The sequence below is a fragment of the Ruditapes philippinarum genome, unplaced genomic scaffold (assembly GCF_026571515.1).
Source record: "Ruditapes philippinarum isolate M1 unplaced genomic scaffold, ASM2657151v2 ctg2582_1_1_1_1, whole genome shotgun sequence".
Lineage (NCBI taxonomy): Eukaryota > Metazoa > Mollusca > Bivalvia > Venerida > Veneridae > Ruditapes > Ruditapes philippinarum.
This window is the reverse complement of record NW_026865210.1, coordinates 10,779-82,867: the sequence shown is the minus strand read 5'-3', so window position 1 is coordinate 82,867 and position 72,089 is coordinate 10,779. Positions and strand designations below refer to the sequence as shown.

The 72,089-nt window shown below is 32.1% G+C and overlaps 4 protein-coding genes across 7 annotated transcripts in view; 2 read left to right on the top strand and 2 right to left on the bottom strand.

Annotated features, from left to right (window-relative positions):
• LOC132728175 (medium-chain acyl-CoA ligase ACSF2, mitochondrial-like) overlaps positions 1–9,270 on the top strand; it is a gene marked incomplete at its 5' end in the record, with an annotated part of 12,587 nt that extends 3,317 nt beyond the window's left edge. Inside the window, 11 exon segments of the mRNA XM_060713804.1 lie at positions 369–487; positions 1,004–1,051; positions 2,298–2,415; positions 2,726–2,821; positions 3,227–3,375; positions 3,686–3,854; positions 4,539–4,646; positions 6,064–6,212; positions 7,672–7,813; positions 8,492–8,602; positions 9,036–9,270. Of these exon segments, the coding sequence (XP_060569787.1) occupies positions 369–487; positions 1,004–1,051; positions 2,298–2,415; positions 2,726–2,821; positions 3,227–3,375; positions 3,686–3,854; positions 4,539–4,646; positions 6,064–6,212; positions 7,672–7,813; positions 8,492–8,602; positions 9,036–9,170 (1,344 nt within the window).
• Positions 9,271–14,886: 5,616 nt separating this feature from the next.
• On the bottom strand, positions 14,887–22,168 carry LOC132728173 (heat shock 70 kDa protein 12A-like). 2 transcript variants are annotated; one of them, XM_060713802.1, is made up of 6 exons: positions 22,126–22,168; positions 21,566–21,714; positions 21,164–21,329; positions 18,238–18,465; positions 17,390–17,543; positions 14,887–16,755 (listed from the first exon to the last, which is right to left on the bottom strand). In XM_060713802.1, the coding sequence occupies exons 1-6, from the start codon at positions 22,129–22,131 to the stop codon at positions 15,698–15,700; spliced, it is 1,761 nt and encodes a 586-aa protein (XP_060569785.1). In that variant the 5' UTR covers positions 22,132–22,168; the 3' UTR covers positions 14,887–15,697. The 2 variants fall into 2 exon arrangements, with proteins under 2 accessions (XP_060569785.1, XP_060569786.1); XM_060713803.1 differs by having other exon boundaries at positions 22,017–22,146.
• A 2,376-nt stretch (positions 22,169–24,544) lies between these two features.
• Positions 24,545–29,082, top strand: LOC132728172 (heat shock 70 kDa protein-like). 3 transcript variants are annotated; one of them, XM_060713799.1, is made up of 3 exons: positions 24,545–24,686; positions 26,229–26,394; positions 26,832–29,082. In XM_060713799.1, the coding sequence occupies exons 2-3, from the start codon at positions 26,250–26,252 to the stop codon at positions 28,559–28,561; spliced, it is 1,875 nt and encodes a 624-aa protein (XP_060569782.1). In that variant the 5' UTR covers positions 24,545–24,686; positions 26,229–26,249; the 3' UTR covers positions 28,562–29,082. The 3 variants fall into 3 exon arrangements, with proteins under 3 accessions (XP_060569782.1, XP_060569784.1, XP_060569783.1); XM_060713801.1 differs by lacking the exon at positions 24,545–24,686 and adding an exon at positions 24,812–24,946; XM_060713800.1 differs by lacking the exon at positions 24,545–24,686 and adding an exon at positions 24,934–25,066.
• Positions 29,083–40,710: 11,628 nt separating this feature from the next.
• Positions 40,711–70,439, bottom strand: LOC132728176 (uncharacterized). The gene is made up of 19 exons (XM_060713805.1): positions 70,142–70,439; positions 65,613–65,805; positions 65,279–65,343; positions 64,844–64,920; positions 64,287–64,513; positions 63,931–64,013; positions 63,488–63,619; positions 62,425–62,654; positions 61,913–62,119; positions 61,460–61,637; positions 49,889–49,988; positions 48,861–48,925; positions 48,506–48,582; positions 46,931–47,157; positions 45,802–45,884; positions 45,155–45,286; positions 44,602–44,831; positions 43,626–43,781; positions 40,711–43,351 (listed from the first exon to the last, which is right to left on the bottom strand). Exons 2-19 carry the CDS (start codon positions 65,726–65,728, stop codon positions 43,181–43,183), a joined length of 2,556 nt encoding a protein of 851 aa, XP_060569788.1. The 5' UTR covers positions 65,729–65,805; positions 70,142–70,439; the 3' UTR covers positions 40,711–43,180.
• Between the last annotated feature and the right edge of the window lie 1,650 nt (positions 70,440–72,089).

Here is a 72,089-nt window from a genome sequence, read left to right as displayed (position 1 = left end):
ACCATTGACATAAAGAACCGAAAATTCCGTACTTTTAAAAAATGGTCTCAATAGCGGGGTGGTCTTAATTCCGGGGTGGTCTTAAGTAGGGATTCTATTTTGAAACATCGCAGCATAGCTCGTGAAACTATACAAATAAATACCTGAATTTCTGACACTTGGTGTATATGAGATTGCATGTGGGTTGTTTTTGTTGTATCACTTATCATAGGTTAAAGTCAGAAAACATCGGTAAATACGTATTTACAAACCGGTTATTTCGATTATAGAACGGTGAACCTCGGTTATTTGGCAACATCGGTAAAGATAAACATCGGTAAAGCTAGGTAACTGGTTAACGAACTACATGGGTAAACTTGTTATTTCAGGTTGATTGTAAAGCAGTAGTGTGTGCGACAGAGTTCAAGGACCAGCTTTATTATGAGATTATGTTTCAACTTGTACCGGAACTGGCTTCTTGTAAACCACATACTCTTCGCAGTCATATGTAAGATATTGTTTTACTCACTAACTGATATCTAATTAGAATTAGATTAAGACAGAGAAATAACTCCTGTACACTTAGCTATAGAAATATATTATTTTGATTGCTACAATTGATTCATACATGTATGTAGTTATATCTTATTATAACCGTCAATTTCATTCTTGTCAATAAATCAACAGAAAAAATGTTCTTGCACAGATTTTATTATTAAATCATTATCGACTAAATATAGAGTAGATGTAACATTAATTTTACATGTACATTGACTGATCATTCTCATTAATCTGACTTAATGTTATAATTATGTCTCTACTTCTATCTTTTATTTATTATGCTCGAATGCCAAAATTAATAATGAAATTCCTGTCAGTACAGCAAAACAACTTTTTTAGTATCAGGGAACTTGGTTTTGTATGAATTTATAATCTGGAAATACGATCTGTCTTGTGATATTTCAAATCAATTTTATACCATCATTAGATTGATCCAACTATTCTCTTTCTTATTTCCTTTTAGACTACCAGGTCTGAAGTACATTATAATGATGGGTGAAGATGACTACCCGTAAGTTATTGCTTAACTTTTAAAAAATAAAATTAAAAGAAAATTTAATATACATGTAGCCAATATCCAATTATAAATCAATATGACATTAGGAAGACATGTCGTGGTAAATGGTTCCTTAATCAAAAGTTGAATTCACACCAGAAATGTTTGTTTAATAAGTCGGTGAAAAGTTCCTTCACAAGAAGGTTTCTTACGGTCACACACACAAAATTTTCACGCTCGAATGTTTCAGCGTTTGCTGTTGTAGTACAATGAACTAATATTCAAAATGTATGATCGACATTCGTGTAAAAACGTTTGAGTTACGCTCAAAGGACGTTGTATTTTGTCCGCAAATATTGCAAGTTGATTTGTACCAGGGTTCATTAGGATTCGTTGTACAAAACAACGTTACAGAATAATAATATCTGTCATATTTTGCGGTTCGGATCGGAATATTCGTCCCGAGGTGACCCGCCCATTGGGCGGTAACGAGGCTTGCCGAGTTACCGCCCATTGGCGGGTGACCGAGGGACGGATATTCCGATCCGAACCGCAAACATATGTCAGATATTTTTTCTTGCATATTCTACCATATTCCATTATATTTTAAATTCTTTATCTTTATTTTCAATGAAAATTTATATCATTACAACCGTAACTACTTTCATTCAACAGCGTTACGCGTATGAATTACAAAATCATTCATAACGGTAAAATGACGTCATCTTTATCGTGCCATTGTACAGCACGACTCATCTGGAACCCCCCATGCCAGATGAAATTTCCGGCATGGGTAAAACTAACGGAAACGCCAGTCTGATATGCAAGAAAGCTTAAGAATGTTTGCAACATTCATAGACCGTTGGGTAACAAACGATGAAAACCACCAGCGTCTTATAGTCGATATTAGACAACGAAGCCTAACATGGTAAACTCTATCAAACTTAAGTAAGGTTTTAAGACACTGACAACGGACCAACACCAACGTTTATTTCCAAGATTTAGTTGTCAACATTTTCAACAAACATTCACAAGCGTTCATCAACAAACATCAACTTTCAACGTTTAAAAGGGAGCTTGACTTGAACTTTTGCCAAACCGTCGGTAAACGCCTGTCCAAATGTCCTAGTGTGAATCCAGCTTAAAGAGGTATTTTACATAATCGCAAAACTGTAAAATTTATGAGAGAAAATTCGAATGTTAAAAATTTGTTAGTTTTTGATATGTTTGATAATATTTTAAACATTTTTTTTTCTCATAGGGGAACTTTGAAGTTTTCTGACGTCATGGCTGCCGGAAGTGACTCGAGCGTTCGGCAGATTGTTGACATACAGGACAGCCTTCAGTTTGATGAACCTATAAATATCCAATTTACATCGGTACGTCTTCTCTGTTATTAGTTAACAAAAAATAGGACTTTTAAAATCGCCCATTTTCAGTGGATTCCGGTTTTCTGAGTGCCCGGTTTTCAGAGTTTTTACTGTTTGCACACGTATGTAAATAGTAGATGTAAATAGTTCTTTATAAGAAAGATTACGCTGTTTCATTGTAATACACTTGGGTATAAGGGAGTACATTGAGATTGTATTACAATTACAAGAATAGATCCTACATCCGCAACAACACTGACACAACAACACTGACACTTTTAATATTAGGTACATGTATATAGCTACTCATTCATTTCAGGGCACGACGGGGTTTCCGAAAGGTGCAACATTATCACACCATAATATTGTAAATAACAGTTATTTTACCGGACTGCGGTTGGATTTCCATAACAGGGTATGCCTTAATTGAATTTAAAGGGTATATTAGTATCAATTGTTCAACTTCCACAAAGATTGATATTTTTTCCCGTTATTATTTGCTTAAAAGATATTATCTCTGTGTAACAAACAAAATATACATTATAAAAATATACATTATAAATATTTTGTCCATGTCGATAAACTCTTCCAAAATCTCTTCAAATTTACTACAGAAATTATTGATTGCTCTGATGCACAAATACGTTGAATGTTAGTAAAGTCGTAAAAGGCACACATACCACTAATATAACTGTAGTGCAATTACTGTTGTACTTTAATGTTTATATCGTAGATTAACAATTATATTGTTGTGATTGTCTCAAATTTCTTGCAAGACAAACTTCTTACAATGATGTAAATAAATGTTCAATAATTTTAGCCGGCTAGAATCTGCTGTCCTGTGCCGTTATATCACTGTTTTGGGATGGTTTTAGCATGTTTACAAATACCAAATCACGGGGCTACATGTGTGTTTCCAGCTCCAGGCTTCGACCCAGCCTCTGCTTTGACAGCTGTGGCGAAAGAAAAGTAAGGCAATGTAACTAACTGACGGACAGTTGTTCATATTTTTGGTTATGAAATGGTATAATCATTACCGTTCTTTTATAAAATTAAAATGTGAGGCCCTAAAACATATATATATGTATTATAATAAATCCAAATTATGCATTTTAGCAATACCGTTTCCATTTTCGTTTAGTTACGTGTTGTTATTTTTAGAGGAGAAAAGTCATGTTTCAGTTTTAGCTGTCTGTTTCAAAGAAAAAGTCAAGCTACTATTATTTGTTCAAAATCGTTAAAATCTGTTCAAAACATGTATTTATTCCTTTTGTTTAAGATGTACAGCATTATATGGAGTACCAACAATGTTTATTGACATGTTAAACTACCCTGAATTCGACAAGTTTGATCTGTCAACCCTGTACACTGGTATAATGGCGGGGTCACCATGTCCTATAGAAACAATGAAGCAGGTCATTGCTAAAATGCACATGTACGAGGTCACGGTATGTCTTCATTTAATGTTTTATATTACATTAATAGTATAATCTCGTCTTACATGTATGTCTTTGAATATACAAATATAAGAATGTTTTAATAATATAATAGTATTCTAGTTTGAACTAGATCAGTATTATACATTACCACGCTACTTCTTCTGACCTGTTAGATAAAGGTTACATGTTTAGAGCTCTAATATAGCTTACTTTTGATAGGTTTAAAGAATATACATGTATACACAATAATTTTCTGATCATTTTCTGATTTAAAAGTAATGTTTGTAAACATAAACACCAAATCTCATTCAAATGATATCTTATAACTGACGCTCCACAAACTTTCGCAAGTAGCATACATGTTGAGCTGATTTAAATGAGATTGCTCAACCGCCAAGAAATTGTCTGGTATTTTACATGCCCGTGTGAATATATTTGACAAAAATCAGGCTTTAAATGGTAATTTTCTATAATGGTCTTGTCAATTAGAACATTCAGGAGAAATTGAAATAATAAAACTGAGCAGCAAAACGTATAATTCACTCAGTCTGCTGGTTCGTTATTATTAACTGTTAAAATAGCTTATTAACATTGATTATATTTTAAAATGATGCCAGTAGCATTGCTTATGTCAAGAACATTTATTTATTTTATGTTGCTAATCATCTAGTAATGGCGTTTTACAACTTTCAGGTATGTTACGGCACGACAGAAAATAGTCCCGTGACGTTCCAAAGCAAGAGAAACGATTCAGTAGACAAGCGAGTATCAACTGTTGGTACAGCACATCCACATGTAGAGGTCAATTCTCACTATATTATCCTTTCAATGTTTTTAGTTCAAAAACTGTTATTAAAAGTTACATCAGTATATTACTGTCGCTTGCGTTTAACGAGATCGGACTTAACTCCTTTCGGACTTTCATTTATCACTGATATAAGACTTGTCATTGTCCACGAAATATGCTTATTATATCCCGCCAATATCCAATAACAGATCTCAGTTGTCACGGAACAACTTCTCTACTTATTTTGCAAGAATCATGAATATTGTAGTCAGCCACGTTTGATCATTTCGTATTTTCACTAACCGAAACTGATGTTTTGTTATTGTGATAGGAATACGTCTTCATATGTTTTAACGTCTCCCCCTGATTGACAAATTCTGACATTTATTGACTAATATTATAACTGACTACTCTTGATCATCATCGAAACATCACATTTATGGCTTTTATACACTCCATTATCATTTGTCTTAACCCGCCTTTTTATATGCCCGAAAAAATTTCGGGCATAATATGTTATACCCCCTGGCGTCCGTTAGCAATTTGGTTTCCGGAGCATAACTTAAGTTCCATTTGGCCCACAATATTCAAACTTCATAGGATGATTGTCCATATTGAGAAGAAGAACCCTATTGATTTTGAGGTCACAAGGTCAAAGTCACTATTACCTTTAAACTGAAAACAGTTTCTGGAGCATAACGTAAGTTCCATTCGGCCCACAGTGTTCAAACTTCATAGGATGATTGTCCATATTGGGTTGAAGACCCCTATTGATTTTGGGGTCACAAGGTCAAAGGTCATGGTCACTATTAACTTAAAATTGAAAACAGTTTCTGGAGCATAACTTAAGTTCCATTTGGCTCACAGTGTTTAAGCTTTACTGGATGATTGTCCATATTGGGTAAAAGACCCCTATAGGTTTTGGGGTCATGAGGTCAAAGGTCAAGGTCACTATTAACTTAAAACTGAAAACAGTTTCCGGAGCATAACTCAAGTTCCATTTAGCCCATAATATTCAAACTTTATAGAATGATTGTCCATATTGGGTAGAAGACCCCTATAGATTTTGGGGTAACAAGGTCAAAGGTCAAGGTCACTATTACTTTAAAACTAAAAACAGTTTCTGGAACATAACTTAAGTTCCATTTGGCCCACACTGGCGACAGTGTTCAAACTTCATAGGAGGATGGCTATTTGAAGAAGGTAATACTTTATTTAATTCCCATGTCTTACAAATGCTTCATCCTTACTTAAAAAAAACAACACTTTCGGGCATATAATGCTACGCCTAGCGGTGCTCCTGGTACAAATCGTAAATCGCTGCAGTCTTGTCGTCCATTCTCTTTGCTGTTGTTGTTGCCGAGGCCGTTGCGTTGCGTTGTAACACCTTTCGACATGTTCTGTATAATAAGACACTAAATATTATATCAGGCAAAAGTTGTTGATGAAGACGGTAAAATAGTGCCTGTGGGAACAGTTGGCGAGTTGTGCACGAGGGGATACACGACAATGCTCGGGTACTGGGGAGATGAGGATAAAACACGTGAAGTTTGTTTACCTGATAGATGGTATCTTACAGGGTAAGTTTGTTTACCTGATAAATGGTATCTTACAGGGTAAGTTTGTTTACTTGGTAGATGGTATCTTACAGGGAAGGTTTGTTTACCTGATAGATGGTGTCTTACAGGGTTAGTCTGTTTACCTGATCGTTGGTATCTTATAGGGTAAATTTGTCTATCTGATAGATGGTATCTTACAGGGTAAGTTTGTTTACCTGATAATTGGTATCTTCCAGGGTAAGTTTGTTTACCTGATAGATGATATTTTACAGAATAAATTTGTCTACCTGATAGATTGTTTCTTACAGGGTAAGTTTGTTTACCTGTTAGATGGTATCTTACAGGGTATGTTTGTTCACTTGATAGTAGTATCTTACAGGGTTTGATTGTTTACCTGATAGATGATATTTTACAGGGTAACTTTGTTAACCAGATAGTTGGTATCTTACAGGGTAGTTTACCTGATAGATGGTATCTTACAGTGTAAGTTTGTTTACTTGATAGATGGTTTCTGCCAAGGTTAGTTCCTTTACCTGATAAATGGTATCATACTTACAGGGTAAATTTGTTTACCAGATAGTTGGTATCTTACAGGGTTGTTTACCTGATAGGTGATATTTTACAGGGTAAGTTTGTTTTCAGATAGATGGTATCTTACAGGGTATGTTTGTTTACCTGATAGATGGTATCTTACAGGGCAGGTTTGTTTACTTGATAGATGATATCTTACAGTGCAGGTTTGTTTACCTGATAGATGGTATCTTACAGGGCAGGTTTGTTTACTTGATAGATGGTATCTTACAGGGCAAATTTGTTTACCTGATAGATGGTATCTTACAGGGTAAATTTGTTTACCTGATAGATGGTATCTTACAGGATAAGTTTGTTTACCTTATAGATAGTGTCTTACAGGATAAGTTTGTTTACCTGATAGATGGTATCTTACAAGGTAAGTTTGTTTACCTGATAGATGGCATCTTAGAGGATAAATTTGTTTACCTGATAGATGGTATCTTACAGGGTAAGTTTGTTTACCTGATAGATGGTATCTTACAGGGTAAGTTTGTTTACCTGATAGATGGTATCTTACAGGGCAGGTTTGTTTACTTGATAAATGATATCTTACAGGGCAGGTTTTTTTACTTGATAGATGGTATCTTACAGGGCAGGTTTGTTTACCTGATAGATGGTATCTTACAGGGCAGGTTTGTTTACCTGATAGATGATATCTTACAGGGTAAGTTTGTTTACTTGATAGATTGTATCTTACAGGGTAGTTTACCTGATAGATGGTATTTTAGATGGTATGTTTGTTTACCTGATATATGATATCTTACAGGGTAAGTCGTACACATCATGGGTCACGTTCACTAGCAATTTATATACTCTTTGAAACTCGCTTTCCTACAGCTGTATTTTGCAAAAAAAACCTGAAATGTTGCTACTGTTAACATGGCTGATATTATTTTTACCTTTTTAGGGACACTGCTATAATGGATAAAGATGGCTTTGTACAAATATCAGGCCGTATTAAGGACATGATAATTAGAGGTGGAGAAAATATTTACCCGTTAGAGATAGAACAAGTTTTGTATACTCACCCTAAGATTAAAGACGTTCAGGTAAAATGTTACTGTATTGTTGTCAGAAATTTTAATTGCTCATTATAACTGGTTTGTGGGTTTTATTTTAATGCACGTTTGTCACGTAATTTTAATTTGATAACCGTGACATTTATACATTTGTATTACATATGAACATGTATATGTTTGCTGTTAATTTATTGATATTTTTATATCTTTTCTTAAATAAAGGAATTCTGAGGTATTAATCTTAAAAATAATACTTTTGACAAGTTATATAAGCAAACAACTGTGTATATTGGGCAATTTAGTTGGTCTATTTTATATCTTCATAACATAATTATGTTGCATTTTCTTTCTTGGTTGATGAAAATAATTCATAAGTTTGCATTGAACATGCAAAATGATAATATAAGTGTCATAAATGAGATTAGAAACTTGTTATTCAGACCTTGTAAAATAATGTCATACAAGCCATATGATGTCTTAATAAATGTTTCTTTAATGAGTAAGTGTACTTTTCTGAAGTTTAATCTTGATATAAGTTTGCCTTAGATTGATAACAATTCCCTTATTTTTTGTTGACCAGATGAAACCACTTTATTGTAATTATCCATATAATATTTAAGTAGAAATAGAGAATAATTGTACAGCAAAATATAATAAAATCTTTATGATGCATAAATGCTTAAGCTAGTGTTATATTGAATGTTTTAGGTTGTAGGGGTACCAGACAAGCGTCTCGGGGAACAGATATGTGCCTGGGTAGAGTTAAAAGATGGTGAAACAGCCACAGAGGAGGAAATCAGGCAGTTTTGTAAAGAAAAGGTTAACATATTGTCATATATATATCTTTATATTTTCTAACGTAGATAGATCTACACATTTTGAACTATTGACATCTCTGGGGGTTTTTTTTGTGTTTATGGAATGTTAAAGGGATAGTTGAGAGATGACATGATGAGTTAGCATGAGGTTTGAAATAGGTGCTATGAAAAGCTACGCAAACTGTCTCTATTATAAGTACGCTTCACAGCCCGTTTGTATAATAAGCAAGAATGAAGCTAGTGTGGGGTGATATGAATAGCTACGCAATACGTCTTTATGTGCCAACATAACGATTATGTGGGGTGGTATACAAGGCTATGCCATGTCTTTATGTTGTGTCAGGAAGGCGCTAATATTATTTGTCATATATTATTTGACAATAAGTTGGAATAGTGTGAGGCGATATACTGAGTTAGCTTATTTTTTGTTTCAGATTGCAAAGTTTAAAGTTCCAAAGTACGTACAGTTTGTTACAGAGTATCCACTTACGGTGACAGGAAAAGTTCAAAAATTTAAAATTAGGGAAGAGGCTACTATATCACTTGGGCTGGAACATGTTTTAAGATAAATTTGAGATCGAGTTACGTTACGTTGTGAAGTAACGTAAATTATGCTGTACCATGCAAGTTCAGTAAACTGATATACAGCGTTGGTTAAACGTAGATATATGTTATTCTATATATTCATGGACAGATGCTACATTTTTCTTTCGTGAATTGTCATTCGTTTTTATTTCTATTATTTTTAGCTCACCTGTCACAAAGTGACAGGGTGAGCTTTTGTGATCGCTTTTCGTCCGGCGTCCGTCCGTCCGTAAACTTATACATAAAATGACATCTCCTCATAAACCACTGAGCCAATTTCATCCAAACTTCACAGGAATGTTCCTGTGGTGGTCACCTTTTAAAATTGTTCAAAGAATTTAATTCCATGCAGAACTCTGGTTGCCATGGCAACCGAAAGAAAAAACTTTAAATATCTTCTTTTAAAAAACCATAAGAGCTATGGCTAAGATATTTGGCATGAAACATTTTCTAGTGAGTGTCTACCAAGTTTGTTCAAATAAAAGCCCTTGGGTCAAAATTGGCCCCGCCCCGGGGGGGTCATTGATTTTCCCTATATGCATATAGTAAAAACTTAAAAAATCTTCTTTTAAAGAACCCAAAGAGCTAGAGCTAAGATATTTAGCATGAAACATGTTCTAATGGGTGTCTACCAAGTTTCTTCAAATAAAAGCCCTGGGGTCAATCCCCCCATTGATTTTCCCTATATGCATATAGTAAAAACTTAAAAAATCTTCTTTTAAAGAACTCAAAGAGCTATGGCTAAGATATTGAGCATCAAACATGTTCTAATAGGTGTCTACCAAGTTTGTTAAAAAAAAAGCCCTGGGGTCAAAATTGGCCCCGCCCCAGGGGGTCATTGATTTTCCCTATAAGCATATTGTTATGCGCTAAATTATAGGTTCTACTGAAGGTGGATTGTATCACAACACAATGTTCCGTTTTATATTTTAATGTTTCTTTCTTAGTGGAATACCACAGATAATATATAACATATACACAGGTTATCCTGATGTTAACAAATTGATATTAAAAACAGTAACGATTATTTCTAGTGGGAAGCCACAATACAATGTTATCACTTGGAAATCCAAAATGTAACTGACTCTAAATTTTCTACATGTATCTTTACAATAATTCTAAAATTGATTTCGTTTTAACTGACCAATAGAATTTTTAACATTTTTGTGTCTTAAATAACAAAATGACCAATCAGGTTTCAATACAAATAATGTAACATAGCAACACAGAATTTATAACAACAATCATCACCTGGATATTTTATCAGTCATAAGGTTTAACAACATGATAAGTACAGACAGCTTAATTGACCTTATCACCTATATATTATAAAACTTTTAACACAGTTGATTGGACAAAGAGAAAAGCCGCATTTTAATCTTCCAGTTACATAATTTTAAATTTGACATCTGTTATTGAAACATATACAATTTGTAACTTAACATATTTGAAATTTCACAAATTTTGTTTTAAAAATATGACCTTTTAGAAAATGATTATATATACAAATATTTGTGTTTAAAAGAAAATCATCATGCATATTTATTCTTTTTTTTTTTTTTTTTTTTAAATGAATTTTATCATTTTTCGGCTGCACAACACTAGCCGAAAAATGATAAAATTCATTTAAAAAAAAAAAAAAAAAAAGAATAAATATGCATGATGATTTTCTTTTAAACACAAATATTTGTATATATAATCATTTTCTAAAAGGTCATATTTTTAAAACAAAATTTGTGAAATTTCAAATATGTTAAGTTACAAATTGTATATGTTTCAATAACAGATGTCAAATTTAAAATTATGTAACTGGAAGATTAAAATGCGGCTTTTCTCTTTGTCCAATCAACTGTGCTAAAAGTTTTATAATATATAGGTGATAAGGTCAATTAAGCTGTCTGTACTTATCATGTTGTTAAACCTTATGACTGATAAAATATCCAGGTGATGATTGTTGTTATATAATTCTGTGTTGCTATGTTACATTATTTGTATTGAAACCTGATTGGTCATTTTGTTATTTAAGACACAAAAATGTTAAAAATTCTATTGGTCAGTTAAAACGAAATCAATTTTAGAATTATTGTAAAGATACATGTAGAAAATTTAGAGTCAGTTACATTTTGGATTTCCAAGTGATAACATTGTATTGTGGCTTCCCACTAGAAATAATCGTTACTGTTTTTAATATCAATTTGTTAACATCAGGATAACCTGTGTATATGTTATATATTATCTGTGGTATTCCACTAAGAAAGAAACATTAAAATATAAAACGGAACATTGTGTTGTGATACAATCCACCTTCAGTAGAACCTATAATTTAGCGCATAACACGTGGCGGGAATCAGTGTCTTTCCCAACCTCTCAATTTAGCAAGCGATACTACGAATTCAAATTCCCCAAGAAGAACAACAATGAGTTTCACATATGGAATACCATTCAGAGGTGAAAAATCATGTGGACAATGTGGACTTTATCATAATATCAGACAGGAGAAGTGTTGTGCAAAAATGGCAAGATGCAACAAATGTAATAGAATTGGACATTTTGCACGAGTTTGTCTACGTCCAGCAGTTAGTGAAAAGTCAAACCAATCAAAACAACGCGATCAACAACGTATGACAACTTTTATAAGACGCAAGACAGCCGAAAATACATTACCATTTTACAATGAAGATGATGCCTACTTTAAGAAGAACCAAACAAACAACTCCGTAAGTAATGTTTCAACAGCAGAATTTCAGAAGTTGAAATCTTTGACTGATTCAAAGACTAAAACTATTACCGGTTTAAAAGCAGAAAATATGGCCCTTGTTTTTAAAAATCAAAGACTTAAGGATTTTAATGAAAAACTACAGGATGAGGTTTCCCAAAAGAAATTAGAAATAAGTCAACTTAAAGAAACATTTTTACAAAAAAACAACTCGCTAAAGGAAACAATTAGGACTGACTCTTCAAAACTAGAGATAATGGACAAACTTATATTAGAATTTAAGAAACTTAATGACGATTACGAACAGCTGAGACTGAAACACAACCAGAAAGCTTATGAAATAGAAATGATAGAATCAAGGAAAAACGACCAAATAGATGACCTTAAAAATGCAAACCACAACTTAAGAGACGAGATTGCTCATTTGAAAGACAAAACTAAATATCTATGTCGAAAAAGAGGAAACAGAAATCAAGATCTTTCAAGTACATGCGAGACCGGTTTCCCACATGAATGGAGAGGTCAATATCATCATGGAAGACAACAAGGACAGAGGGGGCAATACAACAGAAATAGACATCATTAAAACTGTGTTGTTTACAATAAGACAGTGATTAGGATATGTATTATTAGTGAATGGTACTTACGCTTTTCAGCAAAATCGGTGCTTTATATTCAAGTATATATTTCTGTAACTGAATATCTTATGTAAACAGTATTCTGATTTAATGATATTTATTTTTGTTAAATAGTATTTATGCTTCATTTCACAGGAGTGAAATAGTCTTAAAGGAGGGAGAAGTGTTGTGCAGCCGAAAAATGATAAAATTCATTTAAAAAAAAAAAAAAAAAAAAAATAAATATGCATGATGATTTTCTTTTAAACACAAATATTTGTATATATAATCATTTTCTAAAAGGTCATATTTTTAAAAAAAAATTTGTGTTTAAAAGAAAATCATCATGCATATTTATTCTTTTTTTTTTTTTTTTTTTAAATGAATTTTATCATTTTTCGGCTGCACAACAATATAGTAAAAACTTAAAAATCTTCTTTTAAAGAACCAAAAGAGTTAGAGCTAAGATATTTGGGTTCAAACATGTTTTAATAAGTGTCTACCAAGTTTGTTCAAATAAAAGCCCTGGGGTCAAAATTGGCCCCGCCCTGGGGGGTCATTGATTTTCCCAATATGCATATAGTAAAAACTTAAAAAATCTTCTTTTAAAGAACTCAAAGAGCTATGGCTAAGATATTTAGCATGAAACATGTTCTAATGGGTGTCTACCAAGTTTGTTCAAATAAAAGCCCTGGGGTCAAAATTGGCACCGCCCCGGGGGTCATTGATTTTCCTTATATGTGTATAGCAAAAACTTAAAAAATCTTCTTTGAAAAAACCCAAATAGCTAGAGTTAAGATATTAAGCATGAAACATCTTTTAGTGAGTGTCTACAAAGTTTGTTCAAATAAAAGACTTGGGGTCAAAATTGGCCCCGCCCCGGGGGTCATTGATTTTCTTTATATGTGTATAGCAAAAACTTAAAATCTTCTTTGAAAAAACCCAAATAGCTAGAGTTTAGATATTAAGCATGAAACATCTTCTAGTAAGTGTCTACAAAGTTTGTTCAAATAGAAGCCCTGGGGTCAAAACTGGCCCGGCCCTAGGGGTGTCATTGTTTTTAACTATATGTGTATAGTAAAAACTTTAAAAAAATCTTCTTTTAAAAAGCCCAATGAGCTAGAGCTTAGATGTTTAGCATGAAACATCTTCTTATGGGTGTCTACCAAGTTTGTGCAAATAAAAGCCCTTGGGTTAAATTGGCCCTGCAACGTTGGGGGGTGGGGGCCTATATACAGGTGAGCGACCTCAGGGCCATCATGGCCCTCTTATTTAACACGGAGTAGATCGAGTAGTTTTAACACGGTTTAATACATGGTCTTATATGTTTTTGTTAAAGCACAAAATAATAAAAAGTAACAGCTGATGACACTGATGTATATGGTCAGTCCATTCAATGTCTTCGTTTATGGTTAACAGTTTAACTACTGCTAGCTATGGGAAGCACAGTACATATAGTATAGTATATATAAGTAAGAAGTTATATATATATATATTCTGGGTTTTTATCACTTAATAAGTTTTGCAAATTGTCTACAATATTAATAAATTTCTTAACAATAGAATTTTACAGACCAAAATGGTTTACTTTTACATGTACTAGTATATTTAACATGGATACATTTCTATTTACTTGTATGGTTTTCGTTATTCTTAAAACTTAGACATTTAAAAAGTCTTTGTCAACTATACGTATATGAACAGCAATAACAACAACACCATTTATTATGTTAATATATATATATAATTGTTAAACACATTTCCATGGTATATTGATAAAATAAATAAACATTTTATAAGACAAGTATTTACGGTTTTCTCTCATAAATACACATAATAGATACATTCTGTACATCTACGGAAAGGATGTAAAATGCGGACCTTACTGTGACGTCACTTAGTTCTACATAATTAGTACTGGTCCACATGACAATTAAGTCTACATAAAATGGAGAAAAAAAGTTTGAGTCAATTAAAAATAGTAACACAATTATAAACAGCATGGCATATACCAATAATATAATAACAGTGATTCTTTATATGCACATTTACTATTACAATGTAAAAAGAAGGAGAACCTCTTGGAAATCGCAAATTTTCGATTGAGTCGAGTTTTTCTTTTGCGAATGGCAATACAACGTGCAACATCTCTGTCCCCTCTAAGCCGAATTCAGTCTGAAATAAATCCATATTCACAGAAAATGGAATGATCAACCAGTAACTGCACTATATTTGACGGAAAGATAAGCTAACATTCTTTATTCCTTTATCTACTTCAGCAGTTATAGTTGTGTATTAATGTAAGTATTTAGACTATCCCAAACAGCAAATATACTAGGATAAATTATCACCCAGATTGATTTTAACTTCAAATAATATGCTATAAATTAGGGATTCGTCTTTAATTTCCAAGAAATCAGCGTTGACAATATAAACAAAATCATGACTATATATATATATATGCATGTATCATCCGTATATATGGAGCTATAAATGGTAATGTGCAAATTTATTTCATGATAAAAAAAGTCGTACAGCTGTTAAAACATGTTTGTGAAGTCGTCTTTGGTTTACTGACAAATGAAGAAACTGTCCAACATGTGCTAAATAAGTATCCAAAATTTAAATAGTGGATACTTATCTATCCATTTTTAGCTCCACTTCTTTTTTGAAAAAAGAGGTATTGTTACAGTTATGGCGGCGTTGCCGTCCGCAAACTTTTACCCTGATCATAACATTTTCAGTTCTTGGTGTATTGTCTTCAAACAACTTTTAGCATAGAAACAAGTTTCACTCTGACTGAGACAGAGTAGTATCGTATATCTTATGAAACATTATGACCTATATGTAATAAAATTTATCAGCTAGCATTGGTATTTCTAATCAAAGCAAATCTAGTATCTGGAAAATATACAGGATTTAAAGGATTTTAATTTCTGGATCGCCAATCAGTAATAATAAATCGATTAAAATATACAATGTACATGTACTTCTTGAAAATGTTTTGAAGTTATAGAAGAAATTTAAACATGTCTCCACTTTATCATCTTAAAATGGTTGACTTTAATTACCAGAAATATGCCTCTGAAATGTGTCAGACCGGCACATATTGTCAGTTTTTGTCATGAAATTTGTTCATATGATTTTCTGGCATTGTTTTAATTTCCACGTTAAATTGCTAGTTATCAAGTTTAAATTTCACTTCATACTGTTTTCCACTCTCATCTTTAGCTTCAGCTCTTAGTTCTGTAGCACCAAAGTAAACTTTTAATTTAACACAACTGTCCAGGGATCTCGACTCTCCAATGTCTACACTCATTGTGCCAATTAAATGACATCCTATCTCATCGATATATATCGGATTGTTTAATATCTCGGACCTGTAAAACGGGAATTCTATCACAGTTTGATATTTGGACTTTACATAAGCTTCGATTTCTTGTGTTGGTTTATTGTACGGAATTTCATCCCCTTTTACAATCAACGTTTTAAAAATATCCCGACAGACAGGACCATCATCTGTTTCCTCTCGTTTTTCAGGATCATGTCGTGCTGGATCAAATTCTTCGTTCCAGTCTAGGCCATATGTATAACGACTGATTCGTTTATTAACTACAGACTGATCCCTACCGAAAATAACTGCTCCCTTCATGATTGTTGTTGAAGCTTCCGGTGGTATAATAACTGTCTTATCCGGAAATTTGGCGCGAATACTTTCTTTCAGTAGCTGGCAGTCAGAAAACCCACCGACACAAATGATCGTGTCAATATTATCTGGAATTTTACATAGTACGTCCTGTACTGTTTCTAATATGCCATCAATTGTTTCTGTGAAGAAACTTCTGAAAAGAGTACTTTTTATCCTCATTTTGTCTGCCTTGAATTCTACATCCTCGGAAATTGTCATTTGACGAACAGATTCAGTGAGTTTTTCTCTGTTATGTTGTTCATGCAAGGATCGAAACGATTCCGAAACAAGCATTGTAACCTTTGCATTGTCACCTCTATCATTGAAGGCACATTTCTTGTTTTCAAAGTGCCGTTGCATCATTAAAAAATCTTCCATATTTTTGTTCCGAAATTTAGAAAACGCTGGTGCACCAGAGATCCTTTGCAAAAACTGCTCATACTTAAAATTGATATTATCACCGCCCCAAGGGCCCCCTTCAGGCGGAATAATTTCCTCGAACTGGAAATTACCATTGACACGGTGTGCAGCAATGTCCAGAGTTCCACCTGTTAATATGCAATGTCAGACAAGGTATAAAGAAATCAATACATAAGTACTGCATATGAAGGTCAAGGTAACTTCAAACAAAATTTAAGACGCGATAATATATTCTATTTATTCTAAAATCGATTTGAAAACAGATAGATGTCAGAATCATTTATAAACAAGTAGCTTGGTCTGAGGAAAAATCGGTACGTTTAAGAAACATTAATTTGCACTATTAGAAATGAAAATGATATACTCATATATTATAACTATTGAGAATCTTTGATATCATTGATGTAAGATACATTACTAAGCGTTCACTTTCTGTACGATTGTATGACAACTGGGTAGCTATATAACTATAATCATTAGATTATTAGAGAGCTAATTGTTATCATTTCAGTTGTAAGTGAAACACAGTGTGATATCATTTCATAAATTTCAAAAGTATTTCATACACATTTCTTGCAACTCTTTACCAAAATGTTTATAAATACACAGTCACAAGAGTTCACTATATGTTAATGCTGACTTTTCCAAAACATTATATTATATTGCCAGACACTAAGACTTTAATTAGCATGAGCATGTATTAGTCAGTTAACTTTCACGAAAACTGATACAGATATTTTAGAGAATGTTGAAAATTCTTACCGCCCAAATCAATTATGAGATGACATGACCCTTGTGTCATTGCCTTTTTTTGTTGCGCCACCATATCAAGGACAGGTAACTCTTTAGTTAAAACATAAACGGCGGCACATTCCGGCTCTAAAGCTATTCGCAGTCTTTCTTTTGGAATATGTGCCTGAAATTTAAAACAATACACCAGTGTAAGCTCATTTTAAATATTTTGTCATTTTTTTTTCAATCTTTAAGGTTAGAAATAAACAAGATGTGATTTATACGCAAAAGATATATTTCTGTCAAAATTCGTACTCTAGTTGTTGTCGAGCCCGCTTGCGGAGGGCTCGGCATAGCTGTTACAATTGCGTTTTGGTGTATGTACACGCGTGCGTGAGTTCGTGTGTCCGTCCGTCTGAATTATGTTAGTAAGGGTCTTATCGCATCAGTAGGTAGAATTTCAAATAACTAAGCACAAATGTTCACACTAACGAGACATGCATGTCGTGCACAAGAGCCGTGTGGCTAGGTCAAAGATCAAGGTCGTACTTAAAGGTCAAATGCAAAAAAAATGGTCACAAACAGCTTGTCCTCGCCATAACTCTGTCACTAGCTGGTTGAAGCACAAATGTTCAACATCATGAGATGGCGTGTCGCTTGTAATATCCGTGTGGCTAAAGTCAAAGGTCAAGGTATTACTACCGTCCAGATTATGCTTGGGCACCCTTTGTATCCAATATTATTTTGGTCTTGATAATAATCAAAACATATTTTGATATGATTTATATACATGTAAAGGTAATATTTTATTATTTTATATATATATTAATGGAAATATAATTGAACAAAACGTAATTATATAAGTCATAATATCGAACGTTTATCGCCGCTTTCCGCATGAACACTTTTGCCCCTTCGCTCCAAATAGCTGGTGTTGTTAGAACATAATGTATATCATCTTCTCTGACATTTGGAATTCTTTCTCTGACTGTCTCAATTATCTTCCGCTTCATATAATCTATTGAAAACGTAAACACAGTCAAAGCATCGAAATCACGACCCTCTGAATCTTTTATTTTGCTGTGTTGTGATAAGCCGCATGATTTCTAAAATAATTACAATATATGTACTGAGAATTTAAAATAATTATATATATAAATTGTGAAAGAAAAATAATTACAATATGTGTACCGAGAAAGTAAAAAATATACAATACATGTATATGTATTAATTGATAAAATAAAATATTACAATAAATGAACTGAGAAAGTAAAATAATTACAATACATCTACTGAGAAAGTAAAATTTCACAATAATGTATTTAGAAGGTAAAATAATTACAATACATGTACTGAGAAAGTAAAATAATCACAACATAATTATGTATTAAGAAGTAAAATTATTACACTATTATGTACTGAGATAGTATAATAATTACAATGTATGTACTGATAAAGAACAAAAGCGTGTGCCCCGAATAGGTTTTGGACACAGAAAACACTGTCGGGTACGTGAAACAGTGCAGATTTTCCGTGATACGATGCTTCCAATATGGAGGAAGGTAAACAACTAAAAGGTACGTGCCATTTTATTTTCTATGTATTTAGACAAATCCGTTTTATATAGTAAAAGATGAATATTTGCACGTAACGAAAAAATAAAATCACTACAAGATCGATAAGTTCACAATATATATGTCACATTTGATATATATGATTGCTTTACAAAACAACTTTTGTAAATAAATGTTCATGAAATTTGAAGCGAGAGAAGTGGTAAATTTTTGACTCAATCTTCGTACAAGAGACACTTATATTGAAGTAAATACTCTTGTTTATTACAGTAAACGTATAAAATCATCTGTGCAATTTCAACAATTGTTCTGTCAATATGTTTTGTCGAAATTTGTCTATTTTCTGTTTCGTCTCGACAACGGTGCAGACGCTAAGCAACGGCGCGGACTTTCCGTAACCGTTACTAGTTATGACCAATCAGTATGTGAAATATGAAGACTTTGTGATAAATAGTTTTTAAGATAGTAAGCGGAAACAATCCTGATATTTAAGGCCCTGTGACCTTGATCTTTCAACTTGTGACCCAAAATCAATAGGGATCATCAACTAGTTATGACCAATCACTGTGTAATATAAAGATTTTGTGATAAATTGCTTTCAAGATAATGAGTAGAAACCATAATAACATTCAAGGACCCGGTGACCTTTACATTTGACCTAGTGACCCAAAAATCAATAGGGTTCACCTACTATTTATGACCAATCAGTATGTGAAATATAAAGACTTTGTGATAAATAACTTTCAAGATTATAAGAGGAAACCATTCTGAAATTTAAGGCCCCTGTGACCTTGTCCTTTGACCTAGTAACCTCAAAATCAATATGAGTCATCTACTAGTTATGACCAATAAATATGCGAAATATGAAGACTTTGTGATAAATACTAACCAAAATAATGAGCTGAAACCACTCTTAACATTTATGGCCCCTGTGACCTTGACCTTTGACCTGGTGACCCCAAAATCAATATGGGTCGTTTACTAGTCATGACCAATTAATATGTGAAATATGAATACTGTGATAAATAGTAACCAAGACAATGAGCGGAAATCATACTACCTTTCAAGGCCACTGTGACCTTGACCTTTGACCTTGTGACCCCAAAATCAATAGGAGTCATCTACTAGTTATGACCAATCAATATGTGAAATATGAAGACTTTGTGATAATTAGTAACCAAGATAATGGGCGGAAATTATTCTGACATTTAAGGCCCCTGTGACCTTTGACCTAGTAACCCCAAAATCAATAAGGGTGATCTACTAGTTATGACCAATCAGTAAGTGAAATATGAAGACATTGTGATAAATTGTTTTAAAGATAATGAGCGGAAACCATTTTGACATTTAAGACCCCTGTGACCTTGACCTTTAACCTGGTGATCCCAAAATCAATAGGGATCATCTACTAGTTAAGACCAATCACTATGTGAAATATGAAGACAATGTGATAAATGGTTTTCAAGATAATAAACAGAAACCATTTTGACATTCAGGCCCCTGTCACATTGACCTTTGACTTTGTGACCCCAAAATCAATAGGGGTCATTTACTAGTTATGGCCAATCAGTATGTGAAATATGAAGACTTCATGATAAATTGCTTTTAAGAAAATCTGCGGAAACCATGTGGTCTACCGGCAGAGAGACAAACGGACCACCAGACAGACAGACCGACCGACCGACATTAGCAAAACAATATACCCTCTCTTCTTCGAAGGGGGCATACACATGAACAAAGGGCAATAACTTCAAAATAAGACAAGGTAGAGTTACGATTCTTGTGCACTGCACATCTACCCAATGAAATCTATCTACCTACAAAGTCTAATGTTGATATTTCATATACTATATATTAAGAGTAATGTCCCAGACAAAGTTCAAAGTGTAAAAATGAACAAAGGGCAATAACTCTAAACTAAGGCAAGCAGAATTATAGTCCTTGTGCACTGCACATTTACTCAATGAGATCTATCTACCTTCAAAGTTTCATGTTGATATCTCTTATACTTTTAAAGTAATATTCCGGACGAAAGTCACAGTGTAAAATGAACAAAGGACAATAACTTAAAAGTTAGGCAAGGTAGAGTTACGATTCTTGTGCACTGCACATCTTTTCAGTAATATCTATCTAAGTTTTATGTTGATACCACTTGTTGTTTCAGAGTTATGTCCCGGACGGACTGACTTAAAATCAATTAAGAGTTACTTTGGCAACTTATCGAACATACCTTATTCTCCTTATTGTATAGTTTCATTTTGAAACGCCGGAAGTACCGCCATTCTTTATGCTCTTCATCTTCAGCTAATTCTGCATATTTTATCTCAGCATCATATCCGAACGAGTGAAATGATGCGTCTGGTTTTAACAATAGACAGGTTGGTGTCTTCGGTGTACTAAAATATATGTCAATGTAAATGTGCTGATTGACGTCACATTTAGCTCTTAATATACCATAAATGTATATAACTGAATGACAATATAAAGAACACTTAATTAAACCGTTTACAGGTATATATAATTTTGAATACAGTCCAACTCTGTTTGTGTTCATAATATTCAAGATTATATTGGTTAGAATGTATATATTTCTTAAGATCTATTAACTATATTTTAACATGAAAAAAAATACCTTGAATGATCGCCAGACTTCCACGAATAGGCAAGAATATTTCCTTTATCAAGCTCATAATCATGAAGAGTTGACAAGGCGAACCCCGAAAACGTTGTTCCAAAGTCGATGGAAGCCACCAACAATTTGTCCTTCCAGTTTGTTCCCATCTTCAATAAAGAAAATCTTTCATCATTATTTTTAATGAACCGACTCAGACGTTTCATTAAGTCAACATTCTTTTAAAATGTAAGATATTAAATGACCCTGCAAGTATTTTAAGAGCAACATACATGTATTAACTCGAATGCACTTAAAATATTGTTGAACGTCTAATAGCGTTTAAAACTTCTTAAAATATCAAGTTTTTTCAATGAAAAATACAACGTTTACACGTTACGTTTTAGGACGAAATCAAAACCGAAAGTTAAATTAATATTTTTACATAATTTAAAGAACAATTATTAAATACCTGTAGTGATAAACTGATCGGAAATACTTATTTACTTCCTGCTCTTTTCCATGCTATAAATAATCATTAATCAATATATCAATGGAATGTTAAATAGGGTTTAACATACCTCCATTTTTGTAAAGTAGGCCTATATATGTAGATAAATACACAGGGGAGGTAAACATGCAGGGTACCTGCCATGCTTATGTTTTCTTGTTATTAATTTAATGGAAGACCAATAAATATTAAATGTAGCTTGCTTTATCTATAAGCAACGTAAATGTTTATAGTTAAAACAGCAAAAGCGGCTGAACTAATAATGAATAAATATGTAATAATTATGGTGTTCTGTAAGGACCGAGAACGAAAAACGCGAAGTTCGAAAGTACGATGTTGACATTACGACAGTACGATATTGACAGTACGATGTTTACGATCTTGAAAGTACGACAGTACGATTATGACAGTAAGAAAGTACATAGTGACAGTGACAGCCAGATGACCTATCGTTATCGTACTGTCGTACTTCGTCATCGTGCCATCGTACTATCGTGTTGTCACCATCGTACTGTTGTACTGATTACTTTATTATATTCTTAATGTGTTACCTTTTCTTAAAAAGATATTATTATTATTATTATATTAATCATTATTATACACGTTTGGTATACATGTTAAAAGCGATTTACATGTATTGCACTTTTATATACTTTTTTCTAAAATATAGATTGTTCGAGACGAAATGAGGTGGGAAACATCCCGTATCGGCCTTTACCCATAGCTTATAGCAAGTAAGCTAAATTATCTTTTTATCGTTTCCTCGACATATATTATGTTATATGAATGACTTTATCCACTTTTAGTAATAAATAAAAAAAAACTAAATTCAGCAAACAAAATTAAGGGAAAGTTTTTTTGAGTCGTAGGGCCAAAAAAAGAGAAAACCACCTCTCGGGATAAGGTTTATTTTCATGCAACTAGATGAAAATAAATCTCGTACTTACAGAAAAAAAAAAACTTGAATTTTCTGTCCATTTACATTTATTTTCTTTTTGTTTTGACCTTACGATTCGAAAAAAGCTTCCCCTTTAATTCTTTTTATTTGCTGAGTTTATTTTTCTATTACAACGACAAAGTGAATAAAAATAATTAAGCTGAAATATGACGCTTGGAGACGTATTATAACTATGTCGATGTGCCTGTACTGACACCAGACATGGATTTATGCTGAGTATCGAGATTGTCATTGCATCAAACTAGTCCCGTGCCAAATTCTTTTTTTTAGTCCCCTACCGGTTTAACCGGAGGGGACTTTAGGTTTACCCTCCGTCCATCTGTCTGTCTGTCAGTTTGTCCGTCCGTCCGTCCACAAAACTGGATCCCGCGATAACGCAAAAAGTACTGAAAATATTTAAATGAAACTTGATATATGGATAGATGGCAGTATGGAGATTATGCACGACTTTTTCTTTTTTTCCTATGTTGAAAATTCTGGTTGCTATGGCAACAAATAGTCTGAAAATATGGCAAATATAACACATAAACTTGATCCAGTGATAACTCAAAAAGTACTGAAAATATTTTTATGAAACTTATAATAAGGGTAGATGGCAGTCTGGAGATTATGCACATCTTTTTTCTTTTCTTCCTATGTTGAAGGTTCTGGTTGCTATGGCAACAAATAGACTGAATTTCAAGATTTCTGATTTAAATTTTTAAGCTTTATCACTACAAGTTCTTTATTTCTTAAGGTGTTTACTTCAAACTTTAAATATAAGTTTCTGGTCATCAACCACATCATATGTGACAAGGTTTACATATCTAACACAAAATTTATCAGAATTACCTCCCTTGAACTTAGAATTTTTATGTAAAAAAAATGTTGTCTCTTTTAAATAACTTCTTTATTTCTTAATGTATCTACTTCAAACTTCATATATATGTTTCTTATTATCACTCAACATTTTTGAAAAGGTTAAATACTCTAGCAAGACTATTTCCAGAATTATGTCCCCCTTGAACTTAGATTTTTTTCGAGAAATTGGTATTTTTTACTCCAACTTCTTCATTCCTTATAGGATTTACTTTAAAATCCCACATCGTAATAATATGACAAGGTTTATAAATCTAGAATCCATATTTCTAACCGGTAGGGGACTTATGGATTGCTGCAATACTATGATAATTGCTTGTTTCAATATAATAAAACATTTGACGACGAATGGCATGTGCTCGTATATAAGATGTAAATATTATACTAAATTCAACCGCAATTTTAGCATTGAAACAATACGTAGCTACAATACAATAGATGTACGACAAAAGATAGTACAATTCACAGATGAAATTATACTCTTTCAAAATAAGCAAATTAATATATCCCCAATTAAAAAAGCATAGCTTGAATTCCTTACAAATATTTTCAAAATTATAGAATCTTCTCAAACAATATATGCTGAGTATATATTTTGCAGGCGGGTTTCTCCCACGCATATTTTGTGAGATGAAATCATCGTATACATCAGTCTAATTACAGTAAGTAAGATATTACTCAGTGTTTTGGGTACAGTCCAGCTTCTAGAAACGTGTACGACCTGATATATTGCGACTAGCAATGTTAACATGAGTTATATGTTGCTTGAAGCTAATTTGTATTTCACTTACTATTATTATATCAAAAAGGCACAGGTAAAGTGTATACATTCTTTATTTTCAAAGCATTTTATACGTTGGCTGTTTAATTCTTTTTTTTTTCTTAATGTGTTACCTGTTTAAAATGACAAAAATCGCGGATAACGTTAATTAAATACAATGAGATGCGTTTAAATTAAGTTTTAGGAGCGGTGGGTTATATTGGATTATTGTCGATTGTGATAATAAAGTTTGTCTGCCAAAGAATTGCAAAAACTGAAACTAAATTGATCATTCGGATACATTCGGATCTATAGGTATTATTTTTCTGTGGGTTTAACTATTCGTATCATTTAGTTTTAAGGGTGTTTTTGGAGTTGTAAGACACAAGTGTTGGCTCAGATTTGTTGATTGTGGGATATTTAAGTAAACAATATGTAAGGATTCATTATTTTTTATAGTAAGATTCAAGTTTAGATATTATGAAGCTACTTTTTCAGGATAGCTGCATATATATTATGTTAGATAAGTTTGTTTTTTTCTTTAGAAAATATGATTCTAATATAATATAAAATTACATGCTATTGTGCTACAACCAATACCATGTTATTATAAGAGGCTACAGCCATCATTTACGCAAAGTTTTTTTTAGTACCATAATTATGTTGTCTAAAAAAGCACTGTATATATAAGGTTGTATGTACGGCAATGTCGACCTCTGTGAAAAAAATGCTGTTTATATACTAGTAATCTTCCTTATTCATCACTATATTCTTTCTAATATGTATCTTTATATCTCGTTATAGTTATTTTTAACGAAGTCATGAAATTCTACTTTTCATGATGGGATTACAGTGGTGAGTTAAGTTTAACAGCCGGTTAAAAGTCAAGTATAACATATATCTTCCTTACAACTATTTTATACAGAAATGTTATAAACTGTTCATAAAAAATCGATATTAACCATTATTTTGAAATATATATTTCAAAACTATGTATAATGATAATACTTATAATAATAATAATAATAATAATAATAATAATAATAATAATAATAATAATAATAATAAAATAAATAATAATAATCAGTTAGTTCATTGAATAATTAGACAATTCATGCAAACAAAAAAATGAAAACAGTACCGGCTGAACAACAACGTTTTATATAAAGGAATGTGTTAATTATTGCCTAAAAGAAAAATTGTAAAGTTATGTTTTAATTAGATCTATTTGTTAATAAGCTTTCACAATAGATTGAAAACTACAGGTATCGTGTAACGATACTGTATAATTTCGTATATATAATATATTATAACGTTCATGTTATTAAAGATCAATTACTAATTACAAGGTGTAAAGTCAAGTGAAACGAAAACTTAAACAAGTAGACAATTTAAAAGATTGCATTTCAAATAGGTGTGTGTAAAAAGTAAATGACCCTTGCTAATGTATGTAAACTGAAGTTAACGAAGAAAGTTATGTAGAACGTTTTCAGGTTATTTTTCCTCAAGCTACGAAATATTTTATATTGTCATCATATTATACGTTGAATATCTGTTATTTAATAAAGTTTATTCGATTTCAAATCTATCTTTACAGTTGTAAGTCACTGGAAGAAATATGGTCGCGATTGGCATCGATCTTGGCACAACTTACTCGTGCGTAGGTGTTTTCCAGCACGGAAAAGTAGAGATTATTGCCAATGACCAGGGCAATCGGACCACACCTAGTTACGTTGCTTTCACTGATACAGAGAGACTTATAGGTAAGTTTGGAGATTTGCCATGACGTAAGCATGTTACCACTATTGAATTTGAATTTAGTAGGTTAGATCAATATTTAAAAGACGCTTCAGATTTGGTAGGAAGGTTGCTCACAATTACCTTTGCCAACAATGTTCATGAATTGTAACAAAGATGTTTCGCAAACATGTCTTGTTCAGTTGTTAATGTGCCAGTCTTCCATGCTGTTCAGCAAATATATGCAATTATTTTCTGTATTATTTGATTTATAACTTCATAGTGAATTCTCCCAATAAAATGTTTTGTTCCAACTTTAAAGATTCAATATGGTATATGACTGGAGACCAAGGAGACTATTTTTATGTGGCATTTTTTCCCATTTTCAATGTATATATATATTAAGATTAACTTCAATCCGTAATATCGTACAAGCTTTAAAAAATAGTTTTGTTATTTCCAGGTGACGCAGCTAAAAACCAGGCAGCGATGAACGCCACCAATACAATTTTCGACGCAAAACGTTTAATTGGGAGGAAGTTTGACGACACTTCTGTTCAAAACGATATGAAGCACTGGCCCTTTAAATTGATAAACAAGGGTGGGAAGCCGATCATTCAAGTGGAATACAAGGGAGAGAATAAGACATTTTCGGCAGAAGAAATCAGTTCCATGGTTTTGATTAAGATGAAAGAGACCGCCGAGGCTTACCTTGGTACAAAAATTAAAGACGCTGTTGTCACGGTTCCAGCGTATTTCAACGACTCGCAGCGACAGGCAACAAAAGACGCGGGCCAAATATCTGGCCTCAATGTTTTAAGAATAATAAACGAACCAACTGCTGCCGCCCTAGCTTACGGACTCGACAAGAGTCTTTCTGGGGAGAAGAATGTCTTAATTTATGATTTAGGTGGTGGTACCTTTGACGTATCTATTCTTACAATAGATGAGGGGTCAATGTTTGAAGTAAGGTCTACCGCTGGCGACACTCATTTAGGAGGTGAAGATTTCGATAGTCGACTTGTTAACCACTTTGTTAAGGAATTCCAAAGGAAACACCATAAAGATCTTAGTAAAAACAATAGAGCGATTCGCAGGCTACAAACGGCATGTGAGCGAGCGAAGCGAACACTTTCAAGCAGTACTGAGGCAAGCATAGAAATTGATTCATTATTCGATGGAGTCGACTTTTACACGAAAGTTACACGTGCAAGATTTGAAGAGCTTTGTTCTGACCTTTTCCGTGGAACTTTAGACCCAGTAGAAAAAGCCCTGACGGACGCCAAAATGGACAAAAGCAAGATTAATGATATTGTACTTGTCGGCGGTTCAACACGTATCCCAAAAATTCAGAAGCTGTTACAAGATTTCATGAATGGTAGAGAATTAAACAAGTCAATTAACCCGGATGAAGCTGTAGCATACGGCGCTGCTATACAGGCTGCTGTTCTTTCCGGCGATTCAAGCGAAGCAATTAAAGATGTTCTACTTGTTGACGTCAGTCCGTTGTCTTTAGGCATAGAAACAGCGGGTGGTGTAATGACCAACTTGATTGACAGAAACAGTCGCATACCAGCTAAATTTTCGAAAACATTTACGACATATGCCGACAATCAACCTGGTGTGTCAATTCAAGTATATGAAGGTGAACGCGCGATGACTAAGGACAATCATTTGTTGGGAAAGTTTGAATTGGCTGGTATACCGCCCGCTCCCCGAGGCGTTCCGCAAATTGAAGTCACGTTTGATATTGACGCCAACGGCATTTTGAATGTGTCAGCTGAGGATAAAAGCACCGGGAGATCAAATAAAATAACGATAACAAATGATAAAGGTAGACTTTCAAAGGATGATATTGATAGAATGGTGAATGACGCCGAGAAATACAAAGCTGAGGACGATTTACAGAGGGAACGTGTTACTGCTCGCAATCAACTTGAGAGCTATATTTTCTCGGTAAAACAAGCGGCTGATGACGCCGGAAACAAACTGTCTGACTCGGACAAACAGACTGTGATAAGTAAATGTGACGAAGCTCTTAAATGGCTTGACGAAAACTCCCTAGGTGAAAAAGAAGAATTCGAGCACCATTTAAAGGAATTGCAACAGGCGTGTTCTCCTATAATGGCCAAACTTCACGGAAGTGGTGCATCGTCTTCCGGTTCCGGGCCAAAAGTTGAAGAAGTGGATTAAACAGATGCTTTATAAAGATAACATTTGTAAATAAAGTAGAAACATTTGGCGCTAAATTATTTTGTGTGATGAAATTGAATTTTGTGATAAGCATGTTGACATTCCTTTTATAAAGGTTTTAAAAAAGAACTGGTTAAAACAAATGATCGGGTGTAATGAAAAGAAAACAGAATTCCTTTAGTTTATTTCATAATAAATATCACTGAATGGATATCGATATTAAGGAACATATTTTTAATTGATGGTGAATAACCTCATGAAGGTACAGATAAAATATGAATGAACATCTCACAATTCTCTTTACATTAAAGTGCCAGGGGGTATAAAGGTAACTTTGATTAACACATGAATCAGTTAACCATACTTTATACTCGTGCACATGAATTGTAACAAGGAAACATGGCATATGGAAATTAAATATTTAACATGTAAAGACGTTGTGCTGCTGCATGCGTGAATATATCAGCAATATTTGTATTAATGCATGTATCGCTTGTTATTTTATATAAATACAAAAAGAATACGTTTTTATATTATTCACATTACATCCAGGCCTAATTAGGTTAGAGGCAATCTTTTGATAAAGCTATTCAGTTCGGAATCTGTCCTTAAATACCGATGAATTATTTGGAAATAGAACCTGGCACAAGACTTCTAGTATACTGAACATACGAGGGGAGTTCAATGAGTCCATAAAACTCGATATATATCTTTACAATTCAAGACTTTTTTCTTTCATTTTTGAGCAGTATAAACCGTTGTCAGTCGAATGAGCTGTCATTTTGCTGTTGGAAACCTTTACCCATAGCTAGGCAAAGAGCAGTTATAAAGTTCCTCACTAGGTAGGGGATAAATGCCAAAGAAAACCATCGCCACATGGCTGATGTGTATGGTGATAATAACGGTGGAAAAGTGGTCAGCAGAATTTACACGTTCAGTACTGGTTGATTCCAGGGACAGATTCGATAGTCTGTCTAATAGCTTATATATAGCTTCCTACACAATCGAACTTAAAAGTAATATATATATATAGATATCTTATGTGTATGATAGATTGACGAAATTTGTTTGTTTCGAGTGAATAAGATATATATCTCACTAAGGAGTGAAAAATATGTGTAGATTTTTTTCACTCCTGTATGAGATAAATATCACATTCAAGAAAACATTCAATGTTATCTTTTTATTTCATGAATGTCTATTAACTAACAGTATTTATCGACTTGTAGGAAGTACAGGCAATGAATCTTTTTATACAGTTTTAATTAAGTAATGATACTTAAATAGAGAAATATGCTGTAAAGAACAAAACGCAAAAAAATAATGTTCATGCAAATTTAAGAAATCATAAAAAGTAATACGCACGCCAATAAATGTTACGACAAAGCTACGATCGAGAGGGTAATGCAGTTGTGGATATGGAATTTATTGCACTGAAATATCAGTGTTATTGTAAGTTTAACATAATTGTTCATAATTTACTACATTTCCACCTTGAGAATCAGTTTTTCACGAGATTGGAATTTTGTTTCAGTGCCTTTATACTTACCTGAAGAATGAAAACAATTTTGCTGATGCAATGTGCAGGATTCCTGTCTGGAATCTCGATTTTACGTTAGATTTCTCGTTAGATTCTATTTTCATGCATTAGGACAGACTTAAGTTTACCTGCAAATATTCTTTGTTTTGCTGTCTTTCTAAAGAAGATTTATATCCCTTTTTAATTGTTTTAAATGTATCTCATTTGAAATGTTTAAGTTATTAAGTTATGTAAACATATTTACAAATGATAAATATAGCAAATGAATGAACCTATCAGAATTATCTCTGTTTTATTGAATAGTTATCGCATGATTAGATAAAACATTTAATTATTATACAATTCTGAAATCTTGAAAATAAACAGACGTATTTTGGTCTGGGGGTTGTACGTGGTTGTGGTGTCGATACTCTCCTCCGGATAACGACAGCAAGCCACGTTGAATTTAACGAAACACATTTCAACCACCGCATCGTCCCTGGGTATATTGTCAAGCAGTTTACCAGTACTAGTTGCTTTAACTTTCGCAAGGAACTGATAACTTCTGTACATTCCAGAGCAGAGGTACAGTACGAATGACCGTAGAAAGGATTCATGATCAATCACAACCAAAGTAACATGCACCGTAAGGGAATCGAACCCGGGTCGCCCGAATCACAATTCAGCGCTCTGTCTATAGAACTTACCGGAAAGTTTCTGGGGGTTGTTTTCAGCTCGGGTTGAATTTATTAGCACAGGATGACATGAGATGCGAAAACTCAGAGTGTGGTCCGGTCAAGCAATGGCGAAGACGCCTGTAGTAAACCTCTGTTTTTATGGACAGCATTTACATACCAGATTATAATAAAACATTCTGTTTTAATGTTGCACAAGTAGTTATGATACAAAATATAACTAGGTACATATTCAGGTTGCTTTTAAAATTATTTCGTCAACCGTAAGTAAACAATTCAATTGTGACGTCATTGACATAACGGAAGCTCCATGACGACGTCTTTTCTTTGGACGTTGCTAATAACTCGCAAGACTTTGTTTTAGAATTATTTGCGACTAAACAATAATTTGCCGAAGAGTAATTGGTTGAAACATGACTAAAAGGTCAACTAAGTTGAAAAGGGAGAATAGAAATACGGGAAAACGAAATGTTAAATGTAACGGAAGTAATATGAGCGTTTCACGAAGCAGAAGTAATATAGCATTAGCAAATCAACGCGTGTCATCGCGTCTGAAAACAAACATCGAGAGCGAAGAAGGATTCCCAGACGGCTGTGCCATTACCAAAGCTGACTTCCGGACTATAATGGGAAGCAGACATAGCACACCGCTCCCGAACATTGGATCAGAGTTATACATAGCTAAAAGAATGTGTACACCGTCAGAAAAGGCAGAGAAAAACGATCATTTTCTACCCGATATAAACGGCCATCTACACAACCGCTGTCCAAGAAGGTATAAATATACTTTAACTGTATGTAAGTTTATTTTGAAAACAAGTAGAAGCTACGGCATTTTTTACAAATTTATTTAAACTGAAATTAGATTCAATATTTTGAACATTTATAGCTTTTTTTACATATTTATTTCTTAAAATAACAACATAGTGATGCTATTTCCAGGGTCAACTAAATTAGATTATATCCAAATTCTAACTGCTCATGGAAGGTTTCATTCAAACATTTAAAATATTATACGAAGTTAGACTTTATCTATTTATCATGTATACACTGTAATCCCTCAATGTCTGAAATTATGCACGGAAGGACATCTGAAGTCTGCCTACGCCAGTAAAGATTGAAAGTCGCCATATGACCTATACTGTGTCGGTGCGACGTTAAACCGAACCTTAAACTGGTCTGTGTGACTAAGTTGCCTGGTAGATTATTCCATAGCGTGGGTGTTTATGGTAATCAGATGTTCAAGCTGTGAGATATCATATTTTAACTTGGCCTGGTTGATTTTGAATGGAAGAAGGTAATATTATTACAACTAGATTGATATGCGTGAAATAATAAGTATCATACCTGTAACTGATGGTTATCGTAACATACCTGTAACTAATGATTGTCATACCTATAACTGATGGTTATCATACCTGTAACTGATGGTTATCATAACTGTAACTGATGGTTATCATGCATGTTACTGATGGTTATCATACCTGTAACTGATGGTTATCATACTTGTAACTGATGGTTATCATACCAGTAACTGGTTGTTATCATACATGTAACTGATGGTTAGCGTACCTGTTAATGTTGGTTATCATACCTGTAACTGATGGTTATCGTACCTGTAACTGATGGTTATCGTACTTGTAACTGGTGGTTAACATACCTGTAACTAATGATTGTCATACCTATAACTGGTGGTTATCATGCATGTTACTGATGGTTATCATACCTGTAACTGATGGTTATCATACTTGTAACTGATGGTTATCATACCAGTAACTGGTTGTTATCATACATGTAACTGATGGTTAGCGTACCTGTTAATGTTGGTCATCATACCTGTAACTGATGGTTATCATACCTGTAACTGGTGGTTATCATACCTGTAACTGATGGTTATCATACCTGTAACTGATGGTTATCGTACCTGTAACTGATGGTTATCATACCTGTAGCTGGTGGTTAACATACCTGTAACTGATTGTTATCATACCTGTAACTCATGGTTATCGTACCTGAAACTGGTGGTCATCATACCTGTAACTGATGGTTATCATACCTGTAACTGGTGGTTATCATACCTGTAACTGATGGTCATCATACCTTTAACTGATGGTTATCATACCTGTAACTGATGGTTATCATACCAGTAACTGGTGGTTATTATACCTGTAACTGGTGGTCATCATACCTGTAATGATGGTTATCATACCTGTAAATGATGGTTATTATACCTGTTACATATGGTCATCATACCTGTAATGATGGTTATTATACCTGTAAATGATGGTTATCATACCTGTAACTGATGGTTATCATACCTGTAAATGATGGTTATCATACCCGTAACTTATTATTATCATACCGGTAACTGGTGGTCATCATACCTGTTACTGATGGTTATCATACCTGTAACTGGTGGTCATCATACCCGTAACTGGTGGTTATTATACCTGTAACTGGTAGTCATCATACCTGTAATGATGGTTATCATACCTGTAACTGGTGGTCATCATACCTGTAATGATGGTTATCATACCTGTAACTGATGGTTATCATACCTGTAAATGATGGTTATCATACCCGTAACTTATTATTATCATACCAGTTACTGGTGGTCATCATACCTGTTACTGATGGTTATCATACCTGTAAATGATGGTTATCATACCTGTAAATGATGGTTATCATACCCGTAACTTATTATTATCATACCAGTAACTGGTGGTCATCATACCTGTAACTGATGGTTATCATAAATGTAACTGGTGGTTATCATAAATGTAACTGGTGGTTATTATACCTGTAACTGATGGTTATTATACCTGTACCTGATGGTCATCATACCTGTAACTGATGGTTATCATACCTGTAACTGGTGGTTATCATACCTGTAACTGGTGGTCATCATACCTGTAACTGGTGGTCATTATACCTGTTACTGATGGTCATCATACCTGTAACTGGTGGTTATCATACCTTTAACTGATGGTTATCATAAATGTAACTGGTGGTTATTATACCTGTAACTGATGGTTATTATACCTGTACCTGATGGTCATCATACCTGTAACTGATGGTTATCATACCTGTAACTGGTGGTTATCGTACCTGTAACTGATGGTTATCATACCTGTAACTGATGGTTATCATACCTGTAACTGATGGTTATCATACCTGTAACTGGTGGTTATCATACCTGTAACTGATGGTTATCATACCTGTAACTGATGGTTATCATACCTGTAACTGATGGTTATCATACCTGTAACTGGTGGTTATCATACCTGTAACTGATGGTTATCATACCTGTAACTGATGGTTATCATACCTGTAAATGATGGTTATCATACCCGTAACTTATTATTATCATACCGGTAACTGGTGGTCATCATACCTGTTACTGATGGTTATCATACCTGTAACTGGTGGTCATCATACCCGTAACTGGTGGTTATTATACCTGTAACTGGTAGTCATCATACCTGTAATGATGGTTATCATACCTGTAACTGGTGGTCATCATACCTGTAATGATGGTTATCATACCTGTAACTGATGGTTATCATACCTGTAAATGATGGTTATCATACCCGTAACTTATTATTATCATACCAGTTACTGGTGGTCATCATACCTGTTACTGATGGTTATCATACCTGTAAATGATGGTTATCATACCTGTAAATGATGGTTATCATACCCGTAACTTATTATTATCATACCAGTAACTGGTGGTCATCATACCTGTAACTGATGGTTATCATAAATGTAACTAGTGGTTATCATAAATGTAACTGGTGGTTATTATACCTGTAACTGATGGTTATTATACCTGTACCTGATGGTCATCATACCTGTAACTGATGGTTATCATACCTGTAACTGGTGGTTATCATACCTGTAACTGGTGGTCATCATACCTGTAACTGGTGGTCATTATACCTGTTACTGATGGTCATCATACCTGTAACTGGTGGTTATCATACCTTTAACTGATGGTTATCATAAATGTAACTGGTGGTTATTATACCTGTAACTGATGGTTATTATACCTGTACCTGATGGTCATCATACCTGTAACTGATGGTTATCATACCTGTAACTGGTGGTTATCATACCTGTAACTGGTGGTCATCATACCCGTAACTGGTGGTTATTATACCTGTAACTGGTAGTCATCATACCTGTAATGATGGTTATCATACCTGTAACTGGTGGTCATCATACCTGTAATGATGGTTATCATACCTGTAACTGATGGTTATCATACCTGTAAATGATGGTTATCATACCCGTAACTTATTATTATCATACCAGTAACTGGTGGTCATCATACCTGTTACTGATGGTTATCATACCTGTAAATGATGGTTATCATACCTGTAAATGATGGTTGTCATACCCGTTACTTATTATTATCATACCAGTAACTGGTGGTCATCATACCTGTAACTGATGGTTATCATAAATGTAACTGGTGGTTATTATACCTGTAACTGGTGGTTATTATACCTGTACCTGATGGTAATCATACCTGTAATGATGATTATCATACCTGTAACTGATGGTTATCATAAATGTAACTGGTGGTTATTATACCTGTAACTGGTGGTTATTATACCTGTACCTGATGGTAATCATACCTGTAATGATGATTATCATACCTGTAACTGATGGTTATCATACCTGTAACTGGTGGTTATCATACCTGTAACTGGTGGTCATCATACCTGTAATGATGGTTATCATACCTGTAACTGATGGTTATTATAAATGTAACTGGTGGTTATCATACCTGTAACTGATGGTTATTATACCTGTAACTGGTGGTTATCATACCTGTAACTGGTGGTTATTATACCTGTTACTGATGGTTATCATACCTGTAACTGGTGGTTATTATACCTGTTACTGATGGTCATCATACCTGTAACTGATGGTTATCATACCTGTAATGATGGTTATCATACCTGTAACTGATGGTTATCATACCTGTAACTGATGGTTATCATAAATGTAACTGGTGGTTATCATACCTGTAATGATGGTTATCATACCTGTAACTGATGGTTATCATAAATGTAACTGATGGTCATCATACCTGTAACTAAGGCCCCCACGATTACACGTTTAAACGGATTCGTTTCGATTTTCATTCATAAACGTTTACGATATTGTTTACCGTTTAATCGAAATGACTGTATTGTCTTACAAAATTTCTTAATCATTGCCTGTAATCATGGATTCTAGTGGTTTATTCCAAAGTAAACAAACGGAAAAATGGGTGTTTACAACCCTCCACACAGCATTATGGGTTAACAATGCAAAAAATGTGTGCTGACCCAATTGTGATGAGCCCTGCACATTCTTTATTTGTACATGTATTAAAAATAGAAAGAAAGACATCATTTGGCGACTCAAATGCATGGTGTGTATAGTACATAGAGGTACCAACCGTTTAAACGTGATGCGTTTCGTTCTTAGCAATCGTGAAAACGTTTACAAAAAATTTTAAAAACGGGGGAGCCTTACCTGAAAATGATGTTTTTAAATACTTTAAACTTTTGGGTTATCAATAAATGTAAACTGAGGGTTTAAATCATCCCTGAAAAACGGGGATCCCCTGTAAAAAGGTTTTTCAAAAACCTTAAGGGGGTTTAAATAAAAACCCTTGTAAATTAAATGGTTAAATGTTTTTTGTAACTGTTTGGTTACCCCGTTTCCCCTGAAAAGGCAAAAAATTACGTGTTTTTAAAAATTGTTTTTTCCGGAAAAATTTTTAAATTTGTAGGGAAAAAAACCCAACCCCAAAGATGTTGGTTTGTCAAAAACTAGACTATATCAATACGGGAAAAGGCCCGTTTGCAATGGGACATTCCCGGATAAAACCGCTTCCCGTTTACTTTTAAATTTTTAAAAAATTATTGTTTCAGACATAAAGGGGGAACTTAAAGGGAACAACGAGTTGAACAGAAATGTTTATGTAGAAGTATCCAAAAACCGAACCAACATTTCCCCATATGAAAGGGCGATTTTTCCATCTTAAAACGCCTTTCTTTTTGGGGGGGCCCTTTTTTAGGGGAAGGGGCTCAGCCAGATTAGTCAGGTATGCTTAAAATTTTTTACCTATAAAAAACTAAAAGCCAAAAACGGGAAATGGAAACCCCCGGGTTTCAAAAATTTTATGAAAAAATAGTAAAAGGTACTTTTAAAAACCAGTTAGATTACGAAATTTTAAATTCTTGTGATTTTTACTTTGGGGAATGTTTTGAAACACAACTTTTAATTTTTACTTTTTCCTGTAGGTGTGGAAGTTTTTATATGTCTAAGTTTTTATATTCATCCTATCTTTTTTTATCTTATTTGTACGACTATAAAGTCCGTTACCTTTCAGGGGCGTAGCTAGCGTTACGCACCTACGCACGTGCGTAACATTGATCCAGGAAAACGAAAACTCAAATATACGAAAAACGGTGAGAAAACTAAAGGGTATAGGCGTGGGTGGTGTTGGAGTGTTTTGAGGCATGGGTCCAACATTTATATAGATCTAGCTCTAATTATATCATTGATTCTAATATAAATAGAGATCGGTAGATCTAATAAGTTCCAATAATAATATAACGTAAAGAGTATTAATCCATAAAGAACTATATGAAGCATAATACGGTTTTAACGGAGGTAATGCTCGCTCGAAATACACTTCGTCCGATATACAGAACGAGTTACTGTATGTGGCGAGATTAACAGCAAAACAATTGTGGAGACCTGCAACGCCGCTCCATTCTTTGGCTGTATCGCCGACGAGGCCAATGATGCAGCGCCCATCAAGCAAATAGCTAATGTTCTCAGGAACATATAAACTTTATGGAGTTTGATTGTCCATTAATTAATGTGTTCGTTTAAACGTTTGCATTGGGGGTGCCAGAAAGATTAATCACACGACGTCGCTTGTTATAACCACGTTTTATTCTGTCGAGAAAACGGACAATTATGCCTCAGAAATGAATATATTATTACTTCTTTAAAAAGGAGAAACATGATCGAGATCAAGTTTTAAAGCTGCACGCCTCCAAATGAGCAAAACTATTTCGATAAAATCAAACCTGAGAAAAGTGTAGTAAGATTTTAGGAAAGGTATTCAGTAAAGATTCAAAATTCTAGTAAAACTTTACATGTAATGTGCTATTAATGACCGAATTTTTCAGTATGTATAACTAAATGTTATTGCGTTACGAACGCAGTAAGGGCTTTTTTGCATATTTTGACCTCTTTATAGTAATTTATATAGGTTGTAAGTGGCATTGATGATGTCTAAATTGCATTATTTTGGTAACTTTACAATATTAAAGCGTTAAATACATTTTCAAATTTTCATGAAAATTAGCATGAATCTGGAGGTGTGCTGCTTTAAAACATTTAAATAATATTTCAGGGCTTGTTAAATGCTTCTAACGAAGAAAGTAGCGCTTAATGTGAAATTATTTGTCATAAAAGTAGCAAAATGTAAACAAAGTAGTATTTTGACTTCCATACAAAATACTAAATCCCTTAAACTGTAGTAATCGCAAAAAAATGCACAAGAGAAAAATATGTACCTATATAACAGTAAAAACGTTTTTCTTGTGTTTGTTGTCGTTGTTTTCTTTTTCAGTGACGCTCCTAAAGTATAACCTCAAAAGGCCCAGTATGCCCCAGAATTCTTTTATTTTTATGTCATTTTTTTTACTTTTATAATTTCTTTCATCAGTTACTTATTGGCAAATTGTATAATCCCAAACGACTATATCTGAAAGATGTATTCGTGTGTGATCATTATTAAATTTGATTGAACTCTTTGAAAAAGAAAATTGTGCTGGCGATATAACTTTTATTTAACTGTATTTATTTATACAAATTTGAATGCGATTTAATGTGTAATAAAAATGAAACTTACATTAGTTGGCATTACTTAAAAATATCTTAAACTCTCGTCAAAGGTTTGTAACTTTTTCTTTAATCGTTTCAAATCATATTTTTATATCAATGACAACGCATGTGAGATCCTTTACATGTATACATCATAGTATCTGTAATAATAAAATAATTTTCTATGCGTTTTATTGTAATTGCATTATGTATGTCACCTCTCTTATAAATTAAAAAAAGGAAAAAAAATAAACAAATAACAAAAATTTACTGTATATATATATAAATGAGTATGCTAGATATCACACTGAGAAATGAACATTTGCAATATTTTCACAAATGCGAAGGACACTTTTCAGTGTGATATTTAGCATATTAGCCCAAAAAGAAATCAGTTTGCCGTATAAGTAAATGACAGCCATGAACGACCGTTTTCATCAAAGCACGAGAAACAGAGATGATACCAGAAGTTCGACTGCTACGAGAACATTGAGCAGACAAAAGTAATTTAAGATAATACTCATCGCTACGTAGTAACTGATAACATTTTTAGATTTTAGTTAGTAACGATATTTCAATTGAGAAAAAACAATCTAAAAATGAAGAAAACACATTATTTTCTGTAAATCGGTGCGAGACTTCACTGTTGCAGTCTCCGTTTATTATAGAATCTGTACTGTTAGATATACCGACAGAGCTTTATCAAATGTTAACAAGTGTCTGCATTTCCTTCCAGCAATGCCAGTGCTGATCGCTCAACGATGACCACTGGTCATCTCTCTGGCTTAGGACTTTTGCAGATCCATAGAGACAGGGTGATCTAGGCTGACGTTGTTGTAGATAAATTTGTGTTTGTCACTTTTATTTGCTGACTTGTAAAAGCGTACACGTCATTTGTTTGCGTCTGTTTATTCAATGTATATCCTTATATAACGTTAATCAAATACTATACGATCTAGACATTATATCTAAGACGTTTTCTAAATCACGTCACTTATTAACACAACTCATATCATTACATAAAATGTTATTATAATGATAATATTAAATTCCTTCTGACTTCAATTTGTAATTTTATGGACCTCAATGGTCATGAAAATGCATAATTTTAACATCTCTAAATGGTGAAAATCAATGAGCTTCCGGAGGCTTCGCCCCCTGGACCCCTACCAGGGCTCTGCCCTGGACCTGCAAGGGGGCCTAAGGCGGCCCCCTTAACCCCCTGCCTGAGCGTGCGTAATATCGATTTCGGCCTAGCTACGCCCCTGCCTTTACATTAATTGTCCATCGATATATAAGAAATAATGAACATCATGGTTATTTTGATGCTATAATAATTATCGAACAAGGCTTTGAAAACGATGCTAAACAGTTTTCCGTTGTCACTGAAACCAGGTAAATTTTACAATATCAGGAAATTGTTAAACATTTTTATCATATTTCGTTCAACCGCTACCTATATGAGATAACTCTCGTTATTATATGTCATTATCTTATATTAATATTATCTACCTTCCTTTGAAATCGTTTTTTCGCAAGTATAACAAATTGTACGTACTAGATATTAAGAATAGCTTTTATGTATACAATTAAACAAGCTTTTGTTAAAAATACAGATAACAAGATGTACATGGACATTTATTGTATTGTATTATTGTAATCGACTACGAAATGTACTTGCCATTTCCTGAAAACCAGAAAGAGCTAAATCTGGTTAATAGCCAGTCATAGTACAACGACCTTTTTTAAAACGACATTTAAAAAAAAAAACTAGTCTATAATTTTTTTATCACGATTTTTATTTGTCAAGGTAAATAATAAAATACATGTGTATTGACATTATTTCATTATTACACAATACATGATTATAAGCTCCTACGAATCAGCCACGATTTTAAGACGATTATAATAATAATAATAATAATAATAATAATAATAATAATAATAATAATAATGAATAATAATAATAATAATAATAAATAATAAAATAAAAAATAATGAAATAATAATAAAATCTTTATTGATTTATTGATAGATAGATAATACAAATCATGAGCATAAAAATGTTTAAAATCGTAAAAACTACTGTAAACGTTTGTCAGGATGGGGAAAATAAATACAATTCTTATACAGTTTTCTAAGTTTATAACATGTAAGTGTCTAGTGAGTTAATAATACTGGATATAAATACATACCAACTTACAAGTTTGGATAACAATGTCGTTTGTAAGATGTTTATTGAATTTTAATTTTGGCGGTTTTAAATCTTTATTTACATCACTTGGAGGTCAAGACCGACGTGACAACATTGGTTGGATTCTGACTTTAAAAAGGTTCGGTGTTTGAAATCAAAGAAATCAGAAATCCTCCAATGGACAGTCGGCCGGATTTCTGAATCTGAAATCTTGGATTTCAATGGCGGCAATAAGAAATCTTCAATATAAAATATGAAGTGACAGATTTCAAAGATGTCTGTCATTAGACGAAACATGAGTAAATCAGTTTTCTGCTATGCATAAAGGTAAGTTTAACAATTCTACCAGCTTAAATTGCAAAGTGTCAAAACAGAGTCCTTTGTCAATCAGGTAAGTGCATATTTTTCTTGTAGAAGTCAACAAAATATGAAGCTATAGGATTTCACCATGTCACTTGGATTTCATCATAAGTTCTGTTGTAAGTACATTTCAGAATTATACTAGAATGTCAGATCCTTACACTACAAATAACACATCATAATTTTCCCAGGAACAAATAGCAACACCAATTAAAATAACAACATCAATAACAATAATACGCTAGTAATTCATATTACAATATAAAATAATATGAATACTATCACCTTTATTCTTAGGCAATTGTAACCTGCTATAGTAAACATTTTCATTTTATACAATTAACATTTAGATGAAATAGCCGATCGTTTTTGTAAAACATTAAATCAATTTTACTAGAGTCCACTAGAGATTACTAGAGACCGAACATCTTCCTACTTTAAAATAGTTCAGTGTCATGGTAATGTAAAATCCATAGAAAGCCAAGAGGAAATAAAGTAATAAAATAAATAAATAAATATGGGATTTTTGCAGAACAAAGATAAGTGCCCACAGTGCTTTGATGGAATATATAAGAGCATATAGATGATTTTCTTCTGTAATAATGGTATCGGGATATGAAAGACTTGTGGGAATCTATTATATAAACGTAAATTTTACGTGATTTCTACGTCTACGTCAATGATTTCGCCATCAACTAATTAAAACAAATGGATATTGTGAAAATAATCAGTGTTGTCTTAATGTTAAGGGAAAGGTCTCGCAGATGTATCTTAAGTGATGAATATCCTAAGAAATTCTAATTTTGTAATATGAATTTTGAAGGTGGTAATTTTACTGACGAACTGAGAAGAGATGTAGAGGAAAAGAGGCAGGTACGTGAGAAACGCAACTTGGATAAAATGCGAGTACAGCTGGAGGAAAGAGAAATGCGAGTGCCATGTGCTGGTGGATCACGTGGTTACAATGATGATAGAGTGAGAGCAGTTGTTGAGGAGCAGGAGAACATAAGAAGAGCAAACTTTGATAAACACGTGAGACAGTTTATGAACAAACACCATTAGACAATAAAAACAAACTCCCACTTATCTTTACATTTTTCAACATGTTTACATTTTTAACAGACATTTAACAAAGTCGCTTTATAACTTGTATAAATTTTTCCAAAATAAAATACTTACATAAACATAATATAATGTTGTTTGCATTTAATACTATGCCAATCATCATATTATTTTAAGTAATACAACACATAATTTAAACTGATAAATACAATCAAATTATTTGACATAGAGAAACAAATTCGCTAAAGCAATTTTAAACTAAAAGTTTTCTGATGATGTGCATTTTAACACCGCATTTAGCTCCATCGCATAAACGTTTGATTTTTAACGCATAAACAGGGCGACCATGTGTAGCGGCAAAAATTACTTACATGTGCCTTTTTGCTACACAAGAGGATTAACTTAACCGTTAGAAGACCTCAACAGAAACGATGGTAATGACTTTAGCAATGTCAGTAGCTATTTGTGTTACATAGAAAGTGTCGGGATAGTGGAGACATAATGATTCGGTTCTCCGCCACTGATGTGATCTTGAAAAAGCAGAAATAATTGTGATGGTGGTCATAAATGCAGGGCAGATGCAATTGATCTTGATGATGAAACCTTATCGAAACAACTAATCACTTTTGTATGTGTTTTCATTTGTTTTATGTGGCGAAAGTTTGTTTTTAGCCACGTAAGCATGGTCAGCTTTGCGTTGAAAATCACCGCATATAAACGGCATCGGGCAGCTCTGTTATGCGGTGTTACAGTGCATTCTCTTTCTGTCTGGTCCATACTTTTATCTGGCAACAACGAACGCTAGGGGGAAACAGTAATCAATGTCATTGTTTCGTCTGTTTATATGTGACATCACGTGAACACGTCTCCTTTATATACGTATTTTAAATACGAGATTTAAAACAAAAAAACCAGTATACTAAATTGAATAATATAAATGTTGACGGAAATAATACACGTGATATTTTATCCACTAGCCGAGCACGACCGAGATTTGATAATCGACTAAAACATTTTATTTCACAGTGCCGTGTCTCCTTGTTATCTTCAATCTCCTGTTGAAAAATAAAAATGTACAAATTGAAAATTCTTAAGAAACATAGTAGTGAATACTTTATTAAAAGATGTATTTAACTGATTACTTTCTCTCTTATCAAACTATATTTCTAACTAACATCTGAATAAGGCAGCAAAACTAAACTTTTTTCAATATCAAGTGTTGGTCAATCACCATTATAACAGTCAATGTTTTGATATTTATAGTTTATTCAGCTCTACTTGAAGATGAAAGAATGGGCATAAATATCAAGCACAAAATATATCACTTACTAAGTTTTCGTGGTTTTGGCTGACAGAATTGATTTGTATTTTTTTCTCTTGTAGGGGATACTTATTCTCTTTTCTAGTCAACACATTTACACATGCAAACTCTAGCAGACCTAAAAATACGAACGCTAGGCAAGTCGCCATGTACACATCTATAGCCTAGAAATAAAAACATTTCAATTATTATTTCAAATAAACTCACCAACGTTTATTTCTAAACATAGTAAGTTATAAGCTGTAATATGACAACGGGAGGTAGTATGACAAAAGACACAGAAGATATAATTCTTCACGATGATGGTCAATTTTAAACTTCAACGGTAATATAAACAACGCAACAGCCGAAATAAACATCAATATTATCGCCGTTTTTTTTAACGACAAAATGTTTCGATAAATTCAATGGACCAGACGGCTATGAACGAAGCTATCCGATTATGTGGCCCCAGCTTTGCCGTGTGCAAAATGCGCAGCGCTTTTAAGTTTGGGAACCACATAATCGGATAGCTTCGTTCATAGCCGTCTGGTCCATTGAATTTATCGAAAGATTTTGTCGTTGGAAAAAAAACGGCGATAATATTGATGTTTATTTCGGCTGTTGCGTTGTTTATATTACCGTTGAAGTTTAAAATTGACCATCATCGTGAAGAATTATATCTTCTGTGTCGATGAACCAAAGGATTATGTGAAAATATTGGAAATGGATTAAAATACATGGTGATTATGACGGTAGGGGTGCGGATTTTTTCCGGCGAACATTTTTATCTTGTGTATTATTATAGTTGTTGAAATATGATTTTTTTTCAAAACGGCATATATTAAGATTTTTTGATATATATGATCAGTACATGTGCTGGGATTGACAAATGTGCATTTTATTTGGATTTTAAAGGCGTTTTGAGCTCCAAACCCCAAATGTCTGTGCCGAGAATCAGTGTGAGCTGTAGACTATAACTACAATACACACTTGTATACTTACTTTTACGTAAGACACCTGTGGGAGATTTGCTCTGGCACCAGAACTTTGTGTCGTTATTGTAAGTACAGTGAGCAGGCTGAGTGAGACTCGAGCCGGCACAGAGGTACAGTCTAACCAGAAGCTGACCCATGAGAGAATAACAATGAGGACACTGGGTATATATATCTGTAAGATGTGATACGCATAATTTCTCTCTAATGTGAACTTTACATTGATGCATGGAAAGAAAACTGCAAAGTAAATAAAATACATGAAACATATTTAACACATCAATATAAATGTATTTTGGTGATTTAAACTGGAAATAATGATAATGTTTGAATTGTTTTAGGATATAAAATTTTGAATAAACGATGAATTAAACGTGCCGGACGATATTTATACTTGTACATATTGAAAAGTGAGTCTTGATACGTGAAGCTTGCCAAATATTTGTATATTTTGAATGTGAAAAATTTATAGGCTCACTACCTTTATTTTGTTTTCTTCCAATTTGCTTTACTTTAGTTTAATAAGTAAAATAGAAAAGAATTTGACAAATTTGAATACATACTTCCGTAATAATCTTTCTGACAGTTAGCTGGCTCGATCCTTGTTAAAGAAAATTGTGGGAATTCTATATCTTTAGCAACAGATACCGCGTCAGCCTTCCATACAAAATTCATATTTTCTGTACTATGTCCATCTGAAATACATGTTTAAATTTATCATGATAATCAATTTACAAAACTTCTTCTCATCTTATTCTAATGTATATAATACATAAATTTCATTCATGTCCATTTGACACATATTACATGTACATTTACTGGAACACAGTTTTCAGTATTTAACAAAAATAACAGTGCAACATCACGTTTTGCAAAACATGCGATTTTTAAATAAAATTCTGTTCATCTCATAGAATTAGCTAGACTTAAAGTAACTGTGTTGGCTAAATGATAATGTTTGTATTAAATTTGTGATTCGTCAATTCCAGAGCATATGTTTTTAATGAAGTGGGTTTTATTGTATGAAATTAATTTGAGCACTTTTTAAATAAGAAAGGCGTCTATTTAATGGAAATTCGAAAAGTTTTAAAAGTTCAAAAGTGGACAATTGTTAGCTCTTATAATTACATATTTTAATTAAAAATTTCAAACACTGAATGCAGTATCCTCTAATAAAGTCATAATGATAAGTCAAACAAAATTTACTTACAACTTTCTATTTCAAGGAAACAAGACTGTGTATCAAACGGATATTTTTGTAGATTCATTGAACACGAAAAAAGACCAGTCACTCTGTAAACAGATATATAGCTGATCAAGATACAGATTCTAAGAAATAGCTCATTAATTCCTTATTTCTTTCCTATAATCATGTTACCCAGTATTGTATTATATCTATTGTATGTCTATTATTGTACTATGTTATAACTTACCTATGGCGTTGTAACAATGCACTGCCTTCAAAACTATGTAACTGTCCTTCATTACTTTATATATCTGTCATTCAATCCTCTATGTAACTGCCCTTCATTACTCTATGTAGCTGGCCTTCATTACTCTTTATATCTGTCCTTCATTACTCTATATATCTGCACTGAATTACTCTATGTAACTGCCCTTCATTACTCTATATATCTGACCTTCATTACACTTTATATCTGCACTTCATTACTCTATGTAACCGCCCTTCATTATCCTATATATATCGGCCTTTTATTACTCTATATATCTGCTCTTCATTTCTCTATATATCTGCCCTTCATAACTCTATGTAACTGCCTTTCATTACTCTATATATTTGCCCTTCATTACTCTTTATATCTGCACTTCATTACTCTATTTATCTGCCATTCATTACTCTATGAAACTGCCCTTCATAAATCTATATATCTGCCCTTCATTACTCTATATATCTGCCATCCATTGCCCTATGAAACTGCCCTTCATTACTCTATATATCTGCCATCCATTGCTCTATGTAACTGCCCTTCATTACTCTATATATATTTATTTGCCTTTTATTACTCTATATATCTACCTAATTAAATCTGTGGATTCAAATATTTACGTGGACGGCTGTCATTTGCAGACGACTCACAAGTTATTTTATACAGGTTGAGAAAATCGTTGCTCAATAAAGACTTGACTTAGCTTAATGACTAAATTATAAATGTATGACTGATATGCTAAGACGATACATCAAAATAAAATTAGATCACAATATTTTTACAAGATGTCATTTAAAATTGAAATAAATCATTATTATTACCTAAGGACTAGAAAGACTGTATGTGAGGTAAATTTGTAAAGACATTACAATATTACAATTAAATACTCACCTTGCACTAAGTTGAACTGTACCATTAGGATAAACGTGAATCATTTTATTTAGGACTGTAACTTCGTGATAATTGGATGATTTTTCATTCAATATATACAAATCAGGAACCCACACTTTGTCAAACAATGACGAATCTAATTCAAGTCTTGTCAAATTTAACACATCTGTGTATGTTAGACGCTCGTCCACCCAACTTTCTCGTAGATGTAAACTCATAGAATAATCCTAAAAAATTACTTAAATCATAAAAAACGGGACTAACTATAATGCATGACGTTACGGAAAGTTCACAAAACTACGTAACTAAATGACATTATGTACGTAACGTAATGTAATGTAATACGTATAATAACATAAAAGTTTAAAAGATGTCCGTTAATTCTAAGGATAGGAATGTGAAGGTATTTTCAGCCAGGTATTAACTTGCCAATGTTTTGATTAAAGAAATTCTTGATAACCCATGAACTTAATGTTTATACCAGATCTACAACCTACAATAAGTGAGCAGACGTGTGTCACTGTATTATCATTACAGATTTATAATGACTGTTGGCATGAAACAACTTTGCTCATGAGAGAGTTTGCGAAAAGATCAATGGCTATCAAGAAAGCCATTTTATGGTTTTACAATAAATTCGTTTATTACTACTAGCTCATGAATTTAGAAAATCATTATGTAACACTTTCATCATGCTTGCTGGGATTGAAACGTGTGCCATGCCATTTATTTTAAAAGTCAGGACCAGTGACTAGAGATATCAAGTCAGGACCAGTGACTAGAGATATCAAGCCAGGACCCGTGACTAGAGATATCAAGTCAGGACCCGTGACTAGAGATATCAAGCCAGGACCCGTGACTAGAGATATCAAGTCAGGACCCGTGACTAGAGATATCAAGTCAGGACCAGTGACTAGAGATATCAAGTCAGGACCCGTGACTAGAGATATCAAGCCAGGACCCGTGACTAGAGATATCAAGCCAGGACCAGTGACTAGAGATATCAAGCCAGGACCAGTGACTAGAGATATCAAGCCAGGACCCGTGACAAGAGATATCAAGCCAGGACCCGTGACTAGAGATATCAAGCCAGGACCCGTGACAAGAGATATCAAGCCAGGACCCGTGACTAGAGATATCAAGTCAGGACCCGTGACTAGAGATATCAAGTCAGGACCCGTGACTAGAGGTATCAAGCCAGGACCCGTGACTTGAGATATCAAGTCAGGACCCGTGACTAGAGATATCAAGTCAGGACCCGTGACTAGAGATATCAAGCCAGGACCAGTGACTAGAGATATCAAGCCAGGACCTGTGACTAGAGATATCAATTAGTTATTGATAAGATTTTTTGAAAACTTTATTAACAGTAAGTTGTTGTTCCTTAAAAAAATTCACCAGGTTAAACATATTATACTAGGTTACCAAGTTAAAGGTCATTATAGAACACAATCATGTCTAATTATTATTGTCTTTTCATTTCAAAACAGGGGCTAAATTCCACTCTCATGAAGGCATTGTTAAATTTACATCTAAAATTATTTTATATGTATATATTATTTTATATGTCCTTACCATGTTCGCTTCACTGATAGAGTACATAGAGATCACATATATACTGACAATAACTAGAACCTGTCTGTCGGCACCGTCTGAAACATATTGATTTATTAAGGTTATAAGTTCGAAATTTCTTTTCATATAAAGCAGATATAAAATTATATATAGACTAGAAGTATACTCATATATGCTAGTTTCTTTAGATAGTTTATGAACAGTGGCTGAAGGCGCAAAGCTTGATACTTATCTTAATATTGCCCATTGCTGCCCCAGTTGTAAAGGTCTAAAAGTATGAAACTGTAACAATGGTAAATTTGCTCGATTCTGATATATCCTGTATAATAATAATCAGGTTCGATGTTAGATCTACCTTTATCATATCTAGGAGGTAACTTCTTGTCATATTTTTCGAATATCTCTTCCAGAATTGTGGACCTGAAACAAACAATTCTATTGTTTAGATGTCATAAATAACAATAAACTAATTAATATTACATTTATTTTTCTTTGTCAGACTTGACCTCGTTTTTACTTTAAGTAAACAAACAAACATGTGATAACTGGCAATTGGCATTGTTGAGACATTCCCTTGTCTCTATGCAATTTGTCCCATGTATTAACACACTAATAAGATTTTCTATCTTGGGGAAATATAACGAACTATTTAGAAATCCGTATGGACAATTTATAGTTTATCACTATTCCTCTGATACACTAATTACTTCTTTTAACTGACCATCCACAGATCAATATGTAATAGTTAACAAATTCTTCTCAGAAAACCTCCCGAGGATTATTTAGTTATAGACGAACATTATAAACTGATTCGGACATCTGAGAACAGAATAAATTGACCAGTTTTATACTGCAAGCTAATTAGTTTGTTCTATATTCAGTAAGTAAACTGGAGCATGCTGCGAACATGACCTTATATTGCCGTAATAAAGAACCTTTTTTTACAATAACCTTATGTTATATGATGAAGCTGAAAGTTTCTTTTATACACCGTAGAATGATCTTGAGAATTTTCAAAGATTTTATTTGATCTACCAAGGCATTGATAATTTTTGCTAGAATGAACTTATTAATTAATAGTTATAATTTGATAGATTCAATGTAAAGGGAGAGGTGGTTGGTAACAATAAATATAAACCTTGACAGTTTTCACTTTATGAACTCTCTTCAAGCGCAGTTCAATCTAAAACTGAAAAGCTATTGAATACCAGAACGGGTATTTGTTTACTTACTTTCCATTACCTTTAGATTGAAGACAACAATTTTAAAATAATAAAGTAACTTACTAACTAACTATGAAAATGTTTAAATTTCGATCGAGTACCTTCCAATAATCAGGAAATTAAAAAGGAATTAATTTTGATATAATAAAATGTTACTTACATTGTAATATTAGATGAATAATCCTTTAGACAAACTGCACCTCGCATATTTACCAGTGCCACCCATGTCAATAAAATTTGTTTGGCAGATATATTCATATTTCAATAATGTTTCAAATATTTCAAATAATCCAATTATCAATATAAATAGAGTACAGAATTATCAATGTTCAAAACACACTGTCTATGATTTCACTTAAACTAGTTCAATTATTGCAAGCTGGGTATCTGGTGATCTTTTAAATGTAACATTTTAAAAAAATTTCTTAAACTTTGACACACATATTTTTCAAAAACATTTATTGATATATCTCCCACTTATTGAGCGTTTTAAATGATGCTACATCTTTAATATTTAATCCTCGCGAACCTCTCTCCACTATCTATACAAGAGTTAATTATTTAACCATCATACCTATGTTGGTGTTCAATCAATGAGTTCCTGCTATATATATATATATATATATATATATATATATATATATATATATATATATATATTTTTATATGAATGTAAGCTGATATTTCTTACATATTATATGGCTCAAATAGACTCAACCCTCGCTGAGTATAATCGTACAGCGACTGCTTCTAATAGCAGAACTAGTTTCAAATCAACATTAATTTCATCAGAACAGAATTAATTAGCAGAATTTAATTAATTTTATCGCATTATCAGTTATGTAAAATTAATAAACAACATTCGTGATGAAACAACTAGCATTAGTTATATTACATGTAAGTGTTATATCTTAAACAAGTCGTTATTGCTTAATGATAATTTTTACATTTCTATATCCTCCACACCAAATAACACAGTACAGTAAATAATGAAACATACAACTCGGATAAAAGTGCTAATTACATGAGGCAAATATTTGATAGATTTTCATCATTTACAGATTTCTATTCTACCGTTTGTAGAATATACCAATTCTTTATTGAAGAAGCTCTACTATAGAATTAACATTCTGTTTATATTCCATTTTAATATTATCAGTGATATTTCATAAAAAAGTTTATTTTAGACCTTCCGTTTGTGTTTGTTTTGTAAGACAAAATGTTTATTTTTATTTGATGATTAGAATAAATGTTGTATTTTGTTCTGAATGACACTTAATTTGTTTATGTCTATCTGACGTGTCTATTTGACCTTCACGTTTTTCAGTGTGATGATCAACCTAAAAGCAAAACACATTTTAATGTCTTCAAAAGCAGTTTAATTTTACGGATATTTGCATCAAACCGGAAAACATGCGAACTATATTCCATAATCAATTGATATCCTACATGTTTTCACGTGAATGTCATTACATCTAATAGAAAATATTAGCATGTAGCCTTTTAATAGCATACGATATTCCTATATTAGTACTGTAAGATATACATGTAAATATAAAATTAGAAAATTGATCTCTATAGTTTTATAGTAAATTAATAGGCGACCAGCGTATTTTCGTTATACATGTACATCCATTTTATACCCTATTCAATTTTTTCCACAAACCTTTATTAAGTTGTAAAAATGTGATATGACTGAGTCAGTATTGCAAATATGTTCAACAATATTACCATATTTCACTGAAGTATCATTGAAGTCACGTCCGAATTGCATTTTTTTACAAAACACTTTAACAAACACTATGTACATCTTATTATGTTCCGTATATCTTTATGTAACATAATGAACGTACTACCGTACGTTACTTTCACTTTATCTTATTATATATTCACAAGTGTAGTAAATCCTCGCAATGAATGTTTACTTATGTTTAATTATGTTTAATTTAAAATACTCTATTTTACATTATAATAGAATCTAACTGAATATTACTGATGAAATTTAAACTTGACTTTATATGTTGAACATTCATTGTAGAAATAAACGGTGTATTATGTTATATGGCTTAATAGATAAAAACACTCCGGTTATGTTTAATTTGATGATCATAATCAGTATGTAAAATGACATGTTCATGTCTCTATAGTTATATAACGACGTCATATCTTATTGTAATACAGCTTTAATATATAACACACAAGGAAAATATTGACAAAATAATGTAATAAGAGACGTGTTTGACAATACAGATTAACAGACGAAATGTACAACTTTTTATATATATACATGTATTCTGAATATACACACGTATATACCTTATAACAACTTTTAAAAAATATATATATAATTAAATAAAAAAAACATTTACTATTAATGTAATTCAAAATATTTATGCCATTTTTTTTCATGAAATTTTTATATGTATATGTACATGTTGATATTATTTTATTTCCGAACAGTTATCACAATAATGTCTTGTTTTTTTTACTCCAAGCTTATGTTGTAGGCCTATGCAAAAACTTAAGAATTCGAATCTTAGCATAGTGTTGGGGTTACACGGCATATATACAACTAACTGAAAGAGCACACGAGCACAAGTGTAATTAAAACATAAATGTACCGCATATATGGCATAAAATTAAGGCTAAATCATAATCGTTATTATTATGTGTGTGTATGTGTCGTTGCTTTTTCATTTAAAGTGATTTAATTTGATGTATTTAAAAGGTTTTTTTTCACCAATGTAATGGTTTCACCAATATAAATATTAAATTTTCAATCAAAATTTCTCAATATGAGATGTTTGACTAAACTGATAAAATGCTTTTGAACTTTATTTGTCAGAACATTGCTCCAACGGACATCTTGTTGATTTCTGGCTTAATTTTGTCAATGACAATACTATTTTCTTATAAAAATTACGTCATTATGTTTGAAGTGTATCAGGTGGAATGCCATTATTAGTATAAAAAACTCCTTCGGGATTTTAATGTTCAAGATTGTATACCGTGATATTATGGCGTTTTGCAAGTTATCTGCATTGGTTTGAATTAAAATACAAAATTAACTCAGTACTGATTTCAGTCATTTCAGCGAGTCCAAATTTCGCAACAGGTTCCCCATTACAATTCTCCTCCAATCAAACCATTTTCCCTTTTTCGTCTGTCCTAAAAATGTTGTAAAAGGCACGGTCCCTTTTATTAAGTTACAGAAAATGATACTATTTTAAACATGCATACTATGAAATTTAGACATATATTGTATGTTTTGTATGTAAGCTGGAACAGTTTATTAAATATTAACTTTTGCATTGCATGACCGAATGGGGAGCAGTTAGTTTAAGTAAACGCAATTAAAACCGATGCATATTTCAAAACAAAATAATTTGAAAACAACATTTAATGTAATATTCCGTTTTTATCACGCGAATCACATGCCCATGAATATTGAAAGATACAGAAATGATATTAAATTTCAGTCTATTAATAATAAATGTTATAAATGTAAAATGTAAGTGATATTAATATTAAAGTAGTAGACTGTTATTATTTGCCTATTTGGTATAACCCGGTAGTTGGTTGTACCACCAAACGATATTCGCACATGATAAAATATATGGTTGGCTGAAGGGCATTATTTAAGATTTGATCCTAAGTTCAATAAAATGTTGAATGTTGAACAACCAAAATACCTGGGACAATATCAATAATAATTATCACATCCCTTTTTTGCTTATGCGTAAAACGGTATTGCACGGACGTGCATATACTTTGACGTGACGTCCTTTGCGTTATAATTATAAACATAGCGTAAAGACGCGCTAAATGTGAGCATTGTACGCTTATAACAGAAAGAGATTTTCTTTACTGTAAAGCAGTTCTTATGTTGGTTATATGAAAAATAGAATATTATATTCGTGTAGATTCATTACGTAATTTATTGAACTTGTAGAATAAAATAATATTATCAATAAAGTCAGTATTAAATGTAAACTTATTTAATATCCTCTATTTTCATATAATCCGAACCCCGCCTTTTAAGTACTTCGATTTCTATATACACTGTAGTTAGTCTACATTCATAGATCCTTACATGACTACAATCTTTACAATTTGAATTATAGATTAGTGAATTATAATAAAAAAAATGTTCAACACACAATATTTTCTAACAAAATTTGGTTAACTGTGTTGTAAATCAAATAAAATGTTAGTGTATGGATCTATTTCTCCCTATGAAACAATGAAAGCATCAATTAATATATTATATGAAAATTGTAGACTTAGTTTAATAAAGTTTGTTCAGAGATAACGTAAAGATGGAATATCTCTCACACATCCTAGCACAAAACAAGCACACCACAAACAGAAGCATAGCTTCATTTAGACCGTGTATGCCGGGGCCTAAACTTATTCTAGGAAAATGAAAAAATGTCTTACAATTCCCTGAACATATTTATTTGAATTAAATAATATTATACGCCAAAACGCACTTGCAAAAATATAATTAAAATGTGCGTGCCCAAAGATCCTATAAATACATATACATATAATTATGCTACACCCCTGTCATGTGAATGTTTCAAAAGTTTATATTTAGATAAATAAAAAGGCATTGAAAATATGACCTCTTATTATCAATTAAATTGAACGATTAGTTTTCAAAAGCTAAGAGTTCAGTCTATATGACTGAAGACTGAAACGACATGAATGATGCGGTAGCTAGTTTATTAAATGTCCATAAGGCGTTCCGCATGTGGTAAATTGGTCAGGTAAACATATATGCGCAGTAATTCTAAAAATAGGGCCTGTTTGAAATATTTACAAATGATCATCCGGAAATGCTGCCTTGGAAACGACAACATAGTTAAACGACATAGTTATTAACTATGGTCAGATTCTGTGACGACAACCAGCCCAAAAAAGCCATTACCGTCACAAGAGAAGAGAACATGATAGGCTAAATGGCAGGGATATCTATATCCAAGTCTTAATATACAACGTTAAAATACAAAATGGACAGGCTTATAATTATGGACAAACATTTTTCAAATTTTGATTTCTGATCGGCTTTAATTGATCGGCAATGTGTGACAATTGAATGAGGTGAATGACACTACTATGATAACTGCTCGCGCCAAATTTATAAATAACATTTCATTTGTATTACCCATGTTTGTATTTAATTAAATTTGTGTATTAAAATTAGTTAAAAAAAACATGTATTCTAAGTAATAAGATTTTACATTTGTCAATACTCTGTTTCTAATAATTCGCTGGTTTCCATTTTTCAGAGCTTTGATATATTGTATATAAAAAGAGCAGCACACAAATTAATTTACTTTATATAAATGTTGTAAGAATTTTCTTTAAAACCATCTTGCACAAAAGTCTGTAAATAAGTAATGCTCCGCTAATTACGATTTTAATTGAAAGCGGAAATGGTTGACTGGAAGAAGAGTAAATGATGGTACAAATTTATCAATTTATTGTTTATATTCTCAGCCCGATTGATTTTACACAAGCGGACCATTCGATTCCGAAAGTTGAGCTCTATGAAGGTAATTTTTTCGACGATTTCTAAAGTAAACAACTGATCTATATATAATATGAAATAAAAAAAATAATTTCTTAACCCATACACCTTTAACAACAGTCTTACAGTCGCTCTTTTCCACCAGAGCCATTGATTTTTTTGATGAAAGTTTTATGGATATACGTTGTTAAGACATATGCTGATTTATAAACTTTCTCACTTTCTCTTCTGTCAATCCGTTAAATGTTTTAAAAGATTGAACGTTTTAACGGGCGATTCAAAGCGTTCACATTGCTCAACATCAATTTTTTATTTTGTAAGTTTATTCATAAAATGACCAACGAACTGATCTGCGATAGTGTTACCATAACCCGCAGGCATAGCTTTTTCCGGAAGAAATTTATAATTTTTTTTAGTCCCGTTTAAAGTCAATTATATATACTTTCACGTTTTAAGTTCGAAATTATATTTGCCTTTTGCTACTTTTAAAGTTCTTATTATTATCAGGTTGTTTGTTTTTCTCCAGTCATTCACATTTTCGTCTTGTATTTTTCACTTAACCATGGCTTTCGTGTATGACAAAGTCTAGTGTTTCTTTTCTTTTATAAGGCATGTTTGACAAGAGCTTGTTAAATTTCGTCTCCAAATTGTTCGGCAACGTATCTTTGTCTTCAGTTTCAATGTTGATTTTCCCCTAAACCTCAACAAGGTTCATATCTTTGAAAATTGCAGAAATATACAGATTCATTCTTTATATTATCTATGTACACATGTACTTGTGTAATAATAATCACTAGAGAATGGTGTGATAAGAAAGCTGCAAGTTCACAGAATGTCTTCTCCTTTTACTGTCTCTGAAATAACAAGATCTATTATACTTCCGACTGTGTGGGTTCTGAAGTTTACAAGTTACTTGTAACTTACTTGTTAAAAGTCATTCAAGCTAAAAAATTTACTGTACATAGAATGTTTACCACTTAAGTAACAAATGCAGTTTTTATTTGTTTGGGTCGTCAGACCAAACAAATAATGATAGCGTAATTAAAGACCCTGATATTCTTATTTTCGAAATCCGCAAGTAATCCGTCACGAACTCCTAGAAGCGGTTACTTCCCTTTGTAAGTACACTAACGCCGAAAAGGGGAAATAGGGGAAATAACTGCGTAAAGATTGTCAAATGACAGGCGCATTAATTTTTAAACCTTTTCAGGGAAAAAAAAAGTTCCCGATTGATCGAAGATTTCTAAAAATAATTTTGTTACGCGGATGAATATCATTTTAATCATTGAAGATTACTCGGCTATTACCGTAAAGCTTCGGATTATTGTTATCGCCTAAATGAGCATTTGTTATTTAAACGTTCTGAGATGTTGACTCTAGAACAGGGACGAATTTAGGCAGTCTACGATCGTTAATCAATTTCTACCATAAGTAATTAAATCAACGAAAACAAAGCGCTGTTTTAGCCACACTTCAGCGCATATTGCACAAAGAGTAGTGAGAAGATTTTTGCTAAATTATTTCACAGATATACCCTACATGCTTATATTAAGCTCCATTGTTATTTACATCAGTGTTAAACAACAGGTTTACCGTGAACAAAGTATCTCGAAATTAATAAGGATTACAAACCTTAATATAGAATAATGTGGTTTGCTTCAGGCTGTTTTCTCCGTGGTCCAAGGGTTACACGCTCGTTTAGGAAGCGAGAGGTTTGGGTTCAAAACCCAGTTAGGCAACTCATGTTTTTTTGTTGTTTTTTTAGATTGTATAAGCCAAATAAACATTGAATTGAATATCAGTGTTAAATCTTAAAATTCAATAAAACCAAAATACCTACAAAGTCATTTTGTGGACGGCATATCTAGAATAGAAATCTGTAATAATGGCTCATAGAAGATTGAATGACAAAGGTAGTTACATTTCAAAACGTTTGGTATGTTTTCTTTTTGTATATAAGCATACTGTCATTTTTTTCTAAAGCATTTATCTCTAAATGAGATTATTTCAAATACAAGATAACACTAACTATGCTTAGTAACACGTGAAATGATCAAACATATTTCATGCTGCTGGTAAATATGTTATAATTCATTAATTAACGTCCTCTCCCATCAAGTTATCGCAGTTACAGGCGAGAATATCATAATGTTTGACTGACAACATAAAAGACGGTGGTAATGAAAAAATAAATGTAATCATTACTATGTTTCACGTAATTTATAATTGATATAATATACAAAAGAAACACAAAATTTCATGTAACTGATAATACATACACGACGGTATTATCATAATTCATGTGAATGGTAAGTTAATATATACATACACGACAGTATTATCATAATTAATGTAACCGATAATACATACATACACGACAGTATTATCATAATTCATATAACTGACAATACATACACGACGGTATTTTCATAATGTATGTTACTGGTAATACATACATACATACACGACAGTTTTATCATAATTCATGTAACCGATAATACAAACATACAAGACAGTATTATCATTATTCATGTAACAGATAAAACAAACATGCGCGACAATATTATCATAATTTATGTAACCGATAATATATACACGAAATTATTATCATAATTCATGTAAATGATGATAGCAGATACACAACAGTATTATCACATTTCATGTAACTGATGATAATACATTCACGACAGTATTATCATGTTCTTGATGATACATACACGACAGTTTTATCATAATTCATTTAACTGATAATACATACACGACAGTTTTATCATAATTCATTTAACTGATAATACATACACGACAGTATTATCATAATTCATTTAACTGATAATACATACACGACAGTTTTATCATAATTCATTTTACTGATAATACATACACGACAGTTGTATCATTTTTCGTGTAACTGATAATGCATATACGACAGTATTATACCATTTGATATAACTGATGATAATACAAACACAACAGTAGATCTATTATTTCAAATCAGGTAACCTATATTACATACACAACAGTACTATCATAATTTGTGTTACTGATACAATGTAGTACATACACGACAATATTATCACAGTTCATATAACTGATGATAATTCAAACATGACAGTATTATTTCAATTCATGTAACTGATATACATACACGACAGTATTATCATAATTCATGTAACCGATAATACACGACAGTATTAGCATGTGTAACTGATAATACATACACGATAGTATTATCATAATTCATGTAACCGATAATACATACATACAAGACAGTATAATCATAGTTCATGTAACTGATAATACATACATACACGACAGTATTATCATAATGTATGTAACTGACATACAAACACGACAGAATTATCATAATTCACGTAACCGATAATACATACATACACGACAGTATTATCATAATCCATGTAACCGATAATACATACATACACGACAGTATTATCATAATTCATGTAACCGGTAATACACACATACATACATACACGACAGTATTATCATAATTCATTTAACTGATAGTACATACACGAAAGTATTATCATAATTCATGTAACTGATAATACATACACGACAGTTTTATCATAATTTATTTATCTGATAATACATACACGACAGTATTATCATTATTCATGTAACTGATAATACATATACGACAGTATTATCATAATTCATGTAACTGACAATACATACACATACGGGGGCCAAGCCCCCGAATATAAATCAGATTGCCGAGTGTTCTGGTGTTCTTTTTGTATCATAGACAAAAACAAAATCACTTTCCTGCCGTTACAATATTAAATCCTAAATAAAAAGTTACCAATATACGAGCATCTGAATATGACTTTCGATCGTTATCTTTCGTGGCAACAAGTAAACCACAGAAAAATGAGCCAATCAACAAGCATGCTCTAGACAGACTGTGCATGGTATACGATTAAACGTTTCTAATCTATTGTAAAGTCTTTTCTTTATGACGAAGCAAAATTTGCTTTTAAAAGATTTCAGCATCAAAAAGGGTCAACTTTTCTCGTTACAATCTCCCGTAAAATTTGTTCTATGCGTGAAGATTTAACGGTAAAGGTTGGATTAGCTGGGAAAACCCACATTTGCGGAGTTCTGGATAACATCTTTTTACAGATCGATACAATTGTAAATGAATTTCGATTTAAAAGATGAAATTGCGCATGGCTGTTCAGTTTGATCGTAATCTTTTATATTTGCCTATACACTGAACTTCTTTTTAAGTTCAAAAGTAAACATTCATCACATAACGTAGGCGAAGTATACCCAGTAAAATTTAATTATATTGATCGTACTGAAATAATTACATTCATTCAATTGTTCCGTGGTCGAGAATACACAGAACTACCAGTATACCGAATTGTTCATACAGAATACACAGAACTACCAGTATACCGCATTGTTCATACAGAATACACAGAACTACCAGTAAACCGAATTGTTCATACAGAATACACAGAACTACCAGTATACCGCATTGTTCATACTGAATACACAGAACTACCAGTATACCGCATTGTTCATACAGAATACACAGAACTACCAGTATACCGCATTGTTCATACAGAATACACAGAACTACCAGTATACCGCATTGTTCATACAAAATACACAGAACTACCAGTATACCGCATTGTTCATACAAAATACACAGAACTACCAGTATACCGCATTGTTCATACAAAATACACAGAACTACCAGTATACCGAATTGTTCATACAGAATACACAGAACTACCAGTATACCGCATTGTTCATACAGAATACACAGAACTGCCAGTATACCGCATTGTTCATACAGAATACACAGAACTGCCAGTATACCGAATTGTTCATACAGAATACACAGAACTGCCAGTATACCGAATTGTTCATACAGAATACACAGAACTGCCAGTATACCGAATTGTTCATACAAAAAACACAGAACTGCCAGTATACCGAATTGTTCATACAGAATACACAGAACTACCAGTATACCGAATTGTTCATACAGAATACACAGAACTACCAGTATATCGAATTGTTCATACAGAATACACAGAACTACCAGTATACCGAATTGTTCATACAGAATACACAGAACTACCAGTATACCGAATTGTTCATACAGAATACACAGAACTACCAGTATACCGAATTGTTCATACAGAATACACAGAACTACCAGTATACCGAATTGTTCATACAGAATACACAGAACTACCAGTATACCGAATTGTTCATACAGAATACACAGAACTACCAGTATACCGAATTGTTCATACAGAATACACAGAACTTCCAGTATACCGAATCGTTCATACAGAATACACAGAACTACCAGTATACCGAATTGTTCATACAGAGCTATACTCTCACAACATTGTTTATATGTATTTTGTCCTTCTATCAAATATCTATATAAAATTTGTGAATAATAAATGATATCCAAACAGTTGTTTTGATGACTAACTGATCTAAGAGAGTTTTTATGGATATTAGTTTACGTTATAACAATATCAACTAGAACGAAATGTTAACTGTCTTCTTCATCTCTACATCATATCAAAGCACATTTGATATACAATAAATATACAACGTGCATGAAATATTTAATAAATAATATATCTGTATAAAAAGTTAAATAGTGTTATACAAGTAAACTATTATATTGTTATATTATTTTGGTGACGATATAACTTATGAAATGCTTAACATATACAATCTACATAATTATGATAATATACTAAAATAAGTTAACAAAGTGTTGTATTTATTATTATTTGTTCCCTTATAAGTTGGAAAAATAATTTGTTGTAACATTTTTGAAATGTATTTTTAAATATAGTAATTTCTGAACGTAGAATAGTAGCCATGTTGTTAGTAAAATTGCCGTTCCAATTTTCATTCACTTTTGACAAGACGGGATAAACAGTGTAGCATAAAATGTTTATACAGTTATACAATATAAAATCTCACTTTATTACACAATCGAAACAGTAACGTTATCACACAGTTTTAATATCAAGTTTATTGCATATGAATGAAACACAGGTGGTCAATATCACGTTTATACTATTGTGAATGAAAATAAGTTTGACAATGTTAAGAAGTGATCACCGGCTTTATGGTCAACATAGGGAAAATTAGACACATTGTATTATACTCGCTTCCAAATCAATCAACTCTCTTCAAATTCGGGGTCCCACATGAAGTAATAAATCCAGTAAATGATGTTAAACACTAAGAACACTGCAGGGAACAGAACACGTGACACCTTGTCAACTAGTCGAGCCCTCCCTAAACCAGATAATCGCTGGAACCATGAGCAACTTCTTTTATTACTCGTTATAGAAACGGATACCTTAAACAGTAAAATATCAAATTTTAAAGAACAGAACCGATATATGAAACAATTAATGTAATATTTGCTTTTACAATGTAATAATGAAATAAAAATCTTCTATTTCGTTCTTGTTTCAAGCACATTTAAGCATTACCAATGGAGTAGCAAATGTTATGCTGTATTTACAAAAACCTCATTAAATGCTACATACATGTATTTCATCAATATATTGAGAAGAAAAAGAAGTAAATACTATGTGCCGTTTACATGTTAACTGAGAAAATGAAACATACATCATTCTCGTGAACTGGAGTACTTATTTCCTGTGATGACACATTTGATAATGGTGGCTCTTTTGTATTTCCATTCTCCTTACTAACTGTGTTGGCTTTTTCGGGAGGTTTTCTTTTTTCCGCTCGGAGTAAAACATTTACGTATGCAAATTCAAGTAATCCAAGGAAAACAAATGTAAGACATGTTGCCATATAAACATCTATTGCCTGGAAAAATAATAGGTAATGCTGTAAACATGACTGTATTCTGATTGCAAACAAGAACACTCCGTGAAATTGCATGTATTCATTAAGTACATGTAATACCAAAAACAGTGTCTACTTGTATGTGAACATATTAATACGCTTGACTCTATATTTGAATCTCTGCATGGTGGAGTGCATCAATTCATTTTTAATCATTTGTGTGTAACATTCCTTAATACAAATGTATATCAAAAATAAAAAAATCCACGTAGTTGTTGTTGTTTTCAAATACAGTATGTACATGTATAAAGTATATAATTACCAACCTTCACATATGACACTCTAGGAAGGTTTGCTCTGGCTCCAGCACTTTGGGTAGTCATGGTTAGCACAGTCAAAAGTCCGAGAGAGATTCGAGCAGGAACTGATGTACAATCCAACCAGAAATTCACCCAGGATAATATTACAATCAATATACTTGGCACATATATTTGTATAAGATAGTATGCATAATTTCTCTTCAAGATGAATTTCACTCCTATACAGGGGTATACAACTGAAACAAAGGAAGAACGTAAATGTGTTAAATCATTATTATGATATTCTCTTCATGTACAATAAATACGTGTAATTACGATGATTACGTAAATCTCGTACACAGTCTTTTCAATCAATGTCGTAACGACATCATAACATTTATACTTCAATCTCAATACGTGATTTATAGCCTTACTATACAATATTAATTTTGTTGATTTAAGATAACTATTGAAGTGACCACACACCTGTACAAACGTAATTTACTGAACAATATCAGATGCATTTTCTCTACTTTCGCCAATTAAAGCACATTTTCTTTGTTCAATTATTTCAACAATAAAGCAATTTCAAGTTACTGATAAAAATATCTCAATTATTTACGAGTTCAGCTGAAAGCTTTTTATAATTACTTGTACATGTATAACAATGGATCATTACTTTACTAGAGAGGGTTGTTTTATAAGAAATTGATCGGACCTATCAAAATAAAACTTTCAATTAAGTATTGTCATACAATGTGGTTAATGAGACATTGATGCACTAGTAAAATAATTCGAAGTTCATAGAAGATGATATAGAAAGAGCATCGACGCTCTGATTTGTACGAGGGGGCTATAAACCGGATTGTCGAGTGTCTTGATGTTCCTTTTCTTTTGTATCATAGACAGAATGAAAAACACGCTCCCTGTCGTCAGAAAAAGAAAAAAGGTACCAATGTACGAGCATCTGAATATGACTTTTCTATCGTTATTCTAAGTAAACCACAGAAAAAATACAGCCAGTCAACGAGCATGCTCTATTTTGAGTTGAGTTCACTCAGTATAAATGTATGTGATTATCTAGACTTACTTCCATAGTAATCTTTCTCACACGAGTAAGGTTTTATTTTAGTGATAGAAAATTGAGGAAATTCTATATCCTCGGCCAACGACACTGCACCTTCACTCCAAACAAACTTCATTGTTTCTGTGCTGTGCCCATCTGAAATATGTTTTATGCAGCAAGTGAAAACAGCGAGATATAAAGTAGATATGAAACAATATCACTTATAAATTCAGCAATTTAATAGTTTATGATACAAGATTGTTTTAAATACAATCAAACATTCCTCAGTTACAATTGTAATAACACGGTTTTATCATTGTTACGTCGTTTATTGTCAGTAATATTTTTAGTCGTTAGCATGATTTGTATTATCTTTATAATTGTAATAAAGTGCATATCTTTCCACAACTCGTAATGTAAGATGAATTCAGAATGAATTTTATGAGAAAATGTAGAGAAAATCTTACAACTTTCCACTTCAAAATGACAAGCTTGTGTATCAAACGGATATTTCTGAAGATGCATCAGACACGAGAATGAACCGGTTACTCTGCAAATATATTACCTAGGTGAATTCTTCAAAGAAAATGTCATGGTACTTCCATCAACTTAGATAGTTATTGATCAGAGAAGCTTACCAGAAAAACCTTAATACCCTTAATTATCTGATGACACAATAATTAGCTCACATTCATGTTTTAAAAGATAAGTTAACATGAAATATATGCATCATAAACTATTAGATTTACAAACTCGTTAAACTGAAAGTGGATCTGTTTTTAGTTCGTTTATTTTTTCTTTTCAAAAATATGTTATAAGCTACCTGGCGCTGTACTGAACTGCTCCGTCTGGGTATACATGTATCAGCTTATTTGGAATTGTTACTTCATGAAAATCAGACGATTTCTCGTTAAGTATATACATGTCTGGCATCCATACGTCATCAAATAATGACTTGTCAAGTTCTAGTCTTGTAATGTTGATGTCATCAACATATGTCAATCTGTCGTCATGCCAACGCTCTCGTAGGAATATACTCATGGAATAGTCCTTAATTGCAATTAACAACTATATATTACTACAGACATGATTATCAACATGATCAGCCGTCTTATATATGTATATTGACATGTGTGGACATAGGCCTTTCAGGAATTTGAAAGACCCTGTGAAACATACCAAAATGTATGTCGACACTACTTAATTGATAAACTATCATAAATTGTGTACTCAAGATATTTATTTTGTATTTCTTGCATGTATATATCTACTAAACCAAATCTTAATTAAGCCATGTAAGATGATATAAGCCATGATAATATTTGATGATTATTACAAAATCCATTTTTGTTGTTATATATTTAAGATATATATACATACCATGTCTGCTTCGCTGATAGAAAACATAGAATTGACGTATATATTTACAGTGACCTTCACCTGTCTGTCAAACCCCACTGAAAATTCATTAAAATATATATAACTTATTTTGATGTTTTATTAAACATATCATTTAACCCTTCTTTAAATAAAAAACAAACTTTTGCTTCACAAAGACATCAACTATTTTCAGTTGTATTAAATAAAATACATTGTACTCCAGCAATAAACTAATGTAGGCGAGATGTTCAATAAATATATTGCCATATTTTATTGTGAGAAAGTATGATAGAGATAATAAGTTGTAATATTCCAACATGTAACAATGCACGATAAGATGATAATGCATGATGTCAGACATATATCCAATTTAAACATGTAGAAACATTCTGTACAACAATGTTGTATTTCTTGTGAAGATATATTTAGACATACCTTTATCGTATTTAGGAGGAAGTTTCTTGTCATAATTCTGGAATATTTCTGTCAGAATTGTCGACCTGACAATCATAGAAAATATAACTGATTATCAATGGACTATTATTACACGATAATAAAGCAACATAAGTTCAGATCATAGCACGAGTATTGTGAGAAACAGTTTGCAGGTGAATTTCTATTCTTATTATCAAAAGTTTGATAATTACATCTTTGATAAAAAAAAAAGTTTAAAAAGCAAAAAAAGTACAATGTATATATCTTATATATAAATCTACAGCTGATTTTAAAACTCATTGAACATTTATATTTTATAAACTATGTAACGTACATGGTTCTGTTTGAAAGATTGCCGAAAGCTGGTATCCACATGTAAACAAGTACCGCATATATCCAGAAACATCGTTTATAATTCACCATCCTTACTTCATTGATGATTGAATTCATGCTAACCGGTAACACGATATAAAATGTTCACCTTGTCTAGTGTTTTCATTTGTTAAAACTTGATCTTTTTCTTTATTCTAAAATTCAAAAATGGTTACATATTTAATCCAAAATTAGATCGACTTACTTAATAAAGATCTACGCACTTTGATAACCATAAAATCTTTTTAATCTTTATTAGCTTTACCGTAAAATGTTGTAATAACTATTTTAAGAGATTGTATTCGTCCAGTTTAGTACATTCTTCACCAGTATATGTGGTGTATCCAAGGTATACGAAGACATATTACAATAATATGGCCCATGATTAATAGCATGTTACAATTGTATTACAATTATGGGCTAATCACAACAACCTTATTTTTATTGAATTTCTAGCAACCATTGTGTACCTTTGAACTAATTTCCATATCAGTAATTAATCACCAGGCTACGAAATGATTTATTCACCACACATTGGTGAAAAAAGTTACAGTTGATAGACAATATCTGAACTAAAATGGTGCGGGAAAACGTAGTTCGCATAATTACCATAGAGTATCTTTTTATGAAAAACAAACGAACTATCTATAATCATTTAAAATTCTCTTTGAAAGGATACATGAGCGCAATTATTCAATTAGAGACACACTTGATTTCATAGCATATTGGTAAGATGGTCAAGTCTCTTTCTTCCTGACACTAATTTTATTTTAATTCGAATTGTTTCAGCTGGGGTGAAGAAAATAATCAACAAGGCGTTATATAATTTACTAAATTCACTAATGAATAACTAAACAAAACGACCAAATAATGCGTGTATTAATTCAGTTCATTTTTGTCCAATAGGATTGCTGTGTTTCAAATGAATCGTAACAGGTGCGGCACCTGACCAATTTAATTTTTGAATACGTAAAATAAACTTTAACCTATACTTAATAAAAAATTACATGCAATGAAGATAAAAAAAGCATAATTTTATCTTGCTTATATTTTCGCGATCTCACTTCATGCACGGATTTATATTACATGTCCGTGCTTCATGGTACTATCTGTTTAACGTCTTTACTATCAATACTGATTTTTCATTGAAACACGACTTGTATTTTGGATTAGTGGAACTTTTCTCCGGACAAACATTTTTTTATGTTTTATAAAGGGAGATAAAATAAAGCAATGAAGAGTTGTGATTCCTTAACACTGCACTTTTATTACTAGTCTCTATTATTGTGTGAAATTTAAATGAAAAAACAATATTGATAGTTAAGAAGTTATAAGACAGAAAACAATTTAGGTATCATGAAGGGAGATCATTAAATTATAAGCAAGATAGAATTATGCTTTTATTTTCAATGGTCTCTATCACTGTATGAAGGTTAAATTCATTCCTTCACTATTGTTTATGCTATTCTCTGGACAAGTTAAGTATTATAAAGGGAGATAATTCAAAAAGTAAGTAATGTAGAGTTATGGTTCTTTGAGACTACAAGTTCTCCTACTAGTCTCGACAACTGTGTGAAGTTTCAATCTTCGATAGTTTAGGAGTTGTACTCCCGACAACTTTTATTTAACTTCAGGGGATAGTTGATAAATTAAGCAATGTTGAATTATTGTTCCTTAACAATGTTGGAAAGCCTAAACAGCATTTGATTGCAGAAATAATTGTAATAATTTATCTCTTTATGAAAAATCAGCTTAGTATGTTTTCATAGATTTAATCAAAGACAAACCCTCATATCTGTTATATATACAGCCAGACAGACATGTAATACATATATGTTTTATATAATTATATGTATATACAGGCAGACATACATGTCATAACTATCTGTTATATATACAGGCAGGATAATTGGATCAAAAACCAACACAAATTAAGTATCGAAACATGTTTCGCTTTATTAAGCTTCCTCAGTTGATACATATATAAAAATGACGTAAACGTACAAAACAAACGTCTACGTTAATAGACGTTACATTTGGCGCGTAAAAGGAACGTGATAATATTACAATAAGTATTACAATAAAACATGTGCATATGTATGTATAAATATACTTTTTTAAAAAAACAGCATATATAATTTTCGAAAGGAATTACATAAAATAACTGGATCAAAAGATACATATATTTTCATAGGGAAACTAGGCTAGTAAATAATTACAACAAGTATGAAAACAACAGTTACTTATGTGAAAGTTTAGAAATCGAAAAAAAATGTGCTTTAATCACATGTTGAAAATTGTAAAAAAGGGGAGATAATAATTTAGAAACATATTTATCAATCAGTATATTTTATAAAGCTATCAAATAAAATGAAAATGATCTATCTATTATCTATTCAAAATATGGTATTATGCTCAAAATCAATTTATGTTATATGAAATAATGAAAAACCATATGAATACATTACGAATAATGTAGTATATAAATGTAACAATCAAAATTATGCGTGAATAAAGGGAGGTAATTAAATACTTATATCATCGACATAAATAATGTATTTGTATAGATTTAAATAAATTAATAACATTTTTAGATACAGTGAATGACTACTAAAATAGAACAGTCTTTTTATGCCGATATGTACTAAAAAAATATTGACGAGTTTGTAAAAAGTTGCAAGTATATTTAGATCTACTTGAAAACTGATTTTAAAATTTGTAAAGCACTTTTGCATTCAAACCCTTCGGGTAAAATGTTTCTAACTTATGTATCCAGTATGTCTCTTTCAAAAGTCTCCCCATATTATCATGAAGTTTATCAATCGGCATAAAGGAAAAGTCTGGAGTACAAATACTGGAGAAACATTCGAAATGCATTTTGATGGAAATTGTACTTCTAGTGACGTGATTTATTTAATTACTTGTAAAAAATGTAAAATACAGTATGTCGGCCAAACCCATCAACAGGTATCAAAAAGAATGAACAGCCATAAATTTGATATAAGAAGTAATAATCATCCCAATTTTTCTTCTAATGTTGCAATTCATTTCAATTCCGAAGATCACTCACTTGATGACTTTTCCTTTATGCCGATTGATAAACTTCATGATAATATGGGGAGACTTTTGAAAGAGACATACTGGATACATAAGTTAGAAACATTTTACCCGAAGGGATTAAATGCAAAAGTGCTTTACAAATTTTAAAATCAGTTTTCAAGTAGATCTAAATATACTTGCAACTTTTTACAAACTCGTCAATATTTTTTTTAGTACATATCGGCATAAAAAGACTGTTCTATTTTAGTAGTCATTCACTGTATCTAAAAATGTTATTAATTTATTTAAATCTATACAAATACATTATTTATGTCGATGATATAAGTATTTAATTACCTCCCTTTATTCACGCATAATTTTGATTGTTACATTTATATACTACATTATTCGTAATGTATTCATATGGTTTTTCATTATTTCATATAACATAAATTGATTTTGAGCATAATACCATATTTTGAATAGATAATAGATAGATCATTTTCATTTTATTTGATAGCTTTATAAAATATACTGATTGATAAATATGTTTCTAAATTATTATCTCCCCTTTTTTACAATTTTCAACATGTGATTAAAGCACATTTTTTTTCGATTTCTAAACTTTCACATAAGTAACTGTTGTTTTCATACTTGTTGTAATTAAATATATACAGGCAGACATACATGTTATATGTATCTGTTATATATATATATATATGCCTTCCCACGTGGGTCAAGTTAGGAAACCACCATTTTATTCTTTATAAGAAGAAAGGTTTTGTCCCTGTGACTGCCTAGTGCATTCATCTTGGTGACATTTACAGATTAATGAATAACGAGGAAATGAAAATTTTGCCTGTGTCTCCCTACATTACTAGTAACGGTGTATCGTAAAAGTCTTTTTTTTTTCGGACCTACTTGAATGATTGTGAGACGTTTTTCGGGATGTAACATATTATGTAAATCTTACCTAAAAGGTTTAAGGATTGACATAATTCAAAATATTATCTCGTAAACACTCAGATGAATTTTATTTGTTAAATTATTATAGATAACATTAATGGCCAAACTCAACATAAAATTGACAAACTTAAAAAATAAAATTGAAGATTAAATAATTAAGTTAAAATTTATAATCAAATTCAAAATAAAATTAATGATCAATAAAAGAGGTGATGCTCAAATAAAAATACAGACTATCATCAAATAAAAAAATAAGATGAAATAAGAAATAGTGATTAGTTACACGAAAATTGATGAACATTTTCCTGATAAATATTGATGATTAAGATCAATTACACTAACAGCTGTTTGAAATACACGTAGTCATACCCTGACTGATATATGTCATATTTATAAAAAAAATCTAAATGACAGAAATATGAGGAACACAACAATTTAATAAATAAAGCATTTATTAAAGCGGAACTGTAAATGAAAATTGCTTACTTGTTAAGTTATTGATGTATCCAATAGCTTCATATAAACAGCTGCAATAAATGTATATAAACTTTTATTATGAACTGAAAGTTAAACTATTTAAATTCACATTGATAAAAATATACAGAATTCAATGAAAGTTCAGCTTTTTTCCTCTTCTTTTCAATAAAAATGTTTGGAATACAGATAAATCTGTTTAACGCTTCCTTCATCTGTAATTGGATTATACAGTCAAGTACATAGATCAAATGTTATATTCACATATCCAAATGTACATGTATTCATAACTGAGAGGCATAATGTATTTGATCAAAGATAAGATAGATATACGGTAGATTTATTACAAAACGCACATACTCTCTAAACACATGCATATAAAGAAAAAAATATAAAAAATAAAAAACGTGACTGCTCTAAGATGTCAAGTTATTTTTTATTTATATTGTATAAAAAAAACCACGATGATATCATATTCATAATAGATTGTCGATAAAATACAAACTCTAAATGGAATAATGTATTCAAATTTCAATATTTTTGCAACAATCTGGCACAAATTAATTTCCATATAACTTGAAATAAATGTAAAATGTATTTTTTAAACTTTCTACACGTATTTATTATTATAAAAAATATATAAACTAATGTCAAGCTGTACCTTATCAGCCCTGAATATTTATGCAGTCAAAGTGTACGTTTCACAAACAGATTGTGCTTTGATGTTTTTATAGGTTAAATTACAATAATCTTCCTTAAAAAATGAAATAAAGCACGTGCTTTACGTGTTTCATCTGTTTATAAAGGCAAGTCTCGTTCTCACATGATTTTATATCATAATAATTTCAATGTAAGATGCCATTTATCAGTTCTGGGTGTCATTTATCATTTCATATCAAATGCAGATAAGTGTGCTGTTTTTTATGGGTTTTTTTATGTTAAGTTTTCAATTGTTCCCTCACATTCCTTTTCACCTGAAAGCAGTGCAAGCTGTATACCTATCTTTGATTACCATAATGATAAGAGAAATCTATACGTTATTTAATGTCCGCAAAAAACAACAACATAAAGCGACAGATATCCAGTTGAATCTTTATTGGTAGGTATTGAAATGCTGACACAATGCTTTCAAAGTTTTATTACAACTACTTATAAAACGACCGTGTGCACCAAATGTAACCAGATAATAGATAAACTCAACCATTCATTTTCTACATGTGTTTATGAAAGCCTATAACGCCTATATAACTAAATACATTTTAGTACGTTATATGACTATGCCAAGTTTCAAAATGATATTTGATAACGTAAGTTCAAAAGGCCATCAAGTTTTAATTCTTAAGATAAACATACAAACTTACTAACAGGCTTATGAACTAAAACTAGTACTTTATTTAATTAGCAGCTATTTTCAAATGCTATACAAATATGACCAACAAAACTTCTGATTTCATTTTTTTTAAATAATAAGTGCATGGGGCGTAAAAGTAAAAACCGCTCGTTTACCATTTCTGATTTAAAAATAATTAGTTAAGCGCGTTACATATTTTTAATATCATAAGTGAATTCATAGATTATATACTATCTTATTTATATGAGTTTTGCTGTGGAAATTTAAATGTGTTTAAGTCACTACTTGATTTTATATTTGCATTCGTTTATATGTGTAACGGGTTAGTTGTTATAATAAAATATTTGACTTTAAACAGCGGCAAATATTAATGTGTTAGTATTTGTTAAACAGTCACCATTATTGAAAACAAATCTGTCTCGACGACAGAGAAATCAGACTTTATGCTGACTTAACATATGTTTTTTTTTAGATTTACAGAAGTACAGATACGCTGATTAAATAGGATAAAATTACATGACAAGTTGTTGCAGAACACATTAACTAATATTCATGATTAAAGCATGCATTATTTTATTATTATCTATTTTAGTATTCATTATTATAGTA

Bases quoted from the DNA above. Each gene is read 5' to 3' on its own strand.
- LOC132728173 (XM_060713802.1), bottom strand. The intron at 17,544-18,237 runs GTTCGATATTAT...TTTAAATTTCAG, and splicing joins TGCGGAAAGCGGCGATAAAC to GCACATATTCCAAAAGAAAG. The intron at 16,756-17,389 runs GTAAGAATTTTC...GCATATTAACAG, and splicing joins TCTCATAATTGATTTGGGCG to GTGGAACTCTGGACATTGCT.
- LOC132728172 (XM_060713799.1), top strand. From the start codon at position 26,250: ATGGTCGCGATTGGCATCGATCTTGGCACAACTTACTCGTGCGTAGGT. The intron at 26,395-26,831 runs GTAAGTTTGGAG...TGTTATTTCCAG, and splicing joins TGATACAGAGAGACTTATAG to GTGACGCAGCTAAAAACCAG.
- LOC132728176 (XM_060713805.1), bottom strand. From the start codon at position 65,728: ATGAATTCAATCATCAATGAAGTAAGGATGGTGAATTATAAACGATGT. The intron at 48,926-49,888 runs GTAAGTAACATT...TGTTTGTTTCAG, and splicing joins TATTCATCTAATATTACAAT to GTCCACAATTCTGGAAGAGA. The intron at 48,583-48,860 runs GTAGATCTAACA...AATATGTTTCAG, and splicing joins ACCTCCTAGATATGATAAAG to ACGGTGCCGACAGACAGGTT.